This window comes from Ptychodera flava, chromosome 2 (assembly GCF_041260155.1).
Source record: "Ptychodera flava strain L36383 chromosome 2, AS_Pfla_20210202, whole genome shotgun sequence".
Classification (NCBI taxonomy): domain Eukaryota; kingdom Metazoa; phylum Hemichordata; class Enteropneusta; family Ptychoderidae; genus Ptychodera; species Ptychodera flava.
This window is the reverse complement of record NC_091929.1, coordinates 37,770,671-37,842,759: the sequence shown is the minus strand read 5'-3', so window position 1 is coordinate 37,842,759 and position 72,089 is coordinate 37,770,671. Positions and strand designations below refer to the sequence as shown.

The window sequence follows — 72,089 nt, the reverse complement described above, 5'->3', positions numbered from 1 at the left end:
TCAATACGGCTGCCAATCCATATGACTAATCCTAATGCTTTATGTAAACATGAAAACACACACACTTATGATGATATGAGTAAAATGCAGCTCAAACGGTGCATTGACCTATTAAAATAACAGTTTTTAACATTATTATTTGGTAATTAAAGGTTATTCGCAAAAGCCAATATGGCCAACACACAATGTGACCGATCCAAAAGGGCTTTGAACACCTGTATGTCTACGCACCAGGGATGGTATGATTAAATTTTCAGTTTAAATGGTGAAATAGTTTTGGAGAATCAATATTTTGAACATTATTCAATGGTTATCATCGGGTTTCCGCAAAAAAACAATATTGCCACCAAGCAAGGACCAGTCCTGATGCCTTTAACAAGCTTGAACGTGATGGTACTATTGACGACACAAGTAAAACTTAAGTTGAAACTGTTCATTAGTTTTCAAACATAAATATTAACATTATTCACGGGTTATCATAGATTTTTTCACACAGACAAATGTTGGGGCCACACAACGCGACCTATCCAATGCCATTCGGACACTTGATATATATTCACCCTCGTGATTACATGAATAAAATTTCATTGCAAAAGGCGTGTTTGTTCTGGATTTTAAGGTTTCTATAGATTAAACTCGAAAGCTTGTTTTTACAAAGTATCCAAAATGGCGGCCTAACCACGTGATGGATCTTAATGATTTTTACACACTTTATAGCACTCACACAAGTGATGACTTGAGTAAAATTTCATTTCAAATGGTCTGTTGGTTCAGCATTTTAAGATTTTGAGGGATTAAATCTGATTTTTTTAATCTTGAAAATCCAATATGGCGACCAAGTTCAAGTGACCGCTGTGAATTCCATTAGCACGTCTTTAAAACAGAGGTCATGCTTGCTGCATCACATGACCCCTAGATAATATCATGAGAAGCCACTTTTAGGTTTTGGGAAACTCCAATGTGACTATCAGGCCATGTGGCCACCTCTCATTGGCGCTGATCGCAGTGCTAAGTTTAAGAAGTGTGACTACAGTAGTTGTTCATCAGATCTAGGCTGGTGAAGAATTGACGCAAGAAGAATTGAAAGAGGAAAAACCTAAATCAAACCAACTGGGGCCTGGCTGATAGTATTGGGCCCCTAATAAGATTTTTTTTAATGATTGATCACTGTGGATTTTCCTATTACGTTTATTTATTTCTTTTCAGGCATTGATATATGTCGTAGGAAATATTTCTAATAGTTCCAACACATTTGACTACATGTGCGCAGTCATAAAAGCGATTGAATCGAACCGCCATCTGTAGCTACCATATGCAACTAGACAAAGATCATATCAGTCGTAATATGATGATGCTACTGTTCCACAATTAGGACATTGAGGTTGAGGAGCGAATGACACAGACATAGTCAAAACTTTCGAAATAGATTCAAAAGAGTATAGACAGGCAGGAATGTAATATTATACTGTGATAGAGTGGTTGAGTTTTACAGGCCGGTGACAAAATAAAATTCATCAGGCCAATCAATCTCCAAATCATGTATCAGTTGAATCGCATTTCGAAACAAAAGTCTGAACAGTGAGTATATCGAAATGACAGTTGCCTAGACCCTATACGTCGCTTACGGCCTCCGTGCCTCCCTCCCACTCCCAAAAGTGGGTTTGAAGCGCAGCTGAGCATATTGTGTACCTAGCCCTGCATACAGGTCTGTGTGTTCCCGGCATGATACGGCCTCCTCGCCGTATAACGTCGGGAACACAAAGACCTGTAAGCAGGGCTTATCGTATACCAAGGCGAGGCGGGTGTGCTCGAAAACGAAACTCAGTGCGAGTTTGGGATTAAAAATGGGTTGTTTTTGGTGGAAAAACTGCACGCCGCAACCTAGGTGCTGCCAGCTTTTTGGCACAACCCTGCCATGCAGAGCTAGCTTTCACCCAACAATGAACATGATGTATGAGTCAGTCGCCAAAGCAGCTTCAATCATAGACAGTATATAGAGGCCACTCTGTTGTATATGCTTCAATTTCGTGATCACCTCGACAATAACGTGACTGTCTACTGAAGTTTATCCCTTCATCGTTCTCTGTTTTGACATTTCTATGCCCACAGACTTTGGGCATGTCTACATATGGAGGTACAAACGAGACGAAAAAAATCCGCAATTATAGGCCTTGTCCGAGTCGTCGGCTTCTTGCAGCTTGTAGGCATTTGAAATGCCCGTTACAAAAATGTGCTCTATAGCAGCAAAGAATGGTGTATCTAAGAGTAGGATTGGCCCTCAAGATCTCCATGAAAAACTGACCATCAAAATGTAACTGAGCAAACGGCATCGGTAATAGGGAATCCCGAAACTGCTACACTGCGCTCTCGACTTTCACTTCGTTTGGTTTATTTTTTTCACACGAGGATGCTTACAGCGGCCTAGATAGTAGTTAGCAATGTGGTCTAACCGCAGGTCAACGGTAGCCCCAATTAACATCTGACCAAAGGTTTTTCTATAAAGTGTACGCAAACGGGATGAAAGTTGTCTATGGTCGACCATTCTTTAGACATCTTTCAATAAGTCGAACAACATTACCAACTTCTCGTTTGCAACAATATAAGGTCAAAAGATACAAATAATGTCCCTTTAATTATGAAAAATATAAAATGTATTAACATGGCATTGATAAATGAACTATCATCTAACCAGGAGAGATCAGCTGAACATAATCATGTTGGTTACAACAAGAAATTTATTCACTGCCAAAAGGTTTCCTTGGATCAGTGTTCATATCTCCTATCACAAAAGTGTACTTACAGGTTGAATCTTGTATAATAGAGTGAATTTTCCCCCTGATAATTAGTAAATTTGTCAACGTTTTCTGTGCAATCGGTCGGCAGATAAACACAGAGAAACAAGCAATTTCCGGACTTTGAAGATAATTCAACACCGACGACTCTCGGGCCATCGCATTTTTTTGGGTGTTATCTTGCTACTCAGTGATTCATTCCAAAGGATGGCGGTGCCTCAATATGGACGGCCAGCCAACAGTTCTCTCTTGCAGTTAATAGCAGAAACACAAAATGCATGGCAATCCTGGTGAATTGATGATAATATGAGAGACTCGTCGTTAAATAACCAGTGTTCTTGTAATTGACATATAACAGATTGCTCACACAACCTACGCACGCCGGAGATAAAAAATTTAATAGACCAACAGCTGAAAGTTACTATTCTTACCATTATAAGTCCTTAGAGTTTGATCGACTTCTGTAATATTTACGCACAAGTAGTCCTAGGGGTCACTTCTCCCGGCAGATAATATCTCTATACTCTATTCCTCTTACGGCAACACAAAATGATGTATACGAATTGTATTTAGTAACAAGCTGTTCACATGTAATCTCTAGACTTGTATCGAAAGCCTTCTTAGCATAGTCTACTAACTGTTCTCTTGAAGTTGTTGGGCTGACGGGCTACAAAAGATACTGATTGACGGCTTATGAACTACTCAAATTACACGACAGTGATCCGAAGTCCCAATGACCAGTTTACGGTTGTTGTTTTATTTTTCTGGTAACAACTTGAAAGGGATTATTGGTGCCATTGTTTACATCCCAATTTGATATAATATTTTCTTAAATGCTTTCAATATGTTGCCCACGGAGAGTATCATTGTTATTCCCTTTCTGAGGCTTAGATCTCAGTATAGTTGAATATGATTTCACAAACGGCGCCTTCTAAATATCTCGAGGGTCTACGACTCGCATCACTTTCCATCAAAACTCTGCATTAATGGTCCAGGCTCCGTGACTCGAGTGCCAATATCAGCACTTTCATTCACAGTCGATATACATCGCATTTTTTTGATCAGACTCGGCCTTTTACAGCAGTAAAACTTGTGTTTTAAGTCAGATTGTAGATTTGCTGATAGTTTAGCAGCTTCCTTCAATGTCGAGATTTCGGCCTTGATTGAACAAAGTTGCTGCAGAAAGATGGAACATCAACATGATTTTAAGATGTAGTCGGCGTATTACCCAAATCATATGCAACAAACGACTGTATTGCTTCTGTTTCAACTTCTTATAGCAAGGTCAACATGTACTGCAGGTTGTTAGCCTTTATATTTTAGACGTGTTTCCGCTTGTAGTGGAAAATAGACACACATGGGCACATATCAAACCACTTTCTCTTAGCGGTCTCAATTTGGGCATTACAGTAAAAGTCACAGCATTTTAACAGAGCGTCATTGGGCATTACATCCATCTTGTAGACGATGAAACATAGCACCTTCTTCACAATGAGTACTGGTTTCAACGGCTTTGTTGCAGACTAATTTTCGCCAGGTTTATTTGAGACCACAATGAACCCTTCAACCTCGGAACCATCTGTTGAGTCGGCTGTTACCATATCTTCGTTGCTGACAAACGCATTGTGACAAAGGCTTGCTTTTCCTTCTATATTCAAGCCGCATATGAGTCATACCACAAAAACTGAGTTCACATAGAGAAATTCATTACATTTTGCTAATCTTACAGATTCAGCTGTTCCATAGTCGTAACAATGTATTGTTCACCTTACGAAAGGAATTACATAAAAACAATGCCAATTGGTATGAGTTTAAGCGATGGTGAGGCCAAGGTCTAACCAGGCAAAGTAGATAGTGTATTGACCTGTACATTCTGTACATATGTTAATTTGTTGCATCTAGTAATGGCACTGTACCTGTGTATTTTGCACCTGCATCTGTATTTGTGTATTTAAAAGAGAAAATGAATAAATCGGACAGTCAGTGCTCTGTCATCGTCGTGTTAGCTCCCGTTACTGTATGTATGGGTGTATGCCTTTTAACTTGGCCATTCTGAACATTACATTGGCGACGAGGATTTTGCCGAGTCATAGCAAGACTCCAACCCTATAGTTTATCAATTCGACACTCTCGTTAGTTCAAAATGGCAGGTGAGGCTGGTTTTCTTTTTTCACAAATGTCTCCGTTGAATATTCAAACTGACTCTGCTACATTAGCACCAAGATGGAAGCGTTGGTTGGCCCGTTTTGAAAACAGCTGCACTGCATGGAAGATAACGGACCCTGACCAAAAGAAAGCATTACTTCTAGACAGAGGTGGTGAAGATTTATTCGATATTTCTGAAACCCTTGTAATGCCTACTGATGCCCAATATGATGATAACTATAAAAAGATAGTGAAGGCTTTGGATGACTACTTTCTACCTAAAAAGAATACTGAATACGATTTTTTTTCAATTTCGACGCACTGTACAACATGACACTGAAACCATTGACCAATTTGTGACTCGTCTGAAGAAACTGGCTGTTAATTGTGGCTTCACTAACCAAGCTATGACGGATGCTGAAATAAAGCACCAAATTATCCAAGGGGGAAGAAACAAGAAGGTTCGTAGAAAAGCTCTACAACAAGACATGACTCTCGACCAAATTGTATCACTGGCAAGGTCATTGAAAATCTCTGAACGGGAAGCACATGGTATAGAACATTTGCAGTTGCCGGACACTGTGAACAAAACTGCTCACACTCCATCCATCCGACAACCTCAGACACAACATGGTGGTTATAAGAAAAATCGAAAACCTCTTCAAGTTGTTACTTTTGTGGCGGTAAATATCCACATCAAGGTGTCTGCCCAGCAAAGGGTAAGCAATGCCACTATTGTCATAAGAGTGGACATTTCAAATCTTGTTGCCGTAAACTGAAAAACATTAATGAAAAGAAAAGTAGTAGGCTTCCATACAAGCGAAATGTTGTCGATACAGTGTGTGTTAAAAATGTCAAAGATGATAGTTCAGATACCAGTAGTGATTTCCTGTTTAATATCCAAGTTTATGAAAGATATGGTGGCAAGCTTCCATTTGCAAATCTTTCCATAAATGGTAAATGTATAGATTTGATGTTAGATTCAGGTGCTACTTGTAATGTTTTGAATAAGAGTGATTTTCAAGCATTAAGTAATTCTGTAACTCTTGAACCAATCAATAAGAATTTATTCACCTATGGCAAACAACAAAAGGTTAATGTAATGGGTCTTGTAAAAGCCAAGATTGACATGGGAAATCGTTTCGAAACTTTGGATTTCATTGTTGCTGATACTAAAGACTCCTCAATTTTAGGATATCCTTCCGCAAGTCTTCTTGGTTTTATACAAATTAACTCCCATCAGTCAAATAGTGTTTCAGTATCTGAGAGGGTTTCAAACACAAGTCACACACAACCACACGAACAAACCAATTTATCAGACACAGACCAGTCAGCTGTTACGAAAGATTCAAAATCGGCTGCTCTAGAAATGCCAAATTGTCCAGAAACTGTACAAAAAATAATACGTGATCATGCCCAAGTTTTCACAGGTATGGGAAAATATAATGGCAAACAAATTAAACTTCATATTGATGAAAATGTCAAACCTATTGCTCAGAATCATAGACGTGTTCCATACCATTTGCGCAAAAAAGTTGAGGCAGAGATAAAAGCATTGGAAGATGCTGATATTTTGGAAAAAATTGATGGCCCAACACCCTGGGTGAGTCCCATTGTCATCGTTCCAAAATCTGGCACTGATAAAGTAAGAATATGCGGTGATTATCGAGCTCCAAATATGGCTATTCAAAGGGAACGCCATGTTACTCCAACTGTACAAGAAATTCGTACAAAACTTCATGGTTCCACTGTATTCAGTAAATTGGATGCTAATAAGCACTATTTACAATTTGTACTTGATCAAGAATCTCGGAATATAACGACAATCAGTACTCATGTTGGGCTTCGACGATATAAACGTTTTCCCTTTGGTATCAATTCGGCAGCTGAAATTTGCCAAAACGAAATGTCGCTAATTTTACAAGATATTCCAGGTGTTGAAAGTATTGCTGATGACATAATTATTCATGGTGTAGATCAGGAGGCGCATGACAAAGCACTCCATGCATGTTTGTCTCGTTTGGCTGAATATGGCTTGACTCTCGGTTTGTCAAAATGCGTGTTTTCAGTTCCAGAAATAGAGTTCTTTGGATTCACATTCGATAGAAATGGAATGCATTGTAATGAAAAACGAATCAAAACAATCCGTGAACTAAAACGCCCCGAGAATTTTTCCAAAGTCCGTTCATTTCTGGGTATGTTGGGTTTGCCTTCTATGGCAGTGCCCCAATTTAGCACTCTGTCAGAGCCAATTAGACGCCTTACAAAAAAAGGTGTTCCATTCATTTGGGGTGATGCTCAAGAAACTTTGTTTGAAAGTATAAAGAATGCAATATGCTCTGACACAACCTTAGGTTATTTTGATATAAATAAACCCACAACTCTTACCGTTGATGCAAGTCCTGTCGGTATTAGTGCTATTTTGCATCAGGGTGATACGCTTATCAGTTGTGCTAGTAGGTCATTATCAGAAACCGAAAAACGTTATAGCCAACTGGAACGAGAAGCCTTAGCAATTTCCTGGGGTTTAGATTATCATCGTTTATATTTGGATGGATCGCCTGAATTTGTTGTGGAAACAGATCACAAACCACTTGTTCGAATATTTAATAGTCAAGAATACCATAAAATGTCAACGCGTATTGAAAGGTGGGTAATTAAAGCCCAGAGATTTAGATTCAAAGTTCAATATATAGAGGGAACGAAAAATCCTAGTGATTATCTATCACGCCACCCTGGTGAATTTAAATCTCGTGACACAACCTATACTGATCAGTATATTTCGTTTGTGCAACATCACTCAAAACCTCGTGCTGTAACCTTAGATGAAATACGTAACGCTACTCAGAATGATGAAATACTAATGTTTGTTGCCCAATGTTTGCAAAATAATGCTTGGCACAAAATACCTGCTAATGTAAATAAAGAATCTGTGACGATATATAAACAGATCAAAGATGAGCTATCTTTTTCCGACGGAATACTTTTGAGGGGATCTAAAATTGTTGTCCCTTTATCACTTCAATCTCAAATGGTTTCAACTGCGCATGAAGGTCATTTAGGATCATCTAAGACTACAGCACTTATGAGAGAAAAAGTTTGGTTTCCCGCAATGAATTCTCTTGTAAAATCGGTGATATCTGATTGCTATGCTTGCCAACTTAATGTTGACACAACTATACAAGAACCATTGAAACCAACAAAACTACCAAGCGAAGTTGGTCATCTCTTGCTACAGATATGTATGGTCCTTTACCCAACGGCGAATATCTTGTTGTAGTTATAGATGAGTATTCACGTTTTCCTGAAGTTGAAGTTACTAACTCGACAAGTTCCGCGTCAGTCATACCAAAACTTGACCGTATTTTCACATCTTACGGATACCCTTCTAAACTCAAAAGTGACAATGGGCCCCCTTTCAATTCGAATGAATTTGCGTCTTACTCCCAAAATTCTGGTTTCAAACATCAGAAAATTACCCCTGAATATGCAAGGGCAAATGGTCTAGCAGAAAACTTCATGAAAAATTTTGGCAAGGTAATTCGTTGTTCTCTAATTGAACGGAAAAATTGGAAGATTGAAATGCGGAAATTCCTACTTAATTACCGTTCAACTCCTCATCCCTCAACTGGCAGAAACCCTGCTGAGGTAATGTTCAACCGTAAAATTAAGAGCAAATTACCTTTTATTGATAACTCGGAACATAAACATGATGCAATTATCAAAAACAAACATAATCGCAGCATGAATAAAACAAACTGTATCATGATAAACATGGCAGAGTGAAACACAGATTGTTTTCAGAAGGGGAGAAGGTGTTAGTGCGAAACTCGAAACGTACAAAATATGCACCAAGGTACAGGAAAGATATATTTCGTGTTTCACGTTCTAAAGGTAGTATGGTGACAGCTACAAATAAACTTGGCAAAAGTGTAACCAGAGATAAATCTTTCTTCAAAGTGTACCATTGTCCAGAAATTGAAAATTCTGATATACACGAATATGATGAAGACGAAGAATTAGAAATGCTCATGAATGAAATGAAAATGAAGCAACACACACAGACACCTTCACAAAGTGACACACCTAGTGTTGACACAGATTCTTCACAAACTGCACACAGCAAGCAACCACAGACACTGAGGAGATCAACACGTACGCGGAAACCTAATATCAGAGAAGATTTCCTCTATTATTAAAATGCCCGAATATGAACTGATATGTTGATTCAGAGTATGAATTTGTGTCTGTTTATTCAAATCTTGGATTGCAATGGCATCTGCTGATTTTTTGTTAGGTCATATATAATTTAAGCTGGATTGTTTTGTATGTTTTATTCTAAGGTAGGAAGGAATGTATTGACCTGTACATTCTGTACATATGTTAATTTGTTGCATCTAGTAATGGCACTGCACCTGTGTATTTTGCACCTGCATCTGTATTTGTGTATTTAAAAGAGAAAATGAATAAATCGGACAGTCAGTGCTCTGTCATCGTCGTGTTAGCTCCCGTTACTGTATGTATGGGTGTATGCCTTTTAACTTGGCCATTCTGAACATTACAGATAGCACAAAAATGCAGAATACCGTCGATAATTTGACTAACTGTGCACGGAATTAGATTTGCAGAAGTCTATGTATCGTCATATACAGATAGGCAGCACTGAAAAAAACAAGGACTCACGAAATACAGTGGGTATAACAGGTCACAGGCAAGAGCGAATTCATGCACATCTACATTCGTAAACACAAATTTGGTGTCCATGTAGTTGTTCACGACTACCACGACGTGTGGCTTCTTAAGGATGCTGCCATGCTTGGTGCTGTTGTAATTTTCAACCAGCTTGGACAAGACGTCAACCAAGGTGTGCATATTTTGTGGGTGAAGTATTAGCACATCAACCCTTTCAAGGTATTTTTGAAGCACTCCACTGTACGTGTGGAACCAGCGTATATCTGCCACCGCTGGCCACTCTTGCATCTTACTGTTTGTGAATTCGCACCCTTAATTTATCTGCAGCTTTCTGGACATCCAGCTGCTCTCGTTGATGATGCTTTTAAGCGCTGAAAGACTGACTTTGACTGTCTTTGTTTTAATAGGCGCAGTGCTGACCACATCGATGACAGTCAGCATGTAGCAGTACCATCTGTTGTCATACACCTTCATCTCTACAAGGCCCCTCTGCCACTGCTCTTCCCACTTCGTCACAAACCCTTGCGGGAGAAAGTGCTTCAAATGACTGGCCAGTGGAGGGCGTGGGTCAGCTGCTGCGCTAGTCAGTCTTTCACTTGTTTACGGCTGACAGTCACCTCATGTTATTTTGCGCTTCTCAAGAGAGCCACTGCAGCCTGAAATCTCTTTGCTGGGTCATGATAGCTCTCACTGAGGTGCTGCTTTGCGTCTAGCACTGCCTCTGCATCGCTCTGGGCTATCATGCTATACAAACTCTTGACAAAAGTGCATGGGAAATCACTGAAGTCGACGAGCTGGCCCTCCTGATGTGTAATCCATAGCCTGATACTACAGAATTTGCTACACCGCTTGGGGGCATCTTGTGGGGGCTAAAGATGTTATATTTCTGCCTACCTTTACTATTGTGTATCCGTTTCTAAAGTTGTACCTATGTGTCTCTCATTCGTTTATTGTTATTCTGTGTTTCTGTCATTGATAAGCAGTGTCCCTAATTGTGGAACAGTAGCAGATGGCGTTAGAGAAAATTGTAGTAATGCATATACCGGGATTAATATAACATTAAACTGGACCAATAATCATTTCCATTCAAGGTAATACATTAACAGGTCAATGGGACATTTGTGATTTACAAATTTAATCCTAAACCAATGATAGTCGGTGGTGGTACCAGGTGTCCGGAAAGGGTAAGCGTAATCCTACTGGCATGCTTCATCCGTCAGGATTGATCCCAAAATTGTCTAAATATTGTATGAAATGATCCAGGATATGAAGCACTGTAATAAGTCAAAGGCGGGAATGCTGTCGCTAATCATTTGAGTGACCGAGGTGTCATTTTTGGCCACAATGTTGTCATATCGACTATAGAACTTTATGAAAGTCCTAACGAGTCTTTTTAATGTGTATCCCTGTCTCACTAGTTTATATGCCAATGAGCTGTGTCTCATTTGAAAATCAGCGTAGGAATCACAAGCTCTACAATATCTGAGAAGTTGACATGAACAGAAAAATGAACACAGGCGCTTATATGTAAATTGTAAAAAAATTGTAAAATTTGTACAAATGTACTAAAAACATGTTATCATGCTTTAAACATACGGTTTTGCTTTGTTAATATTTTGTGTTATATGATGACACGATAAATGTTTACTCATATATGCATTCAACCTGGTATGGCGCCATTCTACTGTTATACCCTGCGCACGAGATGTCGAAAGAGATTTCAGCTAAGAACACTAGAAGCTTTGTTTCAGCTTCAAAACACAACAAGGCCACATTTTTCCTATTACGCTTATTTATTTTTTCTCATGTATTGATAGATGTCGTAGGAAATATTTCTAATAGTTCCTATCCAAGGCTTTTAGTTCATTAATGGATTTTTCTTAAAAACAACACTGTTGTATAATTCTTTCAAATGGACGATACATTCCATTCCTTATCACCTTTAATACAGAAACACCCAAGTACATATTGGAAGCAAACATACCTTGATTCCTTCAACTTCACTCGATAGATGTCTTTCTAACTACAATTTTTGCCTGATATTTTCAACATGAGGGCCTGGCTTTCTACTATTCGCTTTTGGAAACACATTCGACTACATGTGCGCAGTCATAAAAGCGATTGAATCGAGCCGCCATCTGTAGCTACCATATGCTACTAGACAAAGTTCATATCAGCCGTAATATGATGATGCTACTGTTCCACAATTAGGGACATTGAGGTTGAGGAGCGAATGACACAGACATAGTCAAAACTTTCGAAATAGATTCAAAAGAGTATAGACAGGCAGGAATGTAATATTATACTGTGATAGAGTGGTTGAGTTTTACAGGCCGGTGACAAAAATGAAATTCATCAGGCCAATCAATCTACAAATCTTAAAAACAAGAGGCTTTAGTGGCCCTGTTACACTCATTAACAAAAACAAACCGAGCAAAAAACGTCAACATTGCTTGTCGTACTGTTTGTAGGAAGCGGTGATTACATTTTCAGAGACGTTGGCGAAAATGGAAAACCTCATTCATTTTGCGTTATATATAAAATAATTAACCATGTGATGAAATGCGTTCAATGCTTAAAATATTTTATATATTTTTGGCATACAACAATTCTCAGAATCTCATGAGAAATCATCCACATTCCAGCCAACACTCTGTAAGTTCTAACAGAAATATCGTAGCTTTTATTACACATTAATCAAAGCCAACTTGAAATATTAGTGTGTGTGGAAAAACCATGTCCGATCCTGTTGCTGCCTGGATTGACCCTCTTTTGACATCCAGATCTGTGTTTACTCAGGCCAGATTAAGTTGTCAGCCAAAGAAGATAAATTGGCAAACTGTAATCGCCTGGTTTAAAAATTAATCTGAGACACAACTTTCAACGCATAGTGGACATGTGTTTGAAAAAACGTCAGCACGACTTGGTCAACTGTACGTAGAAGCGACGATCAAATTTATAGAGAAAGTGGCGAAAATAGGAAACCTCATTCATTTTGCGAAATTTAAAAAAAAAACGATCTGATGAAATGCGTTCAATGCTTTAAATAAAAAATACATTTTTGGCATACTTACTTCACAAAGATTCTCGGAATCTCAAGAGAAATTAATCACATTCTAACCGCCACTTTGTAAGTTCTATCACAAATATTTATTGGGCTTTAATCAAAGCCGACATACAATAAAAACTTATGTGAAATACATGTCCGATCCTGTTGCTGCCTGGATTAACTCTCTTGTGACATCCAGATCGGTGTTTACTAAGGCCAGATTAAGTTATCAACCAAAGAAAATAAATTGGCAAAAGGTTATCAGCTAGTCTGAAATTAATCTGAGACACATCTTTTAGCACCTAGGGGACGTGTGTTCCGAAAAGGGAAATTAATTACTCACTATGACACCTAAGGGAACAAAACTAAAATAAGACAACATCCCATTAATTCATTGATTACTCACATCCAGTTATGTGAATTTTTAAATTAAATGTAAGTGAAAGTGCGCGAACGCATTCTTGTATTGCGTGCATGCCACTGTCAAGCATTGCTTATGTTGAACAACCCGAGATCAACAAAATAGAACAGTCTTCCAAGGCAGATTTCACGGTAAAAAGCGCTAAAATCAGCATTTAAGGCAACTCTGCCGGAAAACCTTCGAAATAATGTTCCAAAAATTTTCACATCAGAAAGGTATATGTTTACTATGTTAGGCAATTTTGTTACTGGCACCGCACCAACACTTGCTAGATGCCGACAGGCGAGACAATGGAATGCAAAGGGGCGTGCACGAAAACAACATCTAACAAGCTTATCTTTGTTGCTTATCTTTAATCATAGACACCTGTGGCCACTTTAGTGTTGATCAAGGCTACTTGATACAGACAGAAAATCTGCTTGTATAAAGACCAAAAAGGCCCCTCCATGGGTTGTAAATGAGAGCTAACGAATGGCACCCCGTGTTAAAAATTCAGACACGAGGTACCACTTCCATTAATGAAAGCCTCTACTCGATAATGAGTTTGTTGAGGCAACACACTTTTATGACCTCACTGCTATAGCATCGAGTAAAATTATATGTCCCAAGCAGACAGTGTGTCTTGGGATATTGAAATACACAAGACTTGTACATGGACCAGTGCATGGTAATGTTACATTGTATCTCAATCTTGAACACGGGGTGACAATCGTAAACTCATTTTTCAACACCGGACAGAGCTAGTTTTGCCTCTGTACAAACAGGATTTCTGTCGATATCAAGTAGCCTTGATCAACTGGTGGCCCCGGGTGTAATGTTTATACCCAATTCAATGCTGTGTTTCAAATCTCCCCTACTTCTGTGTCTGTGTATGCTTTTAAAGATACAAACGGTCACTGTGGTAGACATTTTGTTTACTTACGATGTGAATAGCCATGTAAATGCCAACGAGTTGATAATAAAAAGGAAATGAAGAAAAATATACGATCCTTGCCCCAAGCGCTGTCGGAACTACTAAGATTAATGATGCCCAAGCCTCTAATTTTTTGATATTCACGTGACCATTTAACAAGGTTCTGTTGTTTTTGTTATGTAACACTAAATATAATTAAAGCTGCAATCAGCGATATCGGGGCCCAATCAGTTAATCTGTGATTGAGATACAAAGGTACACACACTTTTAATAATATGAATATATTTGAGTTGAATTGGGCATCGCTTTTTAGAGAATAGGTGTTAGAACATTATTTCCTGGTTATCTTAGGTTTGTTGGCAAAATGCAATACGGCTGCCAAACCATATTGCTGATTCTAACGCTTTATGTAAACATGAACATATACACACTAATGATCCTATGATTAAACTTTAGCTCAAACGGTGCATTGACCTTGCAGAATAACATTTTTTACTATTATTCATTGGTAATTATAGGTTATTTGCAAAAACAAATATGGCCACCACACAATGTGACCGATCAAAATATGCTTTGGACACCTGTATGTCTACACACCATTGGGGGTATGAGTAAAATATCAGTTCAAATGGTGAATTAGTTATCATTGTTTTTTCGCAAAAAACAATATTGCCGCCAAACCAGGACCAGTCCTAATGCCTTTAACAAGCTTGAAAGTGATGGTACGATTGGCGACATGAGTAAAACTTAAGTTGTAACGGTTCATTTGTTTTGAAACACAAATATTATGGATAGATGTCTTAGAAAATATTTTTAATAGTTCCTATCCAAGGCCTTTAGATCATGTATGGATTTTTGTTAAAAACAACACTGTTGTTTAATTCTTTGCAATGGACGATACATTCCATTCCTTATCACCTCTAATACAGAAACGCCCAGGTACATATTGGAAGCAAACATACCTTGATTCTTTTAACTTCAGTCGATAGATGTTTTTTCTAACTAAAAAGTTTGCATGATATTTTAAGAATCAGAGCATCGCTCTTTACTATTCGCTATTGGAAACACATTCGACTACATGTACGCAGTCATAAAAGCGGTTGAATCGAACCACCATCTGTAGCTATAAATGAAACCAGAGAAAGTCCATACAAGCCGTAATACGATAATGCAAACACGATTGGAACTAATTTGGGATAACTTGATGATGGAGTGATGTGATGTTTCAAGTTAAATTTGATGTTTAAGGCACTCAAATCAGCATTTCAGGCAACTCTGTAAGAAAACCTTCCAAGTATTGTTTGGCAAATTTTAATATCAGAAAAGCACCTGTTCACTACGTTAGGCAATCTTGTTACTGGCACGGCACAAACACTTGCTAGATGTCGACAGTAGAGACAATATAATGCAAAGGGACGTATACGAAAAGAAAATCGAACGAGCTTATCTTTTATCATATGATGTGTACATCATTATAGAGTCCAGTGATTAAAATACTGCGATACAGTTGACGCTTAATAGCCGAGAATGAGCTCTAATGTAATGAAAACATAAAACCAATCTCGGTTGCCAACCGAATTACAAAAATGATTCGAGTAGTAATTAATCAACAGGATGTTGCAAAACATTTTTCATTCTATTTTAACACTGACAGATTATCACCTGTACCGCATATCATATAATGTGATGCTGTGCTTCTGTGCATTTACCCAAAATACAAAAATTCATTATGTATGCAAATTAGCAATTAATTTAAATGGCACTACAAAGTGTTATTACAGCACTGTTAGATCAACGTCTATAACATGTTGCATCGAATTTGATTTAGTATTTCTGGACATATCACTCAAATCAGAAAAGTTCATTAATTATGAAAAAAATAAAATGTAATAACATGGCATTGATAAATGAACTATCATCTAACCAGGAGAGATCAGCTGAACATAATCATGTTGGTTACAACAAGAAATTAATTCACTGCCAAAAGGTTTCCTTGGATCAGCGTTCATATCTCCTATCACAAAAGTGTACTTACAAGTTGAATCTTGTATATTAGAGTGAATTTTCCCCCCGATAATGAGTAAATTCATCAACGTTTTCTGTGCAATCGGTCGGCAGATAAACACAGAGAAACAAGCAATTTCAGGACTTTGTAGATAATTCAACACCGACGATTCTCGGGCCATCGCATTTTTTGGGTGTTATCTTGCTACTCAGTGATTCATTCAAAAGGATGGCAGTGCCTCCATATGGACGGCCAGCCAACAGTTCTCTCTTGCAGTTAATAGCAGAAACACAAAATGCATGGTAATCCTGGTGGATTGATGATAATACAGGTGACTCGTCGTTAAATAACCAGTGTTCTTGTAATTGACATATAACAGATTGCTCACACAACCTACGCACACCGGTGATAGAAAATTTAATAGACCAACAGCTGAATGTTATTATTCTTACCATTATAAGTTCTTAGGGGCCACTTGTCCGGGCAGATAATATCTTTATACTCTATTCCTCTTACGGCAACACAAAATGATGTATACGAATTGTATTTAGTAACAAGCTGTTCACATATAATCTCTAGACTTGTATCGAAAGCCTTCTTATCATAGTCTACTAACTGTTCTGTTGAAGTTGTTTGGGCTGACGGGCTACAGAAGATACTGATTGACGGCTTATGATCTACTCAAATTACACGACTGTCATCCGAAGTCCCAATGACCAGTTTACGGTTGTTTTATTTTTCTGGTAACAACTTGAAAGGGATAATTTGTGTCATTGTTTACATCCCAATTTGATATATTTTCTTAAAGGGATAGTCCACCCAAATATCAACCTGCCTTTAAAAGTTGAAGAGGATTATTTTTTTAACATTTATAATGACAAGATGAAAAATGTGCTGTTCATTCTCCTAAAAATAGACGTTTTATGAACTGATGTGTATGACGCCATTTTAGCGATATGGAAACGCCACCTATCGGAATTCCTCAGAGAGGCTTGACATTTGATGACGTAAAGTTTTCGTGTTTGGTTGAGGAAGTTAGGGGGTATCGCTAGGGGGTCTGATCTACGTACGTTTGTACGTATTGAGCTGCTGCCCCATGGATACACTTTGCCTTCAACCTTATAACTTTGAACCGGAATTCAGCGTTACTGAACTCTAGATAGGATTTCGAACTTGGTGTTTCCGACGAATACACGGACACATCGATAAATTCAGAAGTAAAAGAAGGGCACATGGCTCAACCAGTTACCGAAGGAAGCTGTACAAGCATGGCTCTTTTGGTAGCTCCATTATAAGTAACAACGTTACGGGAGGCCATGTTTGGAGCTGAACCACGGTCCCCCACCGTGGTTGAACACATCTTCAATATCGCCTGGTGACAAAACGAACTCAACTTGCCAAAATGATTGCCAATTTGGGCAAAACATTTTGATCAGCATTGCAAGCTAGCTGCTATCACTTGAAAAAAAAACGATGTTGGATTTCAAACGCCCGAAGAAAACTGTATGACGACATTGCTCCGCCTATTTAACCATTACAACGCTGGTTTTAAAATACGATTTACTCTTTTATGACAAAGAATGGTTATCGAAAATTGCCAATTCAAAGTATAAGTTTTTCAGTTACATATAGAAAAAGAATGAACGAATGACGAGATAATTCAAAGCACCGTTCTCCATTGGAGAGGGAGGAGACACAAAGCAGACGACCGGAAACGACTCATCTGTCCGACTCTAATGGAGTGTCCCTCATCTAACAAACAATAGTTATATATACACACTTTCATGTTCTCCGGGGCACTAAATTAAACTTCAAACACACTTTCATGTTCAAGGGGGCACTAAATGAAATTTCAATTTATCCTTTCAAAGTACAGTCATAAAACACACTGAAATTGTCCCGTTCTCACAACTCACATCGAACAGTCTGGTTACTTCAAACGTAAGTTACCGGTAATTAGAAACCGCTACGGAGGTAGGAAGAGATCGCGAATCCGAGTAGCCGTTTTCTGCTGTCAACTTGGTGCAGTATTGGAAAAAATAATTGAGAATTGTCAAAATCTGAAAGCCACGACCAGTTATTAGGAAAACTTTTGGGAAAAATTCAACACTTTACAGCAACGTCCGGGCGACAGGTCGTGGAGAGTAACCGAAAAAATCACAAGCGTGAAAGTCTACCCCGACTTCACCACCGGTCGTGGACAAAAAGTCAGAAAAAATTCAACACTTTACATTCATGAACTGGCGACCGGTCATGAAAAAACAAAAAGAAAAAAAAACAACTGAAGGCCTTGACCTGGCGACCAGTCGTGGAGAAAAATTACTGACAAACGTCTAAATCTGAAAATCACGACCTCACAACCGGTCTTGTGGAGAAAAATTGTAAAAAAAATCAATGGCACTTTAATGCCACAACCTGGCGACAGATCGTGGAGAGAAAATAAAAACAAAACTCATTAACTTGAAATCCATTTCTTCACGGTCGTGGAGAAAAATTACTGAAAGAAGTCTAAAGCCTGAAAGCCACGACCTCGCGGCCGGTGTCGGAGAAAAATGTCGGCAAAAATTCAACACTAAAAAGTTACAGCCACGAACGTGACCTCGCGACCGGTAGTAGAGAAAAATTACAGAAAAAAGGAATGAAATAAACTGCCTTTCGACAGATTGGGGGTGGGAAGGTGGCAAAATTAAAAAGTCATGTACTATTATATAGCAGTATGGAAAGAAAGTAGCTCTGAGAAAAAAAATCTGAATCACGGTTACTCTACGCTTCAAGAGTAACGGTGTCTGATTAGCCTGACTGAGAAACGTAAAATATATTCGATCACACATATTGAGTATCTGATTCCATTTTCCACTCTTGAACTTAAAGTTTTTAGGCTAAATGATGTTATTATAAGTGCTGCTGAGGTTGAGTGGCGTGTTTGAATTACGATACGATGCATTCTGATCTTTGGCGCGGCGTAATTACGTGGAAATTTCTAGAAAACTTACAACGAGAGCCTCGTTTTCAGTACAATCCAACATGGTCGTAAGAACGGTCTTGTAGCGTGCTTATATAAAACGTTGGTTCATTTGGACCATTTTATGAAATCCATGTGATTAGTTATTTCGGGAAAATCCCTTGTAATTCCGCACTAGTAACGAAGTAACGAACTTCACTTACTGCTTCTTGTTTTTATTTATAATTTAGTGGCAAATTGCTCATTATTTTTTCGACGCCACAAAAATATGGCTTGCTGCCGTGGTATCGTCGACAAATTTAGCGGTGGGTCCATAGCTGTGGTGTTTTCAGACGGGATTCCTGCCTTTTACGGGCTGGTTTTGAATTTTATGATTTTAACCCCGCCAGCCCGTAAAAGGCAGGAATCCCGTCTGAAAACACCACAGCTACAGACCCACAGCTAAGACAAATTCAACCCACAGCACTGATGTCCGATAATAAAATTTACTTTGACGTGCCTATTTTTTCTAAAAGGAAGAAAAGACTTATTATGTCTGAAATTTTTCCGACATCAATGAAAGTTGTCATCAACGTATCTTCTTCTTTCTCGAACTATTTTGCACCAATGCTTGGTTCCAGATAACGTTCAACATACGGATCGTTTCCGGTGACGTCACGCGTGGGTGCTAGTTGCGTTGATGCGGTTAAACATTCCCGAGCAAAAATAAAACTTTCTGATTTCAACTGATCACGCAAACTTTATTATGTTTTAAATATCAATGCTATGTCATCAACAACAAGAACAAGAATAATAAGACTAGTAAACTATTTGTAGGAAAGATGATCCCAAAAAACTCTCCGGCGGTTCAGAAAAATCATAAATATTTAAACCATTAACCTCTTTCTTTTATGGAAAGTCTCTCCCACAATCGCCCTTGATGCCTTCCTTTTCACGAATGTATTTGCTTTCCAGTGTAATTTTGTGGTACAGCATCATCTTGAAGTCTTTTCAAATCCCAATTTGATTAGGGATCGTCAAACTGCCGACGAAGTCCTTCTCTTGGAAACGGCATTCGCATACGTAAAAAACATGCACTGTGCTTATAATTTTGAAAATTTATGTCAGTGCCAATCTTCACCAGCAACAATTTCTAGAGGCGGTGTTTTCACCTCGGGTTTCGAATCATGCAGAATGCCTTCTCGAAATCTCGCGCACGATCATTGGTACATCAGTAACACTAACGGGCAGGCATAAGCTGTTAATGAGACTCCCTAGATCAGACCCTCTAGCCAATGCACCAAAACACGAAAACTTTACGTCATCATCCGGGAATTTTTCCCGGCATGCTTTGCGATGAAGTAGACAATATGGCCACGCACAGTCAGCTATAAGGGTCTCCATATTGCCTGATTTTGATACTTATTTTCATAGATAACTTCAACAAATCGCTGTTTCTGAGCAAAAAGTAATGATAAATGCTTTTATAACATAAATATAAACCTGTATAAGGCTGATTATATTTTGGGTGGACCATTCCTTTAAATGCTTTCAATATGTTGCCGGCGGGGAGTATCGTTGTTATTCCCTTTCTGAGGCTTAGATCTCAGTATAGTTGAATATGATTTCACAAACGGCACCTTCTAAATATCTCGAGGGTCTACGACTCGCATCACTTTCCATCAAAACTCTGCATTAATGGTTCAGGCTCTGTGACTCGAGTGCCAATATCAGCACTTTCATTCACAGTCGATGTACATCGCATTGTTTTGATCAGACTCGGCCTTTTACAGCAGTAAAACTTGTGTTTTGAGTCAGATTGTAGATTTCCTGATAGTTTAGCAGCTTCCTTCAATGTCGAGATTTCGGCCTTGATTGAACAAAGTTGCTGCAGAAAGATGGAACATCAACATGATTTTAAGATATAGTCGGCGTATTACCCAAATTAGATGCAACAAACGACTGTATTGCTTCTGGTTCAACTTCTTATAGCAAGGTCAACATGTTCTGCAGGTTGTTAGCCTATATATTTAGGACGTGTTTTCGCTTGTAATGGGAAAAAGACACACACGAGCACATATCAAACCACTTTCTCATAGCGGTCTCAACTTGGGCATCACAGTAAAAGTCACAGCATTTTAACAGAGCGTCATTGGGCATTACATCCATCTTGTTGACGATGAAACATAGCACCTTGTCCACAAAGAGTACTGGTTTCAACGGCTTTGTTGCAGACTAATTTTCGCCAGGTTTATTTGAAACCACAATGACCCCTTCAACCTCGGAACCACCTGTTGATTCGGCTGTTACCATATTTTCATTGCTGATGAAGGCATTGTGACAAAGGCTTGCTTTTCCTTCTATATTCAAGCCGCCTATGAGTCATACGACAAAAACTGAGTTCACATAGAGAAATTCATTACATTTTGCTAATCTTACAGATTGAGCTGTTCCACAGTCGTAACAATGTATAGTTAACGTTACAAAAGGATTTCCATAAAACAATGCAAATTGGTATGAGTTTAAGCAAAAGTGAGGCCAAGGTCTAACTAGGTAAAGGAGATAGCACAAAAATGCAGAATACCGTCGATAATTTGACTAACTGTGCACGGAATTAGATTTGCAGAAGTCTATGTATCGTCATACACAGAGAGGCAGCACTGAAAAACAAGGACTCAAGAAATACACTGGGTATGACAGGTCACAGGCAAGAGCGAATTCATGCACATCTACATTCGTGAACACAAATTTTGTGTCCATGTCGTTGTTCACGACTACCACGACGTGTGGCTTCTTAAGGATGCTGCCATGCTTGGTGCTGTTGTAATTTTCAACCAGCTTGGGCAAGACGTCAACCAAGGTGTGCATATTTTTTGTGGGTGAAGTATTAGCACATCAACCCTTTCAAGGTATTTTCGAAGCACTCCACTGTGCTGGCCTTCTTGGCGCTGTACGTGTGGAATCAGCGGATATCTACCACCGCTGGCCACTCTTGCATCTTACTGTTTGTGTATTCGCAACCTTAATTTATCTGCAGCTTTCTGGACATCCAGCTGCTCTCGTTGATGATGCTTTTAAGCGCTGAAAGAGCGACTTTGCCTGTCTTTGTTTTAATAGGCGCAGTGCTGACCACATCGATGACAGTCAGCATGTAGCAGTATCGTCATTTGTCATACATCTTCATCTTTCACTTGCTTCCGGCTGACAGTCACCCCATGTTATTTTGCGCTTCTCAAGAGAGCCACTGCAGCCTGAAATCTCTTTGCCTGGCCATGATAGATCTCACTGAGGTGCTGCTTTGCGTCTTGCACTGCCTCTGCATCGCTCTGGGCTATCATGCTATACAAACTCTTGACAAAAGTGCATGGGAAATCACTGAAGTCGACGAGCTGGCCCTCCTGATCTGAAATCCATAGCCTGATACTACAGAATTTGCTACCTCGCTTGGGGGCATCATGAGGGGGCTAAAGATGTTATATTTCTGCCTACCTTTACTCTTGTGTATCCGTTTCTAAAGTTTTACCTATGTGTCTCTCATTCGTTTATTGTTATTCTGTGTTTCTGTCCATGATAAGCAGTGGCCCTAATTGTGGAACAGTAGCAGATGGCGGTAAAGAAAATTTGGTAATACATATAGAGTGATTAAATATAAGTAATGTCGTGAGAAGGGATGGTGGTCAAATTGTAAATGAGGAGACTTTTGACCTCTGCATGCTAAATGCATAATTTAAGGGAGAGGTGCGCCCAACACAGCGTATTTTGCTCCAAAAAAAGACATTTTTCTTGCAAATAATCAGTCAATTTTAATTAGTTTGTTAACCTAAGGTTAAAATATTGGTTGGGTTAACCTTTTAGCTTGCCCAGCAGTCGTAAGTTGCGTGATAAAGAAGTGTTATTGTATGCAAATGTATGCAAATCACCCGATTTCCTCGCTTCTTTTTTCTCCCAATTATAAAATTTCAAAAGAATTTATCTCCATTCTGGCTGGGTCAAAATTTCTGAAATTTTCATGTTTCGACTATTTTGTTCGGCAAAAAAAGTTCGTACATTTTAATAAGAGGCATTATAATTTTGCTAATCATTATTTTCATCTCTCTTTTAAGTGTCTTTCTTTCAACACTCGCCATTTTAGAATAAGGATAGATAATGCAAATAAAAAAGTCGTTTTTTTCTAAATATACTCTTCTTTCAAGTGAAATATAACATTTCAGAAAGAAGTGTCAAGTGTTTGACTTAGATTAATTTTTATCATTAATACCAAAATTCAGGTTTTTTTACCCAAAATATACATCCAGTTCATCCTTCGATTAAACTATTGCTATCATACTAAGCTTTAGAGTTTCTGCCTTTTGAAAACATATAGTATGAGGGGGTTTTCCTGTCATCTTTGATGACAAATATTGCTTTGGAAAAAACTGTGGTGGCAACATGCAGCTCCACCTTAACATATAAGCGCTTCTGTTCATGTTTCTCTCTATCTCAACTTCTCAGATATTGTAGGGCTTTTAGTTCTTACGCCGATTTTCAAATGAGAGACAGCTCATTGGCATCAAAACTAATGAGACAGGGATACACATCAAAAAGACTCGTGAGGACTTTAATAATGTTGTACGGTCGGTATGACGACATTGTGGCCAAATATGACACCTCGGTCACGCAAATGATTAGCGACAGTATTCTCGGCTTTGACTTATTACAGTGATTCGTATACTGTATCATTTCATATAATATTTAGACAATTTTAGGACCAATTCTGACGGGTGTAGCAAGCTAGCATGGTACACTTATCCATTCCGGACACCTGGTACCACCACTGACTATCATTGGTTTAGGATGGCCCTACTAAGAATTTGAACATTACAAATGTCCCGTGGGCCTGCAAATGTATTACCTTGAATGAAAATGATTATTGGACCAGATTAATATCGTATTACTATGTACTTTATTGTAGTGTCTATCATTCTGTCTCTAAACTCTTTCGTTTATAAAATCATGCCTGATACTAATCGGCCTGTTGGTGTTGTTGGTGAAACTTGGGTATGTCTCTGTTTATAGTTTGCGCTGATATAACTCGAATATGATGTACTGCAATGTCTGAAACATTGAATGTACTAAAAACATGTTATCATGCTATAAACATACGGTTTTGCTGTGTTAATATTTTGTGTTATATGATGACACGATAAATGTTTAATCATATATGCATTCAACCTGGTATGGCGCCATTCTACTGTTATACCCTGCGCATGAGATGTCGAAAGGGATTTCAGCTAAGAAACACTAGAAGCTTTGTTTCAGCTAAGAAACACTACAAGGCCACACCTTCCTTTTAGAAATACCCAGCAAATTTGTTATTAGAAAGAAAATTTTCATACGTAGATTGTTTATAATCGGCAAACCTCAAAAGTTAATTATGCAACTGGCAAGTGATTTGATTTTTTGACGTCTTACGTTTCGAAATGTTAATTTTGTTTCGATGATACAACTGTAAATTCTTAATCACTAATTCATTGATAACCTGCTTTGGTTCGATTCAACCACTTTCACGACTGCGCAAAATTTTCGAATGTGTTTCCAAACAACAAACAGTAGACATCCACGCCGTCATTTAAAAAAAAATCAAATAAGTCCGATGGTAGAAAAACGTCTATCGACTGAAGTTGTGGGACGCATGGTATGTTTGCTCCTAATGCGGATACTACTTTTTCGTATTAAGGTAATAAGTAGTGGAATTCATTTTTCTTCCTTATTTACGATAAAAGGTAAAGTCTTGTCATTGAGTATGAAAATGCTTTAATATATTTTTAAAAATATGTCATATAGTAAATGTCAATACATCGTTGATGTGCATGGATAACCCCACCACATCAAATTTTCTTTTCTACAAACGATATACGCATGCTGTAATAGTCAGGAAACATAATGACTTCCACTTTGTACGTATATAGTCACTAAAACTGAAAATTGTTTCGCATTTTGGAAAATATAGACGTTCGACGTGGGCTGTGTGAAATAATCATCAACTTATATTGTTTTGCATTACAAATGTATTCACTAGTTATTTGGATAGGGGTTTATTGGAATTAACCTAAATGTTATTGTTTCTTTATGCACAGCTCATAACAATGCCATGGGCTAATGAAGGTTGATGAGAAATGCATTTCAAAGGTCTTGTAGACCATACAGAATACTTTCTTCGGATAAGGAAGAGTAACAGCATCATAAAAAAAATGTATTAAAAGGCTCAATTTTTTTTCATGCCAACTCTAGCAGACAGTTTGTATTCTTAATGTAAAAAGGACAGTCAACGGATGCAAAATAGCTGTTGAGTGAAACTGCAATGTAATATGATTTACTCGTCAATCTTCACATGGCTATTCACAGCGTAAGCAAACAGGATGTCTACCACTGCTTGTATCTTTGAGAGCATATCCGAAGACAGAAATAGGGGAGATTTGAAACACAGCATGAATTGGATATAAACATCGTTTGGTAAAAGATAACCTTATTAGATATTCTTTTCGTGCATAATCTTTGCATTTCGTTGTTTCTACTGTCGACATCTAGCAAGTGTTTGTGCGGTGCCAGTAACAAGATCGCTTTATGTATTGAACATATGCCTTTCTGATGTGAACATTTGCGAAACCTTACATTCAAGGCTTTCCGATGGAGTTGCCTTAAATGCTGATTTTAGCGTCATTAAAGGTGAAATTTAACCTGGATGCCTGTTTTTGTTGACCTCCCGTGGTTCAACCACAACAATGCTTGACAGTGGCATGGACACAAAAAAGAATGCTTTTGGTGCACCTTCACTTACATTTAATCTTAAAATTCAAATAACTGGATATGAAAAATCAAGGAATTCAAAGAGTGTTGCCTTATTTTAATTTGCACCCTGTGAAATGGGGTCTCTTAGTGACTAATTAATTTCCCTTTGTCGGAATACACGTGCTGTACACGCTGAAAGCTGTGTCACAGATTAATTTTGAAACCAGCCGATGACTTTTACCAATTTACCTTCCACTAGTGTGATTGCTATAAAGTTTGTGAAGGGCACTTTAATTGATCATTTGTTTTCGCCACAATATTGGATTTTTGTAAACTCAAATTTAATCTATAAAACTATTAGACTCCAGAATCAACACAGCTTTTTCAAATATAATTTCACTGATGCAATTACTAGGGTGAATGCTATCAGGTTTCCTTAAGGCGTATGGATCGGTCAGGTAGTGTGGCCGCTCTGTTGGTTTGCGTGAAAACCTATGACAACAATAGAAGAATATTAAAAATTATTAACATGGCTATTTGACATGGCTATTCACAGCGTAAGCAAACAATATGTCTACAACTGTTTGTAACGTTTAGAGTATATGAAGCGTTCTAACAAAAGTTTTACTCATGTCATCGTTAGTGTTAGCATTTTCAAGCTTGTAAAAGGCAATAGGATCGGTCATGCTTTGGCGGCACTATTGCTGTTTCGGGGGAAAACTGATGACAGCTAATGAATAATATTCCAATTACTTCCCCTCCAAAACAAATTCACGATTTGAACTGAAATTCAATTCATACCATCACAGGTGTGAAGAGGTTTGCAAAGCATCGTTGGATCGGTCTCAATGTGTGGTGGCGAAATTGGTTTTTGTTAATAACCTATATGAATGGTTATTTTCCCTTGAACTTTCGAGAATCGTTTTGGATATAGTATGTAGAATATGTATTTATTGCTCTAAATCATTGAACTCATTTCATCACGTCGTCATTTTTTAATTTTATGCATAATGAGTGAAATATCCCATTTTCGCCATTCTCATTAAAAATGTAATCGTCACTTCGTATGAACAGTTGAACAAGCTGTTCTGACGTTGTTTGCTCTATCTGTTTTTGTCAATGACTAGAACAGCTTCAATAACGCCCCTTTTGTAAGACTTGCACATTGATTGAACAGATAGATTTTATTCGGGCCACAGGTCTTTTGACATCAACCACTCTCTTAAAGTAGAATGTTATATTTCTGCCTACCTTTACTCTTGTGTATCCGTTTCTAAAGTTCTATCTATGTGTCTCTCATACGTTAATTCTTATTCTGTGTTTATGTTAATGATCAGCAGTGTCCCTAGTTGTAGAACAGTAGCAGATGGCGTCAGAGAAAACTGTAGTAATGCATATACCGTCATTAATATGACATTAAACTGGACCAATAATCATTTCCATTCAAGGTAATACATTAACAGGTCAATTGGACATTTGTGATTTACAAATTTAAGTAGGACCATCCTAAACCAACGATAGTCAGTGGTGGGACCAGGTGTCCGGAAAGGGTAAGCGTACCCTACTGGCATGCTTCTTCCGTCAGGATTGGTCCCAAAATTTTTTTAAATATTGTATGAAATGATCCAGGATATGAATCACTGTAACAAGTCAAAGCCGGGAATGCTGTCGGGAATCATTTAAGTGACCGAGGTGTCATTTTGGCCACAATGTCGTCATATCGACCATAGAACTTTATGACAGTCCTAACCAGTCTTTTCAATAGGTATCCCTGTCTCACTAGTTTTGATGCCAATGAACTGTGTCTCATTTGAAAATCGGCGTAGGAACCACAAGCCCAATAATATATGAGAAGTTGACATGAACAGAAAGATGAACAGAAGCGCTTATATGAAAATTGTAAAAAAAAAATTGTAAAGTTTGTACAAATGTACTAAAAACATGTTATCATGCTATAAACATACGGTTTTGCTTTGTTAATATTTTGTGTTATATGATGACACGATAAATGTTTAATCATATATGCATTCAACCTGGTATGGCGCCATTCTACTGTTACACCCTGCGCATGAGATGTCGAAAGGGATTTAAGCTAAGAAACACAGCACTAGAAGCTTTGTTTCAGCTAAGAAACACTACAAGGCCACACCTTCCTTTTAGAAATACCCAGCAAATTTGTTATCAGATAAACATTTATCAGGCGGAGTGAAAAATGTCATGCGTAGATTGTTTATAATCGGCAAACCTCAAAAGGCAATCATGCAACTGGTAAATGATTTTATTTTTTGACGTCTTACGTTTCGAAATGATAATTTTGTTTCGATGATGCAATTGTAAATTCTTAATCACAAATTCATTGATAACATGCTTTGATTCGATTGAACCACTTTAACGACTGCGCATAATTTTCGAATATCTTTCCAAACAACAAACAGTAGACAGCCACGCCCTCTTTTTAAAAATATAAAAGCAAGTCCGCTGGTAGAAAAACGTATATCGACTGCAGTTGAGGGACGCAAGGTATGTTTGCTTTTAATGCTGATATTAGCTTTACGTATTAAGGTAAAAATTCATTTTGCTTCCTTATTTACGACAAAAGGGTAAAGTCTTGTCACTGAGTATGAAAATGTTTTAATATCTTTTTATAAAATATATCATATAATAGATGTCAATATATGGTTGATGTGCATGGATTACCCTACCACATCAAATTTTCTTTTCTACAAATGATATACGCATGCTGTAATAGTTAGAAAACATAATGGCTTCCACTTTGTACGTATATAGTCACTAAAACTGAAAATTGTTTCGCATTTTGGAAAATATACACGTTCGACGTGGGCTGTGTGAAATAATCATCAACCTTATATTGTTTTGCATTACAAATGTATCCACTAGTTATTTGGACAAGGATTTATCGGAATTAACCTAAATGTTATTGTTTCTTTATGCAAAGCTCATAACAATGCCATGGGCTGATGAAGGTTGATGACAAATGCATTTCAAAGGTCTTGTAGACCATACAGAATACTTTCTTCGGATAAGGAAGAGCAACAGCAACACAAAAAATTGTATAAAAAGGCACAATTTTTTTCATGCCAGCTCTAGCAGACCGTTTGTATTCTAAATGTAAAAAGGACAGTCAATGGATGCAAAGTAGCTGTTGAGTGAATCTGCAATGTAATATGATTTACTCGTCAATCTTCACATGGCTATTCACAGCGTAAGCAAACAGGATGTTTACCACTGGTTGTATCTTTAAGAGCATATCCGAAGACAGAAATAGGGGAGATTTGAAACACCCCATTGAATTGGATATAAACATCTTTTGAAAAAAATATAAGCTTGTTAGATATACTTCTCGTGCAATATCTTTGCATTCCGTTGTTTCTACTGTCGACATCTAGCAAGTGTTCTTGCGGTGCCAGTAACAAGATCGCTTTATATACTGAACATGTGCCTTTCAGATGTGAACATTTGTGAAACCTTACATTCAAGGCTTTCCGATGGAGTTGCCTTAAATGCTGATTTTAGCGTCATTAAAAGTTAAATTTCACCTGGAAAACTGTTTTTGTTGACCTCGCGTGGTTCAACCACAACAATTCTTTACAGTGGCATGGACACAAAAAAGAGTGCTTTTGGCGCACCTTCACTTACATTTTATCTTTAAATTCAAATAACTGGATATGACAAATCAGTGAATTCAAAGAGTGTTTTCTTATTTTAGTTTGCACTCTGTGATATGTGGTCTCACAGTGACTATATTGCGGCAATATTGCTGTTTTTGGGAAAACCGATGACAGCTATTGAAATTTATTCCAATTACTTCCCCTCCAAAACAAATTCACAATTTGAACTGAAATTTAATTCATACCATCACTGGTGTGTAGAGGTTTGCAAAGCATCGTTGGATCGGTCACAATATATTATGGCGCAATTGTTTTTTGTGAATAACCTATATGAATGGTTATTTTCTCTTGAACCTTCGAGAATCGTTTTGGATATAGTATGAAGAATATGTATTTATTGCTCTAAAGCATTGAACTCATTTCATCAGGTCGTCATGTTTTAATTTTATGCATAATGAGTGAAATATCCCATTTTCGCCATTCTCTTAAAAAATGTAATCGTCACTTCGTATGAACAGTTGAACAAGCTGTTCTGACGTTGTTTGCTCGATCTGTTTTTGTCAATGACTGGAACAGCTTCAATAACGCCCCTTTTGTAAGACTTGCACATTGATTGAACAGATAGATTTTATTCAGGCCACAGGTCTTATGACATCAACCTTTCTCTTAAAGTAGAATGTTATATTTCTGCCTACCTTTACTCTTGTGTATCCGTTTCTAAAGTTCTATCTATGTGTCTCTCATACGTTAATTCTTATTCTGTGTTTATGTCAATGATAAGCAGTGTCCCTAATTGTGGGACAGTAGCAGATGGCGTTAGAGAAAACTGTAGTAATGCATGTACCGTGATTAATATGACATTAAACTGGACCAATAATCATTTCCATTCAAGGTAATACATTAACAGGTCAATGGGACATTTGTGATTTACAAATTTAAGTACGACCATCCTAAAGCAACGATAGTCAGTGGTGGGACCAGGTGTCCGGAAAGGGTAAGCGTATCCTACTGGCATGCTTCATCCGTCAGGATTGGTCCCAAAATTGTCTAAATATTGTATGAAATGATCCAGGATATGAATCACTGTAATAAGTCAAAGCCAAGAATGCTGTCGCTAATCATTTGAGTAACCGAGGTGTCATTTTTGTCCACAATGTCGTCATATCGACCATAGAACTTTTTGAAAGTCCTAACGAGTATTTTTAATGTGTATCCCTGTCTCACTAGTTTATATGCCAATGAGCTGTGTCTCATTTGAAAATCTGCGTAGGAATCACAAGCTCTACAATATCTGAGAAGTTGACATAAACAAAAAATGAACACAAGCGCTTATATGTAAATTGCAAAAAAATTGTAAAATTTGTACAAATGTACTAAAAACATGTTATCATGCTTTAAACATACGGTTTTGCTTTGTTAATATTTTGTGTTATATGATGACACGATAAATGTTTACTCATATATGCATTCAACCTGGTATGGCGCCATTCTACTGTTATACCCTGCGCATGAGATTTCGAAAGATATTTCAGCTAAGAAACAATAGAATCTTTGTTTCAGCTTCAAAACACTACAAGGCCACACCTTCCTTTTAGAAATACCCAGCAAATTTGTTATCAGATAAACATCTATCAGGCCGTGTTAAGAATTTCATGCGTAGACTGTTTATAATCGGCACGTGTCAATAGGTAATCATGCAACTGGTAAGTGATTTTATTTTATGACGTCTTACGTTTCGAAATGTTAATTTTGTTTCGATGATACAAATGTAAATTCTTAATCAGTAATTAATTGATAACCTGCTTCGGTTCGATTCAACCACATTCATGACTGCGCATAATTTTCGAATGTGTTTCCAAACAACAAACAGTAGACAGCCACGCCCTCATTTTAAAAATATCAAGCAAGTCTGCTGGTAGAAAAACGTCTATCGACTGAAGTTGTGGGAAGCAAGGTATGTTTGCTTCTAATGCGGATATTATCTTTTTCGTATTAAGGTAATAAGTAGTGGAATTAATTTTGCTTCCTTATTTACGACAAAAGGGTAAAGTCTTTTCACTGAGTATGAAAATGTTTTAATATATTTTTAAAAATATGTCATATGGTAGATGTCAATATATGGTTGATGTGCATGGATAACCCAACAAAATCAATTTTTCTTTTCTACAAACGATATGCGCATGCTGTAATAGTCAGGAAACATACTGGCTTCCACTTTGTACGTATATAGTCACTAAAACTGAAAATTGTTTCGCATTTTGGAAAATATAGACGTTCGACGTGGGCTGTGTGAAATAATCATCAACCTTATATTGTTTTGCATTACAAATGTATCCACTAGTTATTTGGACAAGGATTTATCGGAATTAACCTAAATGTTATTGTTTCTTTATGCAAAGCTCATAACAATGCCATGGGCTAATGAAGCTTGATGAGAAATGCATTTCAAAGGTCGTGTAGACCATACAGAATAATTTGTTCGGATAAGGAACACTAACAGAATCACAAAAAAATTGTATAAAAAGTCACAATTTTTTTTCATGCCAGCTCTAGCAGACAGTTTGTGTTCTTAATGTAAAAAGGATAGTCAATGGATGCAAAATAGCTGTTGAGTGAAACTGCAATGTAATATGATTTACTCGTCAACCTTCACATAGATATTCACAGCGTAAGCAAACAGGATGTTTACCACTGGTTGTATCTTTAAGAGCATATCCGAAGACAGAAATAGGGGAGAGTTGAAACACAGCATTGAATTGGATATAAACATCTTTTGGTAAAGATAAGCTTGTTAGATATTATTCTCGTGCATAATCTTTGCATTCCGTTGTTTCTACTGTCTACATCTAGCAAGTGTTCGTGCGGTGCCAGTAACAAGATCGTTTTATATACTGAACATGTGCCTTTCTGATGTGAACATTTGCGAAACCTTACATTCAAGGCTTTCCGATAGAGTTGCCTTAAATGCTGATTTTAGCGTTATTAAAGGTGAAATTTAACCTGGAAGACTGTTTTTGTTGACCTCGCGTGGTTCAACCACGACAATGCTTGACAGTGGCATGGACTCAAAAAGAGTGCTTTTTTGCGCTCCTTCACTTACATTTCATCTTAAAATTCAAATAACTGGATATGAGAAATCAGTGAATTCAAAGAGTGTTGTCTCATTTTAGTTTGCACTCTGTGAAATGTGGTCTCTTATTGACTAATTAATTTCCCTTTGTCGGAATACACGTGCTCTACACGCTGAAAGCTGTGTCTCAGATTGATTTTGAAACCAGCGGATGACTTTTCCCAATTTACCTTCTATATTGTGATTGCTATAAAGTTTGTGACGGGCACTTTAATCGACCATTTGTTTTCGCCACCACATTGGATTTTTGTAAACTCAGATTTGTTCTATAAAAGTATTAGACTAAAGAATCAACACAGCCTTTTCAAATATAATTTCACTGATGCAATCACTAGGGTGAATGCTATCAAGTTTCCTGAAATCGTATGGATCGGTCACGTAGTGTGGCTGGTATGTTGGTTTGTGTGAAAACCTATGATAACCATAGAAGAATATTAAAAATTATTAACATGGCTATTTGACTTGGCTATTCATAGCGTCAGCAAACAATATGTCCACCACATTTTGTAACGTTTAGAGTATATGAAACGTTTTAACAAACGTTTTACTTATGTCATCGTTAGCGTTAGTATTTTGAAGCTTGTAAAAGGCATTAGGATCGGTCATGCTTTGGCGGCAATATTGCTGTTTTTGGGGAAAACCGATGACAGCTGACAGCTATTGAATAATGTTCCAAATACTTCCCCTCCAAAACAAATTCACAATTTGAACTTAAATGTACTTCATACCATCACTGGTGTGTAGAGGTTTGTAAAGCATCGTTGGATCCGTCACACTGTGTGGTGGCGAAATTGGTTTTTGTGAATAACCTATATGAATGGTTATTTTCTCTTGAACTTTCGAGAATCGTTTTGAATATAGTATGTAGAATATGTATTTATTGCTTTAAAATATTGAACTCATTTCATCAGGTCGTCATTTTATGCATAATGAGTGAAATATCCCATTTTCGCCATTCTCTTTAAAAATGTAATCGTCACTTCGTACGAACAGTTGAACAAGCTGTTCTGACGTTGTTTGCTCGATCTGTGTTTGTCAATGACTGGAACAGCTTCAGTAACGCCCCTTTTATAAGACTTGCACATTGATTGAACAGATATATTTTATTGGGGCCACAGGTCTGTAGACATCAACCACTCTCTTACAGTAGAATGTTATATTTCTGCCTACCTTTACTCTTTTGTGTTCGTTCCTAAAGTTGTACCTATGTGTCTCTCATTCGTTTATTGTTATTCCGTGTTTCTGTCAATGATAAGCAGTGGCCCTAATTGTGGAGCAGTAGCAGATGGCGTTAGAGAAAATTGTAGTAATGCATATACCGTGATTAATATGACATTAAACTTGTCCAATAATCGTTTCCATTCAAGGTAATACTATACCACGTCAATGGGACATTTCTGATTTAAAAATTCAATTAGGACCATCCTAAACCAATGATAGTCAGTGGTGGTACCAGGTGTCTGGAAAGGGTAAACGTACCCTACTGGCATGCTTCATTCGTCATGATTGGTCCCAAAATTGTCTAAATATTGTATGAAAAGATCCAGGATATGAATCACTGTAATAAATCGAAAACGGGAATGCTGTCGCCTTATCATTTGAGTGACCGAGGTGTCATTTATGGCCACAATGTCGTCATATCGACCATAGAACTTTATAAAAGTCCTAACGAGTCTTTTTAATGTGTATCCCTGTCTCATTAGTTTTGATACCAATGAGCTGTCTCATTTGAAAATCAGCATAGGAATCACAAGCTCTACAATATCTAAGAAGTTGACATGAACAGAACATGAACAGAAACGCTGATATGTAAATTGTAAAAAAAAATTGTAAAATTTGTACAAATGTACTAAAAACATGTTATCATGCTTTCAACATACAGTTTTGCTATGTTAATATTTTGTGTTATATGATGACACTATAAATGTTTAATCATATATGCGTTCAACCTGGTATGGCCCCATTCTACTGTTATACCCTGCACATGAGATGCCGAAAGGGATTTCACCTAAAAAACACTAGAAGCTTTGCTTCAACTTTAAAACACTACAAGGCCTCATGTTCCTTTTAGAAATACCCAGCAAAATTGTTATTAGAAAAATATCTATCAGGCGGAGTGAAAATTTTCATGCATAGATTGTTTATAATCGGCAAATGTCAAAAGGTAATCATGCAACTGGTAAGTGGTTTTATTTTTTTGACGTCTTACCTTTCGAAATGTGAACTTTTGTTTCGATAATGCAACTTTAAATTCTTAATCACTAATTCACTGATACCTGCTTCGGTTCGATTCAACCACTTATACGACTGCGCATAATAGTCGAATGTACTTCCAAACAACAAACAGTAGACAGCAACGCTCTTATTTTTTTTAAATATCAAACACGTTTACTTGTAGAAAAACGTTTATCAAGTGAAGTTGACTGACTCAAGGTATATGTGCTTCTAATGCATATATAAGCTTTTTAGCTCACGTGTGTGAACACGTTGGCTAATGTCATAGCGATGTCTGTTTTTTCTGTCCGTGTGTGTGTGTGTGTGTGTGTGTGTGTGTGTGTGTGTCGATCTGGCTGTGTCTTTTTACACGATAACTCAAAAACGCCAGAACGGATTCAAGTCAGATTTGGTACACAGGTACCATATGCTGCTTGCAAAAACTGATTAGATTTTGCTTAGTGTTGCTTGCATATTAATAGAGTTATGCAATATCGTTTTATTCCGTACAATTAGTCCAGTCAAAATAGGGTTAGACCCACCACAAATTGCAACATAATTTTTTTCTTCAGAATGCATTTTAGAGAGGTACCCAAAACAACATATTAAAAGTTTACTCGAATCCACCTTTGGGAAATATGCTTAACTTGCATAAATTAAATATGGCGGCCAACCATCCGACAAAATAACATAATTGGTCATATATCACATGTTAAACAAGCTATTTCAGTGATTTTAAAGTCTGACACTAGTTATTTGGCTTGGGTAATTATTTTGGAGTTAAAACCTTTTATATAGGCACTTCATTAATTTGCATAAATCCATTATGGCAGCCAAAATTCCTACAAAAGACTTTTCAGTCACATAGGCCTACCACGTATTAAACCAGATATTTCAGTGATTTTTAAGTTAAGGGTATATTTCTTTGGCATGGACAAATGATTGTCGAGATGGAATGATTTGCATTGGCACTTTGTTAATTTGCATAAATCCAATATGGTTGCCAACATTCCTACAAAGCATATTGTCGGTCGGAACAGCTATTTCTGTGATTTTACAATTTTAATATTTGTCTTGGGTAAGAAGAAACACATTTAGTGGTTCTATTTTTACAAAGGCCCTTTGAAAAGCCATAAATTAAATATGGCTACCATATTAATGCCCCGTTGCTTAATAGCTTCTGATATAAATAAGGGTTTGGTAGTTTTAGCACTAGGAATCTATCAAGAAGAAAGTGATAAGTCCCTGTACATTTAATTTTAAAATTTTGAATTTTCTATATATGACGACTGTTAATGATCGTTAGTCTTCTGAATAATATATTTCTCTGAATATAACATGGGATTCATCTGTGTACGGCATTTTTGTTATTTGTATGGATGTTTAACACTGTACCGTGTCAAAACATGTAATCTGTAATATTTACTGTTGAAAAAAGATGTGTTCAAAATCTTCAGTTTTTAATTCAGACTGAACACTGTTTCTATGGATGGGTGCATCTTTATAAGATCCCCAAGATGATAGGCAAGAAGTCATAATACATATCAGCAAAATACAATGAACACAACAAATCTAAAAAACAGAAAAAAATGATATGACCAAAATAAAAAATGCCATAATACAGACAAATAAAAACTTAGATCTATTGCAAACAATGTCAGATTCATAAAAACTTTATAGACACACAAACTCACACAAACTGAAATCTGCGCGCTTTAGCAAAGGCTTACAATTAATTCAAACACAGAATTACTATTACACAATACAAACAAGTACATCATGAGTCATTTTTCCAAGTGTCATTTTTCCAGATGTACATGTTTGTATCGTGTAACAGTTGGGTTCTTTTTGGCTAATGAGTTGTTTGAATTAATTTTAAGCCTTTGCTAAGCATGCAGTTTTCAATTTTTGTGAGTTTGTGTGTCAATAAAGTATTTAAGAGTCTGACATAATTTGTCTGTATTGTGGCATTTGTTATTTTTGGTCACATTATTTTTTTGTTTCAGCGTTTTTATTATCTTTGTTGTGTTTATTGTATTGTTGCTGTTATATGTGATGACTTCTTGCCTATCATCTAGGGGGATGTACCAAAGTCTAAGATGCACTCGTCAATAAGAAGGGGGTTCAGTCTAAATCAAAAACTAAAGATTTTGTACGCGACTTTTTTTAAACAGTTAACATTAAAGATTACATGTTTTGACACTATACAGTATAAAACACATAAACACGATTGGAACTAATTTGGGATAATTTGATGGTGAATTTCATCTGCAAATGTAATCTCATCTGCTTTTCTTTTTACGTTACACTCTTGTTTTTATGAGTAATTTGCAATATTGCAACATTCAGCTATACGGCACCTAACATTTTTGAGAAATTTGAAAAATATGAAAATTCAATTATCCCAAATTAGTTCCTGTCGTCGTTATAAAAATTAAAAATAATGCCGTACACAGATGAATCCAATGTTATGTTCAGAAAGAGATTTTTTGACAACTAACAACCTTTAACGGCTGTCATATATAGAAAAATCACAAAATAGTTAAAATTCTGTATCACAGACACCTATTGAAATAAACTTTTATTCTTAAATGGATCGCAAATTGTGGTGGGTTAGGTGCCAAAATCTCGTAGATTGACTGGACTAAATGGTTTCCCTATGGAGACGGTAATGACAGTGTAGACATATATCAAGAAATACTGCACAAACTTTCATGAAATTTTTCACAGATGACAATATCAGAACATTATCATGATACAGTGAGTGTCATGGCAATTATCTGCTCATTTGCATATTTGTGGTTATTGTGTTATTGGTTATTGTGTCTATAGGTACCCGTCAAGGAGGATTATCGTCTCCTTTTCTTTTCAATTTGTTTTATCAAGATTTAGTGGATGAATTGTCGTCATGTGTTGGAGGTATCAGGATTAATAATTTGTCTTTTAATGTTTTTTGTTATGCTGACGACTTATTGTTAGCTAGCCTTTCTGTTACTGGTCTTCAAAATATGATCGAGATTGCAAACAAATATATTACAAATCATGGCTTGTGTTTCAATCCTAAAAAGACAAGCTGTGTTATTTTCGGTAAGTGTACACTTACATCGCATCCATATTGGTTACTGAGTGGTGTAAGACTGGATGAATGCGAAAGTTGTGAACTATTTAGGTGTTACACTTTCATCGTCTAATCCTAATGATCACATCAGAAATAGAATAAATGCATGTAGGAAAGCTTTTTATGGACTTCAAGGCGCTGGATTCAGTAATGGCCATATTGACTGTAATGTACTCGCTTATGTATGGAATGTTGCCATAAGACCAGTTTATTGTATGGTATTAACTGTGTTTTCCTTTAATACCTGATTTTTAAATTGTCATTGTATTAGTTTTTGTATTTCTCTTCTTTGAAGGCTTTATAATAAATAAAATAATAAAAAATAAAAAAAATATTTAATGAACTTTTGTTATAAATGAAATAACTCTGAAATTCCTGCACCATGCAGCAAATATTGATCTGATATATATCGAATTATACTTAAAATCATTGGTCAGTGTCAAGTAAATAAATAGCTCATTTGCATATTTTATGACGTTTTGTAATTAGTCATATTACTCCGATATAACTGCACCAGATGTGATGAAATCTGCTGCAGGTACAGATCTGAGTGATATCTAACAGTGGTGTGAAGCATTTAGTAGTGTGAAGTTAATTAAGGGTTCTTTGCATATTTAATGAACTTTGTAATTAGATTATATAACTCTGAATTTACGGCACCCAAGTCAATGATATCTGGTACAGATATTGATCTTATAAATATCTAATTCTACTGAGAAGTATTTGGCAGTGTCAAGTTAAGAAATAGCTCATTTGCATATTTTATGAAGTTTTGTAATTAGTCATATAATTCCGAAATAACTGCACCTAATGTGATGAAATCTACTGCAAATACTGATCCAACAGATATCTAATTTTGGTGTAAAGCATTTAGTTGTGTGGAGTTAATTAAGGGTTCATTGGCATATTTAATGAACTTTGTAATTAAGTATATAACTCTAAAATTACGGCACCAAATTGGGTGAAATGTGCTACAGATATTGATCTGATAAATGTTTAATTGTGCTATGAAACGTTGAACAGTGTCAAGTTAATTAAGGGTTCATTTGCATATTAAATGAACTTTGTAATTAGTGATATAACTCTAAAATTAGAGCATTAAAATTAATGAAACGTGCAACAAATGTTGATCTGATGGATATCTAATTGTCCTATGAAGCATTGACCAGTGTCAAGTTAATTAAAAGCTCGTTTGCGTATTAAATAAAGTTTTGTAATTACTGATTAAACTCTGAGAGTACTGTGTGAAGTTGATAAAACCTGCTACATATGGTGATTAAACAGATATCTGATTGTTGTGTGAAGCCAACTTCTATTACTGAACCTGTTGTAAACCACGTGAGCACATTCAGTTCAAATCTGGTTTAGCAAACGATATACGCATGCTGTAATAGTCAGGAAACATAATGGCTACCACTTCGTACGTATATGGTCACTAAAAACTGAAAATTGTTGGTATTTTGAGAAATATTGACGTTCGACATGATATTTGTAAAATACGGGAGAGTTCAGTTAATAATGCCGGGCGTCGGTCGGCAAAATCCAGGGGGGGGGGGGTCACCTTAAATTTGAAAACTGCAATGGCGGTCATGTATTTTTCAAACAGCTCAGAGGGGGCCACTTAATTTTTCATAAGCATCCGTCCTGTCAAAAAAGCAGTTTCAGTTATCAGAAATATTCTGAGAAATAAAAATGATTCGCTGCATGATTTCATTCTCTGAAGTCATTTAACTGTAAATCTGAACAAAAGTATAATTATCTGTGACATTAAAATCTTGACTTGGCAACTTCGAGGCTTGTCCTATTGTAAATGGAGCTCATTGAGGGCAATGAACAATTCCTATTCCTTACATATTAGAGATACAGCACGTTTTGTCAGGGAAATTATTTAACAGTTACCTGTAGACTATTAATACCATGAAAAGTGAAATTATACTTTTAGGTGAAATTCCAATATCATAATTGCTGTTAACACCTGAACTTTCAAATACCGTATTTGAATTAAGTACATTTGTATCAATTATCAAGTACCTATAAAAGCACAAATTAATTTAGTTTAGCATTGAAAAAAAATTATTCATAGTTTTCTCATAGACTCCAATGTGCAGTGAATCGACATTTCAGTGAAATTAAAAAATCCAATGTCTTGCACATATATCAACCTTTAACCATCCTAGACTAGCTAAGTACTTTAAGATGAATTATCAAACGTCCATAAATACGCAGATTTAGATAGTTCTGTATTGAAAAAAATTACTCATAGTTTCCTCATAGACTACCATGTATACTGAATCAATGTTTCGGTGAAATTCTAAAATCCAATTTCTTGCACACATATCCAGTTGTAACCACTCTAGTCTAATAAACACACAGGTTTTCCTATTTTTGTATATGAAAAAAAAAATTATTCATAGTTTCCTCATAGACTCCCATGTATACTGCACTGTAAAGTTAAGTGTTAAAGGATAGAATGCCAATTAAACGCCTTTTTGTAACACTTTTTGAACGCGTCTAGACGTTCAGAAATTTATCACTACGTGTTCAACCAACGTTCAATTTTTGAACACAGGTGTGCAGATTTTGAACGCTACGTGTTCATCAGACATTATATTGAACACCATGGTATTCCATATCAGAACACTCGTTGCACATGAAACATCTTCAAAAAATTGAACGCATTTACGCGTTCAAAGGGCTGTAACACTTTTTGAACGCATGGACGCCGTTCAACGATAAGTGTGTTTAAGGCTAGAACAAATGACGCGCGCTTGTTGGACACCTTTAATTTTGGGCGTTCAGGGGGTGTTCAAGCCTTGAAATAATATTACAGACCACTGATATTCAGTAAAATTATTTTATTCTAAAACGCACAAAACATTTATACGGTAAAATACAATAATTTACTGTAAAATGGGCAAATAAACATTGCTACTTTGTATGTAAAGTTTGTCAGAGGAAACTACCAAAGGTGTAAACACCCTTCTATAAAAAAAAATAAGCAATAAAAAATCCCCATAAACACTGTAGATCGTTTTAAAAATATGAACAAAGTAATGACAAAACTGGTTTTACTTAAATATTGTGGATTACGTTTTATGTTCATACTTGTTTAAAACGTACAAAACTCATCTGAAAAAGCTCACAATTTGGCTTACTCATTGTGTTGAAAACACGTATATGTATGAAATGCATACTTCATTTTTGTAAGATGGCTTCTAAAAGACATTTCCTCTTGTGTAGACAATTGTAAATTTTGAAGAAAAAAAGTTAGTGAAGGCTTCTCTCGTGCACATGGTATATAGTTGTCCACACTAAAATAATCACAACACGTCAAGTTGTCAAATTGTCACAATAAGGCACAACATGCAGAAAGTGGGAAAAGTGGGTCCTTGGCAGGATAAAGCCTATTTCCTTGTCCAACGAAGTCCTTCATAAACAAAAAGGTTTGTTTGTCTGTAATATCATTAAATTAACCCTGAAATAAATCGGTGACATTTCAAAAATCTACATTTTAGAAATTAAAAACATATTCGTAAAGACCTTTCAAATTCTGGTGTACCCTGCTATTAATTTTTATACAATAGTTTTTACCAAAAATGGTAAAAATCGCCCTTTAAATAAAAGAAAACGTAGATTTCATCATAACTTGAATATACCACATTCTGATAATCCCTAATATATTAAAAATATCTGAAATGTTTTTAATGTCTTAAAAATACAGTTGCAAATTTCTCCATAATTTGAACAATCTGAAAAAGGCTATCAGTAGAGATCTATGTCCTAAACATCAAAGCTGTTAAATTAGCAGTTTGAAGAAGATTTTTCTAAAATATTTTGACCAAAAATGACAAAAATTGCCATGAAATATAAAAATTTGAATATTTCATCACAATTAGCAAAAATTTGACTAAGGTCATTATTAGGGACATGTTTATCAAACAATGAAGACGTCAGTAAAAGAAAAGAAGATTTTTACCAAAAAAATAGCAAAATCAGCCTCAAAAACATAAATTTGCATATTTTATCATAATTTAAACATATCTGATTAGGGTAATCCCTTGGAACCTGTAATTCAAATATTAAAGGATTCGTACATATAGTTGATCATAGCATGCTACCAAAGCTTAGATTAATTAAGAACACAAATACAGAAACTTATCAAAATTCACTTACTGACCCTTGAAAGTTTAAATCTACATTAGAGATGAATTGGGGTTCTCAAGCTTGGTTCCAGACACCTACCTCTTCTGTAACAACTTTTCGATTTTCAGTTAAGTCCATTTTTTTACATCCTGAAAATAATGCAACAATAGGTAATATGGCGAGATAAGGCTTTTTATGAAAGACAAGGGGCTGAGGGGAGCCTCTTTTCAATACTGTTTCAAAATATTTGCTTATTCTTGTCATCAACTGATTAAAATAAAAAAATCAAATTCTCATATGCTGAAACAATACATTGTATACTCTACGATCATATTTAATTTATGCTTTACATGCGATTGTGTCTACTAAAAGGCATGTGTTAGCTGTGATTACGCAGCGGTACTATGCAAGGCGTATCGATCGCGCACGGGTCAAGAGTTATCGCTAGAGTGTGTTGCGATGACCCTTGACCCGAGTGAGATCGATCGATAGGCCATGGCCAAAAGTACCACTGCGTATTCACAGCTAGTTGTTGGTATACCAGCCACTGAAAGAAAAAAGGTTTCTTCACGTAGTTAAGCTCTTTCATAGTACAATACAATAAATTTCAAAGGATAATAATACAGACTCTTCAAAATCTAAAACCTTTTACTATTTTGGAGAGAAAACTTACCCTTTCTGGTCTTGTTTCCGCACGATCACGACTTCAGCGTGCGCTTACAAGAAAAATGTCGCAACTTCCGTTTTGATGCATCATGGGATAAGAAAAGGCACCAAACTTGAACACCAAGTGTTTAGAAGTAGAACGCCTCTTGCACGCCGATGTTAAAATTAAAACGTCCATGATGGTTTTCTGATTGTCTTTTCAAATTTTCAAAATTTCAACCCGTAATAAACATGTAAAATTATTTTTTATACTTCCTTTTTAAGAAAAAACATGCTTTCAGCAATTGTAGACCGGAAATATTTTTCACTTAGTGTGAAATTTGTCATACCAAAATCCGTGTACGTATGCCGGACAGCGAGGCAGTAGTAAAGTTAATATAGCCATTGTAAAGTAAAAAACACAAAAGATTGTTAACTGTTTCAGAGCATTGTAAAATTTCTGTCGTGCTGAGTTTTTGAACACTTGAAGGAGATGGTTGTTAACACATCGTGTTCAGGCTTAGAACATCATTGTTAATAATATGAACACTAGTGTTAACAATGTGAACACTAGCCGTTCAAATTTGAACACCGACATATACATTTTGAACGCGTAAAGACGCGTCTAGCGTCCGCCATTTTTACAGTGTACCAGTTGTAACAACCCTATTCCAATTAAGTACAATTATGTAAATTATCAAATATTTATAAATTAATACATATAGTTTTGTATTGAAAAAGTATTACGTAGTTTTCTCATAGACTACCATGCATAGAGAATCGACATTATCAACAGCTGATTATCAATTAAATCCAAATATCTACATTTTGTACTCAGACGCTTGCGCAAAAATATTGCGCTCCACCTGTAATTTCTGTCCAATTCCTTTAAGGGGTAATTTCAAAATTTAGCAAGTCAGAAGCGGAAATTTGAACATTAACACTCTGTGAGTTTGTAAGGAGGGTCATTTGAAAAAATCTGAGAATATTTTGTTTATTCTATTTTCCCCTCCTCCAGAGGTGTTTGTGTCTGCAGCTTTACTCAAGCAATGTGGGGGGGGGGGGGGTCATGAAATATGAATTTACTGAACAAGCCTTTCTAGTGTGAACTTTTGCGAAACGTTACATTTAAGGTTTTCCGACAGAGGTGCCTTAAATGCTGATTTTGGTGCCTGTAAACCTGAAATTTAACTTGGGAGACTGTTTTGTTTGTTGAAGTCGCGTTGTTTAACACAATAATGATTGACAGTGGCATGCACATAATAAAAATGTGCCTTTGGTGCACCTTCACTTACATTTAATTTAAAAATTCAAATTAACTAAATGTGAGAAATCAGTGAATTCATGGGATTTTGTCTTGTGCAGTTTTGCACTCGGTGAAATGTGCTCTCATAGTAATTAATTATTTTCCTTTTGTCGGAACACACGTTCGCTGCATGCTGAAAGTTGTGTCTTAGATTAATTTTTGAACTAGCCGACAACCTTTTGCCAATTTATCATTTTGGTTGATAACTTAGTCTAGCCCTAGTAAACACCGACCTGGATGTCACAAGAGGGTCAATCCAGGCAGCGAGAGGATCGGACATGTTTCTAAATACATTGTTATGTCATGTTGACTTTGATAAATGTCCGATAAAAGCTACGGTATTAATGATATAACTTACAAGCGGTGGCTAGATTATGGTTAATTTCTCTTGAGATTCTAAGAATCGTTGTGAATATAGTATGCCAAAACTTTTTAAATTATTTTAGGCATGGAACGCATTTCACCATGTTGTCATTTTTTTATATTATGCAAAATGAGTGAGGTTTCCCATTTAATTGTAGCAGATTGGACATGTCTTTTGAGTGATCTACATTGCGATAAAAATGAAGGGCAAAAAAAGACAAAAAGCGCATCAAACCTTGCAAACAAATTATACAGGCGAAGCCAAAGGACTGCCGAAAAAGTCAACTCAAGACTCACTTAGGTAATTGATTGCAAAATCAGTGGGGTTTGTTATTTTCACCATTCTCTCTAAAAATGTAATCAAAGCTTCCTACGAGCAGTTGAACAAGCTACTCAGACTATTTTACACGGTCTGTTTTTGCCAATGACTGTAACGATGCCAGTAACGCTCCCTTTTTAGTTCCACTGTCAGCGACGCAGAGCTTATCAAATAGATTGATTTTCCGTCGTCTTCTGTCGTCGTCGTCCGTCGTCCGTCAACAATTGCCTTCTCCTCTGAAACCGCAAGTCGAATTGCTTTGAATTTTATATGCAGTTCTGATGAAATCTGTTATTTTGTATTTTAGGGGCAATTTTTGCCATTTTTGGTAAAAAAATGTGTATTTTCAAAACTACTCATCCGATAGGTTTGAAATTTGGTATACAGGTTTCTATAGATGAACTAAATGATATTTATTGAAATTATGATGAAATGTGCAATTTTGAATATTTGGGGCAATTTTTTCCATTTTTGGTCAAAAAAAGTGTTTCTCTAAAAGTACTGGGCTAACAGCTTTGAAATTTGGTATACAGGTTTCTATAGATGAACTAAATTATATTTATTGAAATAATGAGGAAATCTGCAATTTCGTATTTTTGCAATGGGGCAATTTTTCCGTTTTTGGTCAAAAATGTGTTTCTAGAAAAGTACTGGTCTGATTGCTTTGAAATTCGATATGCAGGTTCCTACACATGAGCTAAATTTGATCTTTGAAATTATGATGAAATCTGGCATTTTTATTTTAGGGGCAGTTGTTGCCAGTTTTGGTCAGAGAATTTTATTCTCAAAAAACTACTCATCAGATAGCTTTGGTTGAAATGTTCTTAGGGAAGATCAGATGTGATATATTCAAAGTATGATGAAATCTTCAATTGTGTATTTTTGCAGCTATTTTAGCCACTTGTTTCTGGCCACTGCATTGAGCTATCAAAGATTTCCACCTTCTTCATCAACATGTGTCAAAAATAGTTATTCTCTACATAAACACAGCGGAGCTATATCGGCCGCTAGGTCGCTTGTTTGATATTTTCAGATTTATTGGCCTGATAAATTTTGTTCTTGCCGCACGTCTGTTGTAATGGGCCACTCTTCTGAATATCTGCTTCTGCGAAGTATTTTGTCAGATATACTTTTAAGTACAAAATTCTCAATTTATTACATGCCATAACAAGAATAAACCTTATTTCCTGTTGCAGGTATAACAATATTCCTTACAGGTGAACACATCAAAGATCATCAAAGATCATGAACGATCGGGCAACTATCGCAGAGATATTTCTTGAATTAACTGGAGCTCAATTCAACCGTGCTAAGGGTTTCTTGGCAGACAATGATGTTCCTGCCGGAGTGGTTGATGACGTTATATATGCAGACGACATGGCTCGACTAATACGGAGTCATTTTAAAAAGAATGAACAGAAGAAATTAATTCTTGACATTCTGAAGAAAATCAGAGCTCATGATGTTATTGAAAAATTCCATGACTTTCTGAATGCTAAAGGTAAGAAATGTTGCCTTTTTTCCTTAAATATACAGTATTGATAGCATATTTTGCGCAGTATTTAAATATGCGATGAATATGACATAAAACTGCACATCGTTCTAATGACATGACAAATGGTAAGTAGAAAGCGCCTGAGGCAGAATGTGCCTCGGGGACAGATATTTACTCAAACTAGTCCAATTCGTTTGCTTATCTACCACTTGTGGGTGTTCATTTTGAAGCTCTTTGAGCAAAAAAAATTTCACCCTCTTTGTCTTTTTTAAATTGAAAATATTATTTTTCTCCATAAAGTAAACACATGAATGGGGGCCATTTTGTCGTTACATTTGTGGTAATTTGTTACTCTTGACGCCCGATTTTTATTCCTGATTATGGAAGTGGATGGCGTATATCCCCAGAGGAAAATTTGTGCAAAACTTTAAATCTATCGCTTTCATTGTGCATACTTCCTTAAGTTTGTGATGCAGATGACAGCTGTCGTAGGAAATGATACACCAACTCACATCATTGATTTTTGTTCTCTTCCGCGAAAGACCTATCTTCAATATGTATTATATTTCATTTTTATTTTCAGAAACCTTGGTCGGTGGTGTAAAGTCGGGGTAAATATATATCATCAAAAATATTAAGATAATTTTACGATATTAAGTGTCTAACAGTCAGTTACTCCCGTTAAGTCACAATAAAAAGCAGTCTGCTTGACTTATAAAAATGATTAAATGAATTTCAAGTAATTGTCTGTATGTATTTTAAAGAGGCACTCCCACTTGGTAACATTTTTAAAAACACATTTTTAATGCCAACGGTCGATATTTACGTGGCGACTGAGCGCGGATCGCGAGATATCGATAAAATATGTCATTATCCGAGCCTATATTTCACATCCCGAAGTTTTAAGATCGTTTCTGATTATGACACGAAACCCCCCGGAGGTTTGTTGTTGTTCTGATTGACGATATTCTGGGGAATCCATAATAAGTACGAACGACGCAATGAATTTACCTCCTACCTTGAAGACTTTATATACGGCATTATGCCTTTACCTCAGGTAAGTTTTTTTTTTAAACTTCTCCTTAGTTTTTGTCGTTTTCATTATTCTCAATCAGTTGTATTATATTTTTAACAAATACCACACAGATATCAGTTTTTTTACGTGTAAAATATTAGTCGCCTCTGATGACGTCAGCCATGGCTGAGACAGCCTGTCCACCGAAACTAAATTCTGTTTCGTAAAAATGTTTATAATTTGAATAGGCAAGAAAATGTACGGTTCAGATTTATATCACTGATCATCTCCTACCCCGCCAAGGTAGTTTTTGCCATATTCACTTTCAAAATGTTGCAATGTCTATTGCCACTGTATTGTATTGCATTGTTGACTCGAGTCGGCTATCCGTACAGTGCGCTCTTGGCAAGGCAAAGATGTCTTATACTTAGGTATGCCGACCGCGACTATCTAGAGTTTTTCCATGATGAAATGCTTGGTTTTTTCAAGTCAAATATACTCTAAATATTTAGACAGTTTTCCTGTAGAAAGGGTTAATCTGTGTGCGACCCGAATTGAGTTACAGACCATCGATGCATCGATTATCAATGGGTAAGAATGCCGAGGCGCTCCCGATAGATTTCCCAGCGGCTATACTAGTCACCTATGCGCATTCACGTGGAATCAACAAATTTTCTTTTTCGTTTTTGCCGAGTCAGTAGGACTCGGCTTTCTCCCACGGGGCATGACCGATGCGAATGGTACTATGGCGTACAGCAGCGTCAGCGTAGACTCGTACCCCCTAGCTAGTTGACAACGGCCCTAGTGCCGAACGTTCGATGTTCGGAAGCTGAATTGAGGTAGGCCACCGGAATAAAAACTTTTACTTTTTTGAGGAGATGTTTTTATCGATATTTCGCGATCCGCGCGAGGTCGCCACGTCAAATATCGACCGTTGGCATTTAAAAAAGTGTGTTTTAAAAATGTTACCAACTGGGAGTGCCACTTTAAGTACGATTTTTCCCGATGTTTTCCTCTTAAGTGAGTCATGCCTTTAGAAATATGTCCTATATTTCTACAGGTGAAAAGCATGAGTTTCACCAGTCAAACACATAAGATTGCAGAGAGACAAGTAAAGCTCTAGGTTTTAATGCCAGAAATGTCAAAAAAGATTAAAAGATAAACGTGTTTAGCAAGTTTCACAAACAAACATAACGTTTTGCTTTAACAGCAATTGCATCTGTGTTAAAATGTTTAGATTTCACTATTTCAATCTCTTGTTATGATATGAAGTAGACTTTTACCCAAAAAGCAATTCAATACCTGTAGCTTGTCCCCTACAGAACAAGAGAAAAGCTTTTTAAGATAGCGAAAATTTCAATTACAATCATGTTTTTAACAGTAATCATAGTATCCAATGCTTTCCATAAAGTTTAAACAGTATAGTCTTTAATCAATAGTAATGCATTTAAATATTGTGACTCATTTACAATTTGTGATACATTTTAAAATTGTTTCCCAGCATTATTACATGAGCAAAAATAATAAGAGCACCGGCAACTCAAAAAATGTACATCATCAAGTCTTCATCTGTCTTAGAATTTTACAATTCTGGCTTTTGTCACAGAAGAACAGCTGCCACACTAGATGCGCGCAAAGTGCTCTTTCATCGACTGGGAAGTGAGATTTCAGCAGACGAGCAACGCATGACGAAGATGTTATTGGGAAATCAACTTACTAAGAGGGAATTAGAAAAATTGCGGAACTTCACTGAGCTTCTGGCAATGTTGGAAGAAAAGGGTTACTTCGAAGAGGATTTCGAGCTGCTAAAGGACGTCTTCAAGGAACTTCGAAGGCCCAAACTCATCCGCATTGTTGAGGAACACGAAAAAGAAATGGCAAAATAAAAAGGTGCATACGTTTATAATGTACCATTAAACACAAGTAATATAATATAATCAAATGTGGTTATAAGAGAACGGCTATTATTATAAGATTAAACAAATTAATAATATAGTGGGTTAAGACACATGCTGATGCGAAAATGAATTTTTTACGTGAATTCGAACTGCTCAAAGTTGACCTGCACCAATCACTCAATAACAACAAAGGGAATTAAGGACGTTTTCGGAACAAATTCCTCGAGCAAAGTTATTCAATCTCAGTATTCCTTTCTATTTCAGGGTTAGAGCAAGAATACACATCAACCACATAAACAAGATATCCACTGAGAATACTCACGTGTTTCAGTAAATATAGGAGTGGTCTGTAAATTATAACTTTTGCCACAAGTTTGTAACTTTATTAGAATGGATATGATCAACATTATGAACAACATTCACAACAGATAATTTCAACTGTCATTAAGTATACAAATATGTAATTTGCTGAATACTAAATTTTGTTAGCTGCTGTCATTGTATCAGGACTTTATATAGCAAATGTGATTCAGATATAAATCCGTATTTAGGAAAATTCATCAAATATGCAAATTAGGAATTACATTACATGTTATCCCCTAGTACCTCTGATTACTGATATATATCTTAGTGTGATCGACATTTGTAGCTATTATAATCACACACTATGCATCCGTTAACACTTGTCATGTATATCCGTTTTACTACAATTATGCAAATGATTTTATATAAGAAAACCACGCTCGCAAAACCTATTGATTTCTTGCAATTTGCAAACTGAATCTATGTACCACATTTGTTTTTGATCGAACAAGCGGTTTGTAGCTCACATATGACATATGTATACCAAGGATAGCTTATATGGTAGGTCGGAGATGTCTGTTTGTCTGTCTGTCTGTCTGTCTCTCTGTCTGTCTGTATGTATGCATGCGAGCTAGCGTGCGTGCGTATGTATGTATGTATGTATGTATGTATGTATGTATGTATGTATGTATGTATGTATGTATGTATGTATGTATGTATGTATGTATGTATGTATGTATGTATGTATGTATGTATGTATGTATGTATGTATGTGTGTGTGTGTGTGTGTGTGTGTGTGTGTGTGTGTGTGTGTGTGTGTGTGTGTGTGTGTGTGTGTATGTATGTATGTATGTATGTATGTATGTGTGTATGTATGTATGTATGTATGTATGTATGTTTGTATGTATGTATGTATGTATGTATGTATGTCCGTCAACATAAGAAGCTCCCAAACCGCAGCACCAAACATCTTAGTGCAGATGTGCATTGGTTCAAATGATTATGTCAATGTCAAATAATGTGCAAATGAGGCAAAAAAAGGAATCTTCTGCAAATTGCTAAAACTCTGTAACCATAGGCCAGCTTTATTTGAAACGTTCTATGCTTGTTCTTTATGGTGACTTTAGCTAGATCACTGTCCATGGGCCAATCCATACCAGGAGGCAAAAACCAAGTTTGTGGAGATCATTACTGAATAATGTCCACATTAAATTTTGCAAGCTTCGAAATGTGGAATGCTGAGATGGTTATGCATAAGAGAATAGAATCCTGTAGATGTCGATAAAAGAATAGGGGAAAAATATATAATTGTTCATAATCTGCAATAATTCTGTTGATAAGAGAGTTATAACTTTGTTATTTGGTACATATTTTGGGAGGGACAATGTTTGCGATATTTTTGATGAAAAGCTTACAATTGGTTTATATTTATGTTTGAGATTTTTCGCTTTTTGGTCAAACTTTTTATGTTCAGGAATTACATCTTAGATAGCAGCTATCAAATTTGGAATTTTGAAGTTCATGAGGATCATCTGGTTACTATATTTCAAAATATTGATCAAATTTGGGTAAGTAAACATGAGCGAAAAGGAAGACAGAAGTTTGTAAATGCTAATATTAACCACAGTGCAGCTGACACACTCTTTTACCAAAATTTAGCATAGAAATATCTCTAAGTTGTGTAAAAAGAAGCTGTGGGGTGCAGATCTAGTAATTTTGGCAAAGTTTTGTCTGTTTTATTAAAATAGCCTAATATGATATTCTTGAAGCCCCTGGTCCAATTGCAAAAATATGAGAATTGCTGCAAATTTTACCTGTGTATTTGTGGTAGATACATGCTCAACTGTAAATTAGTATTTGTTCAAAAGAAGCTAACATTACCAAAACAATACTAATAAGCAACAAAAGTGTAAACTTGGTGAAAATCTCAATTAACATTGGTCAGATTGTCTTTGCAAGACAGCCAACATACCATACTGTACAAAAAGTATTGCATTGAAGTCGCCTGAATGAACATAAAGAAGTGTTGTATACAGATCTTGTAAACAACAAGCCTTTCATTTAAAAGACGCAGGATAACATAGGTATAGTCACAAAAAGTGCCATATGCTTAGACAGTAAACTTTGCTGCTTAATCAAGCAAGTCAAGTCAAGTTACTAATCACCAACTCTTAAATCTGTGGATGTAAATATGAATTTTTTGCATAAAAATGCTTGGAAATTTGGCTTTAAATGGTTTTGTTTCTTTCCATTGTCATGCTGTATATTTATTGATTGTCTAAGTCAGGTAATAGCTTTTGTACGAATGCCTGGATTGATGCTTTTAAATTTGGTTAGAAGGGCTTTAAAACAGTTGTAGATATTTGATGCTGCAGGCTTCTTGGTATATATAGGTCTGTGCCTGGAAGTTTCCCCATTTGACGATGGTACTGCAATGTTAACAGCTCGTTTCACTCGGTAGCTGTTTGGTGTGTACCATTATCATGTAGGTTTTGCAGCATCGTTGCCAGTAGAGGCTCTGAAGCATGCTCGTTGTTAATATGTTTTGATTATTATATGTTTAACCAATACAAATTTAAAGAAGGCGCCATTACTTGAGCATGGCAAATTATATCACTATTGTACTAGGTTGCTTGGTATTGTGTAAGTGATCAACGGTTGCAACAACTGTCAACCATTTAATGTTTCAATGGACAGCGCATCAAAACTCGTTCAAATGCACTTCACTATGAATATCACAAGCTATAAGGTCCGTAAAAGCTATGTGGCTGGCTACATTTTCCCAACTGTGAGCACAGTTTCATTGACGCTATTTTTGAGATATGGCGCAAACAGATAGACAGAGACAACACAGAGAGACAAAGAGACACACAGACATCTCCGTAACTTCAACTCATCTTCTTTAGGGGCCTTGAGGGCCGTTGATAATTATAACAGGCGCATAATAACGCAATTTTTGCGTTTAGTGGAAGGGGTTTGGCTTTTTTTATTACTGTGCGCGAAAATCGCACAACATGTTTTTATGTTCAAACATCTCGCAACACGTTTTCATGTATCGCTAAATATCGCGCTGTATTGTTTGCCGCGTACAAGGCCAGTGCAGCACTGGTGCTACATAAGGATTCTTTTGACTTGCATGTGATTCAATAGATGTGTAAAATAACGTAATAATTATTGTGGAGACATGCTTCAACTCATTTCATTCTATTGGTCAGATTCAAAAAGATTTGGTTCATTACCGAATTGTTACAATTTCATGCAATTTCGTAATGCGACGTATTTACCGATTGTATGTTGATACAGAATGAGGCTCGGTTTGATTTTCGCACTTCAGAACTTTGGTTTAAAGGGAAGAGGAGAGGGGTAAGCCCAAAGGTAATACATTGCGCCAACCATGCGTTTGTTTTAATTATCAATGGCCCTTAACAAGTGATCTAAAAAGTTATCGCATTCATTTGGTTTTCATCTACGCGTGTTCACATTATTGGATTTCCCCAAAATCCCTTTTAAGTAATAGACGATTTCAGAGAAGTTCGTTTTTTTCACACAAGTCAATCATTCCAATAATTTTCACCACATATTTTGCATTTCTATGATCGTATCTGTAATCATCCTATATTGCTTTGTAGTTCGCTTAAGTTTCTCCACAGAAGATAATAAAGTGTTTTCTTGTAAGATTTTAAGACTCATTCTCGATATTCTTAACTGCCACTTAAAAGCAGTCCAATAGGGGTAACAAAAATGCAAAACAAATTGCTCGCGGACTGGCCGACCTACCTTGTTTACAGTAGAATATGCCAATACGGTCACCATAACTTGATCGGTCTATATAAATTTTGAAACCTTTGAAGTCAATTGATTCACTTATGTTTTGTGATAAATCACGAAGAAACCCCCCCCCCTCTCTCTCTCTCTCTCTCTCTCTCTCTCTCTCTCTCTCTCTCTCTCACTCTCTCTCTCTCTCTCTCTCTCTCTCTCTCTCTCTCAGAAACATTTTTTCAACAAAAATATCTTTATTTATATCATTTATTGTAACGTTAGAAAAAAACTGTGAAGTCTGCGATTTTCTTTGAAATAAAATGTATTAAACATTTGCGGGCACAAACCCCGTACCTTCGTTAATTCGGCAACGCGGAAATTTTCCTGGTTGGCGAATTAACGGCTTAATTGTCATCCTATGGGTAAGTAAACTATACACCAAGTTGAACAAAAGACCAAACTATTTGTGAAGCTGACAATTAGTTATGTCGTCTGCATGAGTGACAGTCCAAGTCTTATGGCGAAGACTTGATTGGCACCTTCTATCAATGCCTTATCAAACACGGATCCTCCACACACGGACCCTCCACACAGACGTTACACGTACAACTGCCGCTGTCATCGACACCCTCGACCCTCAACAAAACAATAAGAACACAAAAAACTATCCTACCACTTAAATAAATCTGATGCAGTTTCTTTGTGAGCCAAAAATCAATTACAGTCACGTGCAAGTGATATGATCCACGCCGCATTACTTTACTGACTTTCAAGAGAACGTCCTAGCTATAGTGACAGATTGACTTATGTAAATGCAAACAGTCATCGGCGTATAAGGAAATGGATCGGCTAACACGTATTACAAGCCTTGCAGAAACAGATTTCAGATTTTAAACCACTAGCTAATATGAAATTCAGGAACTCGAAAGAAACACTTGCTTTTCACTGGTTAACAAGTGCGCAAAATTTCACGATTTGCCATTTACAGCTAAACATCTATCATTCTCGGTATTTTTCCTGTTAGAAATTTCATTGGGTTGGAAACTCTTGAAATCCATCTAACCTCACACTCGGCATATATATGGCTTTTCGAAACTTAATACTGAACATCATTCATTTGATTTTTTGTCTTATAATCATAATAATAATGGTTTATTGTAAGCACTCAAAAGGTGACCGACGGTCAAAAAGTATGAGTTACAGGGAAATAAAAAGAAGTATTACATCTAGAAAACACTTACTGAATAATATAAAATAAAATAAATTATTGCGTGTAAAAACACTGACAGAGTAAAATAAAATAAAACAAAGTATTACATCTAAAAACGCTGACTGATAAAATGCAGAGAGATAAATGCGTTGTTGAATAAGAAGACTGAGCATTACAAAATCATGATGACTGATTGTTCAATCTAATACAATGTACAATGGGGCTATTTTCCATTCGTGTTGTCCTACATTTAAAGGTTAATCTATTCTTATGTCGGGTCTCGTAACCATGTGAATGGATATTTGGCACTAAGTGATGTAGCTTGTGGTGTTCATTTGTTACTTCAGACCCAAATTTTCTACAAATTTGTTTACGCCTGTCTTCTAAACTCACAATGCCCAAACATTTTAAAGCATCGTCATAGTGAGTGAAAGGCAAGATAATTCTAAGTGCTCTTTTCTGGACACTCTCAATCGCCATTTTCAATTTCTCGGTGAGCCAACCTTCCCAAACTATGCAAGAAAATTCCAGACATGATCTAATAAGTGAAATGTAAATCCGTTTTAGGTCCTCCGTTGTTGCCCCATATCTACATAATACTCTCATTAAATGTAATCTTTACTGGCTTTAGATATAATATCATCAATGTGTGAATCCCATTTAAGCGTGTCAAGTAATGTAAGACCAAGACTTTTGTATGAAGTTACAACTTCTAAAGCAACGTTGTTGATGTTCAGTGGAGGAATGAATATTTCAGATTTGAAAAGACTATTCTCATTTCTTTACACTTTTTAATGTTCAGTTCCATCTTGTTTCTCTGAGACCATTTGTAAATTTCATCAAGGTCTGACTGTAGAGTTGAATTTGTAATATTCTTGTGGCAGAAGTGTTCTGATATGGTTGTGTCATCCATAAAGATAAAGTGAGAGTTCCTGATTATAGTATGAAGATCATTGACCATAAGTACAAACAAAATTGGTCCAAGTTTAGTACCCTGAGGTACTCCGGCGATAACAGTTCTCCAACTTGATATAGCGTTATCTATCACAACTCGTTGCTTTCTGTTAAAAAGGAAGTGGGCAACCCATTTGATTAAATTTGTATTGATTCCTAGCTTAATCAATTTAGACAAAAGAAAAGTATGGTCAATTTTATCAAAAGCTTTGCTGTAATCGAGATAGCATATTCTGACCATGTGTCTCTGGTTTTCAAGGCTTGAGTCCAAGACTGTAACATGTCGACCATGGCAAACGTTGAAGACGACTTTCTGATACTTGCATACTGTTTGGGGTCAATTTTCCCCTTCACTTCCTGTTTGATCCACTTCTCAACTAAAGACTCCATTATCTTGGCAATAGTATTGGCCAGGGAAATTGGCCTAAAGTCACTCAATGAGCATGGGTCCTTGACTTTGGGCAAAGGAACAATGTTCGCCTCTTTCATTGATGACGGAACCAGGCCTTCCGAAAACGAAGCGTTATAAATGTCAACAAGTGGTATGGCAAATTCCTCAGCAAATTCTTTGAGAACTTTATTAGAGATTCCATCAGGGCCACCTTTCTTATGTACAGGTACAGTTTTTATTAGTTTCACCAGTCCGTTGTACGTCACCGTTGGAAGGTTTTGACCTTTTGGCATGGCGGAAATGAATGAATCAAGGTCTAACGGGTTATAGTCTTTTGTTATGCTAATGAAGTACTTGTTAATCGCATCTGCTAAGTCGTTACCATGGAGACGTTTGCCGTCAATGTCCAAGTCTACAGTAGATTTCTTGTGATTACGACCAGTTAGGTTATTTACCGTTTTCCACCACTGTCGGGCATCACCAGGTTTGGTCTGTTCTATTTTGTTCTGATAATATCTCTTCTTACTGTCATGAATAGCTTTCTTTACTTTGTTTCTCCAGTACCTGTACACCAATGACTTTCCACGGCTATAGGCTTTCTGTCTCTTCGAAATCATTGCTTTAATTTCAACAGTCATAAATGGCTTATCGGATGTGTAGATTTTGGTTTGCTTAAGTGGAAAGAAGCTATCTATTGCCATTTTTGTGGTATTAAGGAATTGTTTAGTCTTTTCCTCGCATGAGTTTTCGCTGAGTACTTCATTCCAGTTATGCCCAACTACCCATTGGCCGAACGCTTGTACAGCCGATTCTTTCATTGGTCGAGTTGTTATTGTTCGTGGCGGCACTTTTAGGGATGATTTCGAAGACATGATAACGGTTGAGTGATCAGAGTTAGCTATAGGAGCAATGGATACAGGTTTATTGAAATGTTCGCCGATGTTGGTTAAAATTAGGTCGAGAACCGCATCCTTCCTAGTCGGAGACTTGACGGCCTGTTTTAACTGACAGGTGTTCAATACATTTCATATATTTGCACGATTAAAATCTCCCATGATGATTATACCTGTGTAAGGTGATTTCGCTCTGACTTTGTCAACTGTTTGAATGATGTGGTTTGTCAGTTGGTTATCATCGTTTCCAGGTGGGTGATAGATACATCCTATTAATAGCTGTGAAATGGATCTTGGTAGCGAGTAGGGGCGAGCTGTACACCATATTGACTCGATGTTTTCTCAACCAGCTAAGAAGTCACTTTTCAGGGATCTTGATTGAAGATATTCATTTAAATACAAACACACTCCGCCACCCCTTTTTCCAACACTATCTTTACGATACAATTTATAGCCTTCGATGGATACAACATCATCGATGATTTCGTCATTAAACCAAGTTTCTGTAACTGCTGCAACCAGAATGTTATTACTTATGCATACAGACTGTAATTCGTCAACTTTTCGATTGAGTGATCTGGCGTTGGTTAAAAGTAAGTTAGGCAGAATTCTAGGATAGACTGCTTTCCTGCATTCGACCAAAAATCTATGACTTCTATTAGCATTTTGTTGGACCGATGGAGGTCGATGAGTAATCATCACTGGAATTCGTCGCTGTTTATTCCTACCAGAAGAACACCCTCTTTTTGTAGGAGTAAAAATTTACACACTTTCAAATCCTTTAACCTTTGCCAGATGTCGACATTCAGCCTTGCTTTTATCGAATTCATTCTAATGTTAATGAGACTCACTCTGCTGTACACAAGACGTGATGACATTCCTCCAGGTGTTCAAGTTCTGTCAAGTCCAGGTCAAGTTGAACCAAACCAAAAACTCAGTTTGCTTCTTTCTGTAAATTTCCTCAGTAGTTGTGAAAATGGAAACACGAATCGAGACCAGTTGTATCTCTGAACCTTAAAATACCACTCAGTTGTGTTAAAACTTGAAGCAAACGGCAAAATTGATCCGATAAGACAATGGTTGAAAGTTTGCGAATGGGAATTGGCGCAAAACTTTCGAATCGCGGAAATGGACCAAACCACATTGAACCTTGACTCAGTGTGGCCATGGTCTCATTGTAAATACACGGGCAAAACCAGATGGAATTGTATGTGACAAGGGCAACTGCAGAATTCTTTAATTCAAATGTCCTTACAGTGCAAGAAGATTGACCATCAACTACCCTAATATATTACATTGTGGACCAGATGGTCAAAACGTTGTGGATAAAAGCATTCATACTAAGCAAAACATAATGCAAATAGTTACAGGAGCAGAATTCTGTATTTTGTTGTTTATTCATAAATTTAGCTAGTATTACAGGAAATTGAATGTATGTAGGATATATGGCGCGTAATCCATGCAAAAATTAACACATAACATTTTGAGCTAACCTGCATCAAACTCTCACGGACCTCCATCCAACTCGCGCGAACCTCCATCCAGCTCTCACGGACCTCCATCCAACTCGCGCGAACCTCCATCCAGCTCTCACGGACCTCCATCCAACTCTCACGGACCTCTATGCGACTCTCACGAACCTCAATTCAACTCATCAAATGCATTCGCTTTGGGCCGCGACTCATTGGAATCGGACTCCGTAGATTACCTTTGAAGCTCAACTCATTTTAACTACACTGCTTGAAGCTCGTTTTTGAGCTGAACGCATTCGTGACGGGGGACAGTCCGTGTGAAGGGGCGGCTTGGTCGGGGTAAACCATTTTTGAATTGGGTCCACTGCATGCTGCTTTCGATTTAAATAAAGGCACTCCTGGGTTGAGAAACCATACGTGAATTGGAGTTCACAGGAATCGGTTAATGTGTGTGAATGGGATTCTATCGTATTTTATTTAACTATCATTTTACTTCAAGTAGACTGTGCCAGACTGTGGTTCACAAAAACCAACCCATCATTAAAGTGACTAACTTTGCCCAGACAACACAGAAGCTTATGAGACGTCACAACGCGTCATACCAACGTCATATGACGTATTCAGGTGTTTTCTGTCCGTGAGCCAGGGGATCTGAAAAAATGACCCGACATATAGTATATGCAGTGCAACGAGCGACTTGAGTTGCCCGTCGCATTGCCTCGTTTGTAGGATGTCATTGTGTCGCTCGATTACTGTGGATGAAAACGACAATTCTCCGCGCTGTGTAAAAATCTCGGCACTTTTTAAAAATCTCCGCGCTGTGTAAAAAAAAATCTCGGCGCTGTGTAAAATCTCTGCGCTGTTTGAAATTCTTGGCGTTTTTTTGAAATTTCTCTCTACGGTTTAAAATTTCTCCGTACTGTTTCAAATTTCTCTACTAGGGCACAATTCTCCGCACTGTTTCAAATTTTTCCCTACTGTTTGTTCTCCACGCTATTCACTTCTGTGACTGTAAAGGAAAGCGAGGGCAACTTCACATAGCGCTTGCGTACAGCTGGCAATATTTTACGGGTCGAAGGTTAGCCTGCTACGCAGTCGTGACAATCGCCTTGTCCGACAAAAAAATTTGGAATCGTAAAAATCGACAGCAAATGGCCCAAGCATAAATCTTTTACAATCGAATTAATGTAAGAGAACAATTCACAAAACACTGCACATTTTTGCACTGTGCAGATTGCCTTAAAGCATGGTTACCTAAGTACAGCCTCATGAGTGAATCCTTGAGATTCCAACATCACCGACAAATTCACATTTTATAATTACTTTCTGGGAGGTCGTTCACAATTTTTTTTCCAGCCTTCTCATAATTTTGTTTGCCATGTGATTTTTAACGTCTTATACTTCAACTCGGACAATTTGCGTATATTGTGTTCTGTATCATGCCTAAATAATCAAGTCATACACTATTTTCACAGTATATGACCGTATCGACATCGGTAAAATACGATCCGGGATAAAGTAGAGTATTTTTGTAAGTTTTTCCTTCGCGACCAGTTGTACGGTCGTGGCGATAAATGTCGAGAGAAATAGAATATTTTTTCAACGTTTTTCCTTCGGGACAGGTCGTGTGGTCTTGGCGATGCATGTCAGGAGAAAACAAAGTAGTTTTTCAAAGTTTTTTCTTCACGACCAGTCGTTGGGTCGTGGCCATGCACATGCACATGGAGAGAGTGTACGTTGGCATACATCGTGTCAAAGAATGATAATGTCCTTGTAGTATTATGATGGCATCTCCATTGCGTTTGAAACAGCCACAAGACAACATTTTTGTCAGTTGAATTTTGTTTGTCAACAACAACATCACGACTAATAAACATAAACAAAAATACAGACAACAACAACAACAACAAATCGATTTTTTTATTTTATGGTTTTAACATTAAAATAAGAATAGGCAGAGGTCATAGTCTACCTGCCAGGGTCGCTAGTCTCGTCTGATTAGCATGGCGACCAGCGCGGCCTCTCAGTTTGTAGGGAAATCAGATCGTTAATTTTGACACCTACGATAACGCAAGCATGTAAAGATTTAGAAAGTACCAATTTCGATGAAGCTTATATGGAATTACCTCTATGTTAATTCTGAGTTCTGCTATCTTTCTGGATTTGCAGTAAATTGCCCAGAACCCGGCTGATGAATTTGTGTCACAGAGCATGCTCAGTTTGACATAATTTATAATATAACTGAAAGGAAATTTTGAAATAAAATCCCTGAGCGTCATAGGTCAATATGTAATTTACGAATGTGGTAATTGTCATGTATTTTGAGGGCATCATTTACGTTAGTTTTTCGACGGCAAAAGTACTCCGAATCGCCCGGTTTACAGTGTATTCAAAAGTTAACGCACGTCACTTGCGATCGGTTGATAGTGTCTATATATGCTAATGAGCGCTTGGCTGTCTGACTGTCCATGACTAGTAGTGCAATTCTGCACGTTACAATTTTTAACCGAGTGCTCAGTAACATGAAAAATGATTAACTGTTGCGCAGTTGGGTGCACAAATGACCCAAGGAAGAACAAAACGGTGTTAGTTTTTACCTTTTCCCCACAGAGCAGTTTTTTGAAGACAGTGGCTAAATAAAGTCGGGCGAGGTACTAGTAAAATGTTAAAAACTGTCAAAGATAGAAGTTATGCTCTGCACCTTCCAAGGATGATTGCTTTATTAGGGATTTCGGGACTCTAATATCGATACAAGACAATACTTCACAATGTGGCTTATAGCTTGACATAGCCTAAAATCGCCAGTTTGGCGGATGGGCGATTTAGGGACTCTTAATATCTGAAGACGAAACTACACGACACAAAGCGTCTCTTATCTCAACAGCCCGGGTCTGAGAAATCACCGATATTAACCCAATAAATATCGGCGATTTCGGACTTAAACTATGGTACTAGACTATACTTTGTGAAATCGTGGGTAAATATCCGATGTATATCGGAGATTTCACCACCCAACAGATCTGACCACCCGACTACCTCTGTCCGACTCTTAGTTCAAAAATAGCATCCATGGTCGGTAGTCAAGAAACCTGAATGTTTCACATTATTCGATTTATTCATGCACGTAATACATTTTTTTACATTTAATGCATTTTTTCATTAAATGTCCACACGAAACTTTCATACACATTACTATTTGAACTTCGTCGAGAGGGTCGATCGGATATCATCGGGAGTTTGGGAGGGCCTAGCACGAAATACATTCTTTACATTTAATTCATTTTACTTGATGATCGGGACTTAGACAGAGGACCGATTGGACATCATCAGAGGTTTTGGCTGGTCTTGCGTGAAATACATTGTTTAGGCATACAATAATAAACTATACTAGATTTTTCAAATCGCGGGTAAATATCAAATATATATCGAAGCATTCCTCACTGTACAGATCTGAGCAAGCCCGATTTCCTAAGTTCGATTCCGATTTCGAAAAATAGACGATATTATAAATTTGTCAAATCGCGGATAAATATTTTCCGATATATCAGAGATTTCGCAACCTTAAAGATCTGGCCAAGCTCGATTTACATGGTAACACATACAATCAGTCAATCATTCCGTATCATTCACAACCAAAAATTAATTTTAAGCTACTGATGAAGTGAACAGTTTTCGAAATGTAGCGTTGAAGGATCGCAGGGTCACTTCAACTTAGTTTCTCCAATCAAGTTCGGGGATCACCTGGTAGGGGATCACCTGGTCACCTGGTAGGGGATCAACAAGCAAAATGGCTCCCTCCACGGAATCATATACAAAACGCAAACAACCAAGATATGTGTGGAGATGCTTTCCCATTGTTACATATCTTGGTTCAAATTGGTATGGTTTGATTTCAGTCGGGGTAAAGTAATAATCGATGTCAGAAATATCGCTGTCCTAACTCTCTATAGTCGTCTTACGAACGCTCTGAACTGTTGACGCATATGGGCAGTACTCCTCTCCCTGATAGCTCCAATCGTCTGTATCGCCGATGACGTCAAGCTCGCTGCTACCATGAGCCTCTTCGCTTCCATTAGATTCCGAGCATAAATGTCTTCTACTTCAACTTCTCATTTCATCGCACCATAGTCGTCAGCGAGTGCAAGTATGTGGCAAATTTGAGCTGCTTTTTATTCAAGGGTTCTATCAGAAGAGATAAATCATGATGAAATTCGCTGGACTTATGTTTCCCTTTAATGGTGGCTTTTGGCACATACCATTATCATGCAAGGATGGCAATTATCAGTAGTGGCAGACCCAAAGAAACCCTATTGAGGCGGATCTGAAACAAAATAAGATTTCAATCGCGATTTATCCTGCCCCCTCCCACCGTTATTTGTGAACGCAGCCTTAGATATCATTTCAACAGACAGACAGACAGACAGACGGACAGACAGATAGACAGACAAAACATCGGATCAGACAATCGCCCAGGGTTATGTAAGTTCTAGAGAGTCGCGAGTTGAAAAAAAATCTCAAAGTCACCTGGTAGCGTATCACACATGGCGTCGCATATCATTCTAAATAACATTCATTCCATGTGGTAAGACAAAACTTCTATGTACAGCAAGTGGCAGATGAAGAATACGAAATTCCTTCGATATTTTGAGATATTATTCGTTCATTTTTCTCACAAAATTGACATGATCATGTAATTAACCCGCGGTACCTGGATTAACCAGAATCCGGTATCCATTGGGAGAACGCTGGGAGGGCTTGTTTACGTTGCGTAAAACTTACAAATGTATATCGTCTGTTACACTAAGACGCTTGATGTCCTTCCTTAGGATGACCGCCCTATGTTCCGACACCCCTATGTTCCGACACCCCAAGCTATGGAAAGGTTCTGAAGGAACTAGTTTTCCGGTTGTCGAGTCCTATTTACAGTGTAATAGATAAATATGTAAAAAAGTTTTAAATGTTACTGTAGACGCCGGACTTCAATTCTTGCCGCCGGTCGGTGGTCGTGGTATAAAAGACGAAAAATCGTACAAGTTTGCACCGGAATAAAGATTTGATCCATTCCAGATTATCAATATTTTATGATCTACTCTTTCGTAAAATAATGGGAGTTTGACCTCGACATAGTGATTACTGTGCCATATTTATTTGCGAAATAAAGACCACACTGCATTTGATTGTAAAGTAACACAGTAGAATCGACATCATCTCAACATATTTGTGTCATAGGGACACCCTTCTCATCCAGATAAGCATTATGAAAAAAATGAGAGCAATTAGGGCCTGCTCTTAATCCGTTATTTTATTTTACGGCCAGTTGCATCTGTGAGCTACTAACTGAAAAGCGGTAAGTATCAAGGAAACATTCGTTCAATTAAGATATTTTACCACGATCCGTATTCTACAGTATATTTTATATTACGTTGACAGTTACTGACAGAACTCACGTTTTGTTTCGTTCTTTTGTTTTCCCTTTCGATTGTGTTATGTTATTTTTCACAGAGCGAGATATTAATCGCGAAAACAATCGTTTTTATCAAAGCCACACAGCCGAACATTCAGTCACTGTTTCTTCAAGTTGCAAGTTCTAGATAGTTTTTGCTTTGTTAATCGGTTTCAGTATCAGATCAGACAATTAATAAAGCACATAAACATTTATTGCAAGGGGTATTTTTGAAAATACAGTGTCGGGGAGTATGCAGGGACTTTAAACACGGTCAATTGTTTTGTCATAAAGTAAGAAACGGAATATCACCTGTATATCAAATATGCACCTCTTATAAAATCCTAGGAATACTTGTGTTTGGGAATCTTTACATTTAAACATTATCACGAGAATTACTTCAATGTTCTCCCTGTCTATTGCATGGTTCTCATTTGTTAAAGTTATTTCATTTTACGTATAATATCGTCAAGAATATCGTTCTAACATATCTCAATATCTCGGCCATCCGCATTGACAGATTGTTCTCAGATAAAAATAGCGTCAATGATGACACTGTGCTCCTCAGTGCATTAAGCGACAGGGATGCGAGGAGAGAGGTTTTGAGAATGTTGCTGAGAAAGATGCAAAGAAAGGGTTGAAATGTGAAAGTCATAAAACCTATTGTTTTGTTAGCAGTGAGAGTCTAGCTTGGTAAATTTGCCATCTCGTACATGAAGGACAAAAACATAATTTTCACGTTAACCAAACTTGGAATTCGCATCAACAAGATCATCAAAATTGATTGATCTGCAATATTTTGTACGTTCCTTGCTACAACACTCTGACCAGTCCGGGTCAGCTCCAAAATTGGAGACTCATTATGATAATGTATTCCGGCATTCAGCCAATCATCGACCAGATTACATCATTAATAAAGTACAGGTCACGCTGGGTCACAAATTACCCACCAAGTGTGATCGGCAGTTTTGGGCGGCTTATTAAGCCCCTGTCTTGTGAATTTCGACGAATTTCGACAGTCAACATAATCCACGTGTTCGGCAGAAGGTCATGTCCAACAAGGAGTCCGATTAGTGAACAAATATTCGAAATATTGACGATTCATTTCTACCCCCAGTTTATCGATTTCGCTCAAGTACCGAGAATCATTTTGTGGATGTTCGTCATCTCTATTAGAAATACTGTTATAAAGGTTATTTGTGTAGGTACGCGTATAACATTTTGCAACAAAGAAGAGCAATGTCAGAGCTTTAAAACGATACCTGTTTTGTAGTTGTCAAACGCAGACTAAAAATGGTACGCGATTTTGAAAATGTGTTGACAGAGTGGCCACACAACTGTTCCCCATACGGTAGAATTTGTATCGCTGCCATCTCCGATACAAATGGGGTATTCTGAACGATCTGTGTAGGTACACGATTTATATTTCGCAGGACTTCAAGCCAGAGTCTAGGAATCACAGCGATATATGGGGTTTGGTTGTCTTAGCCAGAATAAAACTGGTACGCGCTTTTGAAATTGTGTTTTGACAGAGTGGCCACACAACTGTTCGACATTATGACAGAATACGGCGCGGGAGTTCGACACAGTATGGCGTACGTAACGAAGGACGCATGTGGAGGTTGCCAGGAAATACAATTTTTACTGATGGCGCGCTGGCCGCTGATTGGCTAATGAGAGGGGGAAAATATTATGGTATAGCGTCTCCAATTTTGGAGCTGACCCGGACTGCTGACCCGATTTAATTATAACAGGAAAACATGCACGCAAGACTGGACAATGTGGACTGTGTATTGCATGCACTACATCTGCTGTAATGATGGATTACCAGACAACCACACTGCATCAAAGAACTATAAGTTTACGAAGAAAATATTATTCCAAACAAACTTTCGTGTCATTGATAGCCTTGACTTTCTTTGGATATTGAATGGACATATTTATGAAAGACGTCACTTTAGCTTGTCCATGACACTGAATTGATTTTTGCGGAAACTTGATCTGCCCAGCCAAGTACACATGCTTACTCATAACAGCCGAACCACGATGATCACAATATTGTTTCGTGATATTCCGATACAAAATTAAAATATTGTGATTAATATGTCACATTGACTATAAAGTTGCAAATATTTCGTTGGGTGTTGAAACATGTTAGAACAGTGTGTCACAAATCAACACACCAAACAGCGATGTTCATGTAAAAACAACCTGCTTGATATCAGTGGACTTTCTGGTCGCCCATTGCACTGGTATGCCTGTGTTTCCTCTGGCTTCTGAAAATTCTTAGTAAATTTACAATTCTGTCTCAAAAGTTTAAGTAAATTTCGAAATTTGTCAGTAAACTGGGAATTTACGAAGTGAGACATTGTACAAGCAAACAAGCAACTTCTATTTTGTATTTACTACACTGAATGATGGTACAAACACAAATTAATACTTATTTAATAACACCTTTATTGTCATCCTTTGATTAAATCTCAGGTTCAAACAGAGCTTTCGCAAGTGTCAGTCAAATCTTCAAATGTGCACTGTCTCTAGCTGAAGCAAGACAGCAGTTGCCACTCTCCTTGATTTGGGCATGTTTCAACACTAACTGTTGTCTTTTGTGACAGAGTAGCAACCTATATAACTTCTCCCCTTTTGCACCATTCATACATCATGACATGTCGTTCTCTGTCATGCTATTGTCACAGAAGAGTTATCTGAAAGAGAAATTAAATCTGATTTTAGCAAACATGAAAAGTAGACATGACATACCAAAATAAACTTTATCAATTCAAGCCAACTGTCTTGAAAATATGAGACATAGAAATACAAATGCAAAGCTTGTACAGATGAATTAGCAAACTCAATAAAATTATCAGTTATAGAAAGTGCCAGTCTTGTCCCACACTCTTACGAATAGTAGTAATAGGTGAACATTTACAGCGGCCATAAACAGTGATAAGTAGATATGCCAAGCCAAAAATACTGTATTTACTATTACGAAATATAAATGACTGCAGAATTTTCATGTAAATTCACTGACATGGCCAAATTATGGCACAAATTATAAATACAATTTTGATTGACTTTGGCAGTCCGCGGCCCAAAAATGATTTTGTGTTCCTATTGCTACACTCTCATACTCTGATTTACAATGCACTTGCCATAGTAGCTATGATATCGCACCGGTATTTGTGGCGTATATCGAACGTGCTCGGGTCATTGGGGTCTGTGGTGATGACCCCAATGACCCGAGCGCGTTCGATATATGCCACAAGTACCGCTGCGATATCACTGCTATTGCCATAGTGTCACTTGAATCTCATGAAATACCTCTCGGTAGTTGTGTTACTTCAAAAATGGTGTTCACATTACACATTCTCATTACATAGTTCACTAAATGTCTCAGATAACTTTGATGAGTGACTTATTTGAGCCGCTTGATTTTCAAAGTCATCTCGCATCTCGCTGCTGACATGTACACCGTACAGTATGCATACAAGTACTACTATGTGTACTGACCTTTATGTTCAGTTCAAGGACTTTGTCAATCTTCTCTCTTGTTTTCTAAGTTATCTACTTTCTTTCATCTCTCGTCTTACTTGCTATACACAGTTATAGTCCGTCTACGTTTGGAAAATTCGAACAGAAAATGACCAGCCGATCCTTATGTCCTGATGCTTGACTGCCATGATAAAACTCACAGAGGTATAGCAATTTTGCTTGGGCATTTTCTATTGGCCAAAATACTTCTAGAAATCCATTCCTATCCAATCAAATTTGATGTTACGAAACAATGGCAATTTTCTATCATGGCTGAGACTAGAGGGTCTAGTCTCATATGGCTCCTCTACATGTGAAAAGTTGTAATACCAAGTGAAAATTTTAAAATCACTTAACTGCTTTTTAATGCATTTTCCAAAGAGTGCTTGGGAAATTATGCAAAATGCTATTTATCTGGTCAAAATCAGTTCAGTCATTCAAAAGTTATGAAGATTTTTTTTGTATGTAAAACATCACGGCTGAAGCGAAGGTCATATTGGAAAGAAGTTAAAATTGATGAAATTATAGAGTTTAATAGGCTTGTTTTCCCTAAAATACATGACTCTGTAACAAATATTATGCTAAAAGAATTTAAAAGTAACTTCTTTTTACAAAATAATTTAATCTTTGACCATAGGAAATTTACTCTTTGACGTAAACACATCCAAATATGGCAGTTTGTCCAATTCTGCATCGCGGAAAATTTATAAAATGACTGAAAAATACACATTTTGGCAGATTTACAGTCATTCTGATGCACAATTATTGGTCAACTTACAAAGCATTACCAATCTATATGCAGTGCTACTGTAGTGTAATTAAAGGAAAAGAAGAAAGTTCATGTTTGAAAAGTAATTAGATAGTCAGAAATGCAGTGTTAAGTTTGACTTTACTGCAAACTGTGCTTTTGCGTGCGTGATGTAACCAAAAGTAGTGTAAAATATGAAAATTAGCCATGTTTGACAAAATCTACTCAAGAACATTGATGCTTAAAAAGTGCAACCAAAGCATATCAGCAAAGAAAAATAATTTTTCAACAAGTTTCAAATATAAAGATGATAAACTTACTTCCCAGATCACTGTAATTTTGACCAAAACTGTCAATTTTGTACAAAAGATGACATTCACATCGGGTGATAAAAATATGAAAGGTTACTAAGTACAAACGTATACGCAATGTCTGAGCAGGTATTTTATAGTGTCAAACCATCTTTTCTGGGTTTTTATCTCTAGAAAACCCTTTATTATGAGTACCAATGAACATTCAGCAACAAAACTACTCTAAATGATAAAAAATGACAGAAAAACCCATTTATGCAAATTTCTCGCTTTGAATGAGTTGGCAACTTAGAGCCTGCATGAATGTACTTTTGTTAGTTAACCACCGGCTACGAAAATTTAAGAAAGTTTTGAAATGTTTATGAAGTTCATAACAAAATTTTGATTAAGGAATATCTACTTTAGCAAAAATAACCTACACCAAGTGTTTCCATGGCAACCATTCTTTTAATTAAATTGTCAGTTATCAACAAATTCCTTTTGTATGCCAATACAGCTCATCTCAGAACCGGACATACTTATATACACAAATGATTTGGCAACACCCTGAAATTTAAATGATCTTCAACAGCTCTGATTTACATTTTCATAATTTCCAAAACATGCATTTTTTGTTTTTTGGAACGCCTAAAATTATATAATTAGATAACTGTACCTTTAGAATATGTGAGGTTTTAATCTTACAATGATGCACAATATTTATTGGTTGTTGGAAACAGTCAAATTGAAAGTAAGTGGAATTTGAAAACTGTTGATGATATGCTTTTAATTATTTTATGTGAAGTAGCTTCAATTGCAGATACTACGACAGAACTGCCAAGATATGAGTGTAGCACACTGAATTTTGAACTTCACAGATTTATGAAAATGACTGAACTGTGTCACAATAAACTTTCTTTTATAAATCAATCGATTCATTCTTTTCTAAGATTGTAGAGACTAAGTGTTAAGGATATTAGTAACTTTCAACCAGGAAAAATACAAATAAGTGGAAAGGATCAAAAGAAATCAACATATGTGTTTCTTTACATATTACAAAACCGGAAAGTAACACATAATTCTCATGTAAGTGATTATAGGGCTAGTTTTATACTTGTCGATGTTTGATGATGGAAAGGAACACAAAAATAACTAACTTAAACAATCATTATAAAAAACCTACGAATAAACCTCAATAGCAACAAATTCCAAGCAAAACATTACACTATGGTTCAGAGTGTTAATTTACAAAGTTCACTCAAAATGTGCTTTGAAAACGATAGTATTTTGACAGCCGTACCAGCAGCTACTTACTAAAGACTGTTGAAAAAGAGTACTAATTTTACGATAATTGTAATTTTCAGGTAAAGTCTTACACACGGCATTTGTATAATTCTTTTAATTCCAAGACAAACATTCGACTAGGTGGGTGGGAATATAAACTATTGCAGTCGGTAAAATGTGGAAGCTCTTTCTTTGTTTACTCAAGTATCATTGCCGGTGTGTTAATTAACATACAATGCCATTACCGATCAGTCAAATACGAACAAAAGATGTTTACTGTAATTGACATTGATACTGATACTCTAATGGACAATTAAGCTAAAACAATAAAGTGTGACAGCAATATGGTTACGTCGCTTTGGTAAACGCTCAATTAACTTTGGTATGAAACAATAGCTCATACATATATAATCAAGTTCTGGCTCCACAAATCTTGACCATGCAACGTTAGTAACTACTTTTTTAGAAGTCGGACATTTGTCAAAAGAACATTATAAATATTAAAAAGCGTTGGTTGCTGTGCTGAGTCAGCAGAATAATTATGTATATCTTTAAAACATTCTTCCAATCAAGTATTTGAGATTTCGTTTCTTATCCAATCAAGTACCTGTAATACTTTTTAGCCAATGTACAGTTACTTCCTGTGATGTACTTTACATGTTCTGGTTACGCCCTTAAAAGTTTTCTATTTAGTGTGAAGTTTTCATGTGTATATGTAGATTTTCAAATCTTCAGATTTGCAGAGTTTCAGATTTTCTGAGTATATCAGATTGGAAACTTTTGGAGGAGGCTTTTGGACTCTAGACTTTAGATTCAAGACTTTGTGGGGGAGGCTTAGACTTTTGTCGGCTAGGCTTCCATTGGCCTCGGCATGACTTTCTGACGTAAGAGCATGAATTTCTGGTCGGTCAAGCTGACAGCGTTTGCAATAAACATCGTCCACTTCAACTTACGACGTTCCAATCGTGTTAATTGTAACATTATAAGAGTCTGAGTACATGTTCTTGCGTTTCTATTTTCTGTTCATTTTCTATTTTGACTTCAATGACCAAATTGATTGTCATGTGGATCATCACACGTTATTAGATGCACTGATCCGAGAATCTACAGTGTCCAGATCAGCCATATTTAAAGCCACATGAACACAGTAGAAACATTTATTGATCAAGAGTCAGAGCGCGGAAATGTTGTGTCTAAGCTTCGTTCTCCACTAAAGAAGATGTCATATCATCGTTTACACAGTACTCAGCTGGAGCGGCAGAGGCAGCTTCGTTGCCTTCAGAATTTACGCCTGCGCCCTCTACGTTGGTGATGTCATTTCCTTGGTACTGTTGGTGTTGCTGGACCTGGGACTGTAGAGTGAGCAGCACCTGCGATTGCTGCTGCAGTGGTCCGGGTCTCTGTAATCTGTTTGGTTCAGTATGCTGCTGTTGATTGATTTGTGGCTGCGACAGTGGTTGGTGTACATGTTGCGGTTGTCCAAACGAAGGACATAATTGCTGTTGTACATGTTGATGTTGAGACATCTGCTGGGGTCGGTGCAAACAGGTATAGCCTGTCCTTTGTTGGTATCCTGGGACCTCCTGGTAATAGGGAATGGCGCAAGGTGCATTGGTACAGACCGTACTTCGTGTTGATCCGTTATAACCTGTTAGCAAAGTGCATTAAATTTGTCTAAACTGTTTGAGCAAACAAATCACAACACAAAAAAAGAAAAAATATTGTCAACAGTCATGATCATATTTGTAGAGAAATTTGTCGTCGTTTTTGTACATCGTTGTGCGCGCTTTCAAGATAATATCTGGATGTTCCATTTGTATAATCATCAAGTTCTATATCCAAATAACGTGAGTTACTTTCTAATCTTTACTATGTAGCCTCACCTGTTCTTTGCTGTTCATGCTGGATGCTAGACGACACGACCCATGGATTATTAATTAGCCCCATTCTTTCCATGGGATCTTCCTGTTGAATATTCCGTCTCTCATTGGGAACACCATAGGGGAACGTACCATTCATCAACTGTGAAGGAATAATATTATTTAAAATTAGCATAACAACTACAGACAGTCCAGGATCGATTAGTTAGACTTGGTTTAGGCTTAGTAATCAAAATATTACGATACGGTGTTTTCAATCGGGTGGAAACTCACACCATACGGCATCCAGTCACCTAGCGGAGAAGCAACAGACAGAACGGCTCGGCCAAATCCCCACTTTAGAGTAGTTCAATAACCGGGCTAAGTTGATACAATTTCTGAATGCGACCCGTCCACTTATTGTAGAGTTCATGAAGCACTCACGCTCGTACACTCACAATCACATATCGCACACACAAAAATAATCACAGTGGTGGAGAGGGTGTGCAATAGTTTTAACATGACGAGGAATCCTTTTCGAAATCAGAGAAAATCATTTGAGTACATATACATAAAAGATCATAAATCAATACTTGCAAGAAGTATGTAGGCCAAATAACGTTTGGATTTCAAGATGAAAACATGGATTTAAGGAAGTTCGGTAAAATGTTGCACTAAAAAGTATAACATAAAAGTAACTAAAAACTTTGAATAAAATATACTCTGGATCCGGAAGACGTTTGGTATTATCCGCTCGGAAAAAAACAAACAAACTTGTGCACGTACGATAAACACAAAGACAAATGGGGCTTTCATTGGCTCATGTAAGAAAGAAAAACAGCGCATTCATAGAAATACTAGCATTGTGCAAGTAGTGAGTATTAATGCCATAAAAGTGGGTCTGAAGACTGTCGCATTTAAATTGAAAGTTGCTTTCGTTAGCCGTATGTC

The 72,089-nt window shown here is 36.9% G+C and overlaps 2 protein-coding genes across 2 annotated transcripts; one reads left to right on the top strand and one right to left on the bottom strand.

Annotated features, from left to right (window-relative positions):
• Positions 1-45,793: 45,793 nt before the first annotated feature.
• LOC139148283 (uncharacterized) lies at positions 45,794-48,989 on the top strand. Its single transcript, XM_070719642.1, has 3 exons — positions 45,794-46,094; positions 46,672-46,699; positions 48,710-48,989. The coding sequence occupies exons 1-3, from the start codon at positions 45,839-45,841 to the stop codon at positions 48,987-48,989; spliced, it is 564 nt and encodes a 187-aa protein (XP_070575743.1). The 5' UTR covers positions 45,794-45,838.
• Positions 48,990-68,762: 19,773 nt separating this feature from the next.
• On the bottom strand, positions 68,763-71,353 carry LOC139148276 (myb-like protein Q). Its single transcript, XM_070719630.1, has 2 exons — positions 71,163-71,353; positions 68,763-70,927 (listed from the first exon to the last, which is right to left on the bottom strand). Exons 1-2 carry the CDS (start codon positions 71,332-71,334, stop codon positions 70,473-70,475), a joined length of 627 nt encoding a protein of 208 aa, XP_070575731.1. The 5' UTR covers positions 71,335-71,353; the 3' UTR covers positions 68,763-70,472.
• Between the last annotated feature and the right edge of the window lie 736 nt (positions 71,354-72,089).

Excerpts from the sequence above, each read along its gene's own strand:
- LOC139148276 (XM_070719630.1), bottom strand. The coding sequence starts at position 71,334 with ATGCTAATTTTAAATAATATTATTCCTTCACAGTTGATGAATGGTACG. Across the intron at positions 70,928-71,162 it reads GCATGAACAGCAAAGAACAG|GTTATAACGGATCAACACGA; the intron begins GTGAGGCTACAT and ends CTTTGCTAACAG.
- LOC139148283 (XM_070719642.1), top strand. The coding sequence starts at position 45,839 with ATGAACGATCGGGCAACTATCGCAGAGATATTTCTTGAATTAACTGGA. Across the intron at positions 46,095-46,671 it reads TGACTTTCTGAATGCTAAAG|AAACCTTGGTCGGTGGTGTA; the intron begins GTAAGAAATGTT and ends TTTTATTTTCAG. Across the intron at positions 46,700-48,709 it reads GTCGGTGGTGTAAAGTCGGG|AAGAACAGCTGCCACACTAG; the intron begins GTAAATATATAT and ends CTTTTGTCACAG.